At 31.4% G+C, this 62,169-nt stretch overlaps 3 protein-coding genes across 3 annotated transcripts in view; 1 reads left to right on the top strand and 2 right to left on the bottom strand.

Annotated features, from left to right (window-relative positions):
* Nucleotides 1-9,264: 9,264 nt before the first annotated feature.
* LOC142321212 (sodium-coupled neutral amino acid transporter 7-like) lies at nt 9,265-33,851 on the bottom strand. The gene is made up of 8 exons (XM_075359209.1): nt 33,830-33,851; nt 30,249-30,373; nt 27,201-27,399; nt 19,781-19,832; nt 17,856-18,006; nt 15,929-16,191; nt 10,456-10,646; nt 9,265-9,425 (listed from the first exon to the last, which is right to left on the bottom strand). Exons 1-8 carry the CDS (start codon nt 33,849-33,851, stop codon nt 9,265-9,267), a joined length of 1,164 nt encoding a protein of 387 aa, XP_075215324.1.
* A 16,536-nt stretch (nt 33,852-50,387) lies between these two features.
* Nucleotides 50,388-52,400, bottom strand: LOC142321211 (uncharacterized). The gene is given in 3 exon segments (XM_075359208.1): nt 50,388-51,902; nt 51,905-52,074; nt 52,283-52,400. Coding segments are annotated over 3 exon segments (633 nt in total). The 3' UTR covers nt 50,388-51,557.
* Nucleotides 52,401-54,602: 2,202 nt separating this feature from the next.
* The window catches only part of LOC142321210 (uncharacterized), a 12,670-nt gene continuing 5,103 nt past the window's right edge, over nt 54,603-62,169 (top strand). The window contains exons 1-2 of the mRNA XM_075359207.1: nt 54,603-54,729; nt 59,319-59,435. Coding sequence (XP_075215322.1) covers nt 54,603-54,729; nt 59,319-59,435 — 244 coding nt within the window. The remainder of the gene's footprint in view (nt 54,730-59,318; nt 59,436-62,169) is intronic.

The following is a 62,169-nucleotide window of genomic DNA, read 5'->3' as shown; positions in this document are numbered from 1 at the left end:
TTCATTTATTTAAAGATTAACATTTTTTTATGGTGTCTGATAATATTAATTTTTAATGTATTTAATAATGAAAGTTATACTGTATTTAAGATGTCATGAAAAATTTTGTCTTATTGTGATTAATTATTTCAAGTTTAATAAGCTAAGCATCTGCCTTAAACAAGTTAATAAAATGCTTAATGTTAATTTTGTTTAAAAATGTTTAATTCTATTTTTATATTTCAGTTGTTACATGCATTGTGTAATTGTACGAAATATCAAATTTTTCTTTTATGAAGAAAATTTTGATTCCTTGTAAAGTCATGTAAAAATATAGATAAATAGATAAGAAGTTACGTAAGAATATACAGGCATGTTTATAATGTATAAGTACGTTTGTGTACTACAAAGTATTTGTATCATAAAATAATAAATTATACATAAAAAAAGTGTAACTATTGAAGGTTTGTGTGTATGTATGTATGTATGTATACATTTTAATTCTTTGAGTATTCTGATATTCAATCCTAGCATTATATTATTTATAAAAGTTGCCTATTTCCTTGACTAAAAACATCTAATAATAATTACTGATTTTTGGTTATTGTGTTTAACCCTTCTGTGTTAATAAAATTCAGTGTACTAATTTCTTCCTACTTCTGTTTTAATTATTTTAATCCCCTCAGGCCAGTCAGCTGACCTTACAAATCCCTTTCTTCAATAGCTGCAATTTTACTTACTTTTTAATATTTTTAGTTTGACTGTCATACATGCAGCAGTCTCTGATTGCGCTGCTGTATTTCTGTGTTGTGTTACAATTGTTTTTATAAGTGTTCTGTCTTTGTTATAGAAATGCTTTTAATATATTCAATGTATGTTTTTTTTTTACACAACTGCCCAAAAAAAAAGTGTAGTGTATTTAGGGTGTATGTATGAGTTTGTTCCACTGTAGCAGCTTAACAGCCAAACTGATTTAGATTTATGACAGCACATTGGAATCTTTATGTTACTGGGAGTGTCACAGGCTATATAAATACGTATATGTTTATATATATATATATACGTATATACAGTAGTGGAGATTTGCCAGTTGAAGCACAAACTTTAATGGATTGAATTAATGAACTGCGAGCTTTTATTACTGTTCTCTGGATTTGAACTGAATAATTCAAAGCAATCATTACTTTAAATATAATATTACAAAAATAATAGAACTAAATTTACTTAAAATAAAATAAGTAATATTGATAAAGTTAAAAAATTTCTGTTTAATAATAATGAACTTCCCATGGGGACTGCATGTGAGGGTAGAGTGGTGAAGTCATGCAAGCACCTTGTGAGAAGGTAGACCAATCATTACCATCAACTGGTAACAAATGAGGTGCTCCTGGGGTGCTGTTTTGGGTTTTGGGAGGTGCGATGGGATGCCCTTGTAATAACTTTGCAAACAATCATCCGATTTTCAATATTCAAACAGGGTATTTGCTATTAGGTTGAAGGATAACTTTTGCACGCATCAGGTTCATTCTTGAACTAACAGATCACGGTTATTCAGAAATGTTATATCTTCACAACCAATCTTCCAATTTTCAAAATTCAAACGGGGTATTTGCTAGTATAACATAAAATCATGATGGAACCAAACCAGAACAAAAATTAACTGACATACTCAGAAAAATTGAGTGGCCTGCACTATGCCGAGACCAGTTTGAGCTCAGCGAGCTCCTGCAAACGGTCTTTGTAGAGTTTGATGACAATAGGATTAGAGGTAATGTTGACATTGGATTAAGGATCAAACTTGATTGTCGAATTTGATTCTTTATGGGGACAGGGCAAAGTGGAATGGCGTATGCTGCAACTGATATTGTGCTAGGGTGTGACAGTGCTTAAACTACAAGGGACTACCATAGATAGAAGTGTCGTAGAGCTGACCAATCACATCTTTGCTCTTTAATAAAGAGTAATTACTATTCAAAGTACTTTAATATAGGACAATTGCTATTCCAAGCTTCCCAACTGAATTAAAATATTTTTGTTGTAGAAAATTTTCTTATCGATGTAAGATCTGGTGAGAACTTAGCGATGTAAGACTAGTGAGAAATAGCAGGCATTTAAGGTTGCTTAATTAAGCAACCTTAAATGTCTGCTATTTCTACAACTGAAAAATATATTTAAACAAATTTAAACTGAAAGTTGATCAGTCATCTGTTATTTTATTTAATTAAATACTGCATAGCGATGTCCTTTACTTCCATACCTTGTTTTCTTTTTTTAGTTTGATTTATTGTTGTTTTTTTAACTTAATTTTTTACCATTTTTTGGCAGTCATGTTTTTTGATTTTTAAAATTGTTTTTGTTATTTACAGATCTATTTATTTTCTGTATTTTGTGTTTTTGAGTACTGTTATAATATCCCAAGCATAATAATACTTCTAAATATTCACACTAACAAAAATCCATTAATATACATTTATAAAATTATTTTAAAATATTTCTTTATACTTCTGTATAAAACTAAAAACATTTTAAATTTTATTTGTAGTTTCATTACTTAATTTAAATATTTTTTAACGATTTAAGATATTTGGCAAGTGTATAATGTATAATGAGCAAATTTTGTAATATTTTGGTAAATTTCTTCAACTGCAAAACTCTATCAATCACTATAAAATTTTTAATTTTTTATTATCATTCCTTTATACATATAAGAATTTTTTTCTGGTTTAAAATTGCCAGAGAAAATTGATTCCTCTAAATCAATTAAATTGTTTCTTTGTGTTTTGAGTACTAGTTGCACTGATCTCTGTATAACTGGATAGGGATCTCTGCATTTATTGGATTTGGTAAAATTAGAGGCATCAACTAGCGTCACTAAATGAGTGGTTGAACTAAATAAAGTGAAACGGCGTTTGCACATAAATAAGTGTAAGAGTAGGGATAAAACCATGTTTTAAACCGATGAAGCAGAAGTGTTCTGATTTTGTATTTTGAACATTGATTCTATATAACTATATATCTGATATCTATATAAATTTTCTACAACTGTCCGTAAATTTCTGCTTGTGTTGTGAAAATGACCGTTCTTTTGGTTATCTGACTTGAGTAAAATAAATATCCCTACCATCACAATTATAGTCACACAAGCGTACTATGGTTTTATTTAGTTTCCAGCCGCACATTCTGCGGCACTAGAGTCTGCTTCAATATTGAACACTTAATTGTATTTTACGTCATAAGATCCCTTATCCAGTTATGTAGAGATCAGTGAGAAGTTGGCACTTTTTATGTCATACAAGGAACACATATTTATTTAAGCCATTTTGTTTTACCAAAAATGTTTTGGAAACTAGTACCCATTTTTTAAAGCTTATGTTACACCAAAAACTCGTTTTGTAATAATAGTTGAAAACCTGACTTATCAGTTATTTAAATTTTTTTTTTTTGTTTATGTAGAAATATATTAAGCTGTGATATATGTTAACCCTCAACCAACTAGGTTAAATGTTTTACAGTTGTTTACGTGGTCCGGGCTGCCATACCGCAATTTTCAACCCCCTTCTTTTTAGAACAATATATGATTACTTTATATTAATATATTAATATATATATAAAAAATGTTTCTTGGTTTCACAAGATTATATTCTTAAATGAAATTGTCTACACTATCGAAAAACAAAACAAAATAAAAATATTTCTTTAATCAAGAACTAAAAAAAATACTCAGGCCTATATAAATTGTAAAATTAGTAATTTTTTTCTTGAATACATTTATTGCATATCTTTTTTGCACACTCCAGACGTAAGGGCTTCCTAAACTAATAGTACACATAAAATGATTTTCTTTTCTTCTTTGGATCTCATAAGTGACATGTCTTATTTTTTTCGAGTCTATCACCTTCATCATTTTCAGTTATTACTAGTGGTTTGACCAGTAGAACTCGCCCTATACAAGCTCGAAGTTCGTTAGATATGAAAGTCTTGAATTCTTCTCTCTACATGAGGTTGTACAAGGTCCTTAGCCAGCTTCTTCATAAAAATTAACCTCGTTATTTTTTCGTTATCACTATATCTGTAGTACAGTTGATGTCTAAAATTCTGAAGAAAATATCCATTGAGAGTTCTTTCAGCTGGAACAATAAATGGCACGTTTCTCGTCTGAACTGTCTACACCAACTTTAATATGATTATAGAAAGTATTTGGTACAGGGTTTCCTGTCTTTTCACAGCTCTCTGGCGTATTATGCATTGTAGAAAGAAAAATTGCACTTTTATCTATTTTTTTACGTAACATACAATTGTTTTTTAGCTGTGAATTCATATATTGAACTTCCTACACGGCTTTGAGGTTTGAACTTAGAAGGAATTTCCTGTTTGTTTTGACGCATTGTCCGGACAAATGTTAGTCTTCTATCATACAGTACATTACTGATTTCTGTTGATGAATAACAGTTGTCAGTCGGGATGTTCCTGTTGCTGTACATTATATTCTTTGCTAGATGGATGACTGACTGGGTGAGTTTGGAATACTGTCTGTAAGCTTCATCAAGTGTATTACCGTCGCTGTCTTTACCGACATAGATGTAACCGTTGCTAAAATAATGGATCTGGGAATCAACTAAAGCTTGGATTTTTATCCCATATTTGCACAGCTTTTTTGGAATATAAATTCTAATTGTTCCAATATTTTAGAAATTACAGCCGCTGGATTTTCTTGCATTGGTTGAGAACGGTCAGTTTGATCATCAAAGCGAAGATGAAATAATGAATTTTCAAATCTGTTTTTACTCATAACGCAATGAAAAATAACGTCCTGTTTCATTGGTAGTCAACATTGTTCGTGTGTCTTCATGATTAGATATAAAAATTGCCGAGGAAAAAAGCAAACCAATAAAGGCCTTCATTTCAATAAGGACTACATCGCGCATATCTGTAGCGTTTGGATTTTCTTGCAAATTTCGAACTACTTGAAGTTTTACATTAGTAAAGTTTATGATTTTGAGCAATAGATCATCATCAATAATTAGACCCCAAATTTCAATTGGTTCTGATTTCGAACCTAAGGCATGCCCACGTTGTTTTAGTCCTAGAAGCTGGACCATAGAATTGTGCTGTTGAGTTCTGGTATTTCTCATGTGGAAAGGTTCAACTGAACATTTAAGCCCATTTTTGCCTTAATAAAAATGACCGGTATTGTCTCAGGGATCAGAAGTTGTTTCACCAACCAAACTATCTTCCCTTTGTTCAGATGAATTCTTGTCATCACTTTCAGCAACATAGTATCAATGCCCGGATTATCTACATCACTAAGATCTTCATAAAACAAATCATCAGTCAAACTATTTATGATTTCAGGATCATCAGTTGAAGCATTACTTAACTAGGATCACTATTCATCGTGTACAATTAAAATAGTTCCAAAATACACAACGAAAAATGTATTATCTTTTTTTACAATATATAACAAAAAAAGCGACTTATAACTTAAACAACAAAAATAGAATGAAGTAATTAAAAAATAGTCTGTACAAAAAAGTTACACTCATTACAAGTTGTGGTACACAGAATCGACAAATTTTTGCACAATTAAAGGCTTCTCTTTAATAATATTGGAAATTGTATTCTTATTAACTTTCAGAGCAGCAGCAGTATGTAGTCGAACTCTTTGAAAACGAATTAAAGGTTCTTTCTTTTCTAAAATACTTATTGATTCATTCTCAAAAAACTTTCTTACACTGCAGACCATTTCTCACACTTGGCTATGAACCGATATGCCCCAACCAAAAACTTCCCTGTCACAAACAGGGTGAATGAAAGGCCTACCTCTTTTTGATGTCATTGCATGACAAAATTGCTAAAACCAACAGTTAACTAATGATTTTTTGAAAAATATTATGTATGTTTTACAGTATATAAAAATACTAAGTAGAAAATATACAGTTGTATATAAGACTAGTCTAATTTCTGGCAGTAATAGTACTTAAAAGTACTGTTTTATATTATTGATAAAAAATGCTGTACAAATGCAATAAGAGTTAAATACAAGACAGATGCTCTCCACACAGTAGCTAGTTAATGACTACGGTTGCCAAGAGTGTGTGGTAGTGTTCTCTGACAACAATGGAATGATATATATATGTGACGCTGTGACCAGAGCAACACCCTTCCACCATTTCATTACAAAAGAGAGAGAGAGTGAGCAAAAGAGAGAGAGAGAGAGAGAGAGAGAGAGAGAGAGAGAAAAACTTCAACAGTCAGAACCAAACTTTAGTAACATTAGTAGTATAATAATGTTATCCAGAGGGCTGTAACAAAGACATCCCTTTGAAAGGTACTCCAGAACATGTAGAAGGTTGAAACCAACACAAGCAGTTTACTGAATTATATATCCATACTGTGAATGAATAAAAGGTTAAATAAATTGTTCCTGTTTTTTTGTTTTTTTTTTTTTTAATTTTTATTGCTTTAGTACTAGAATTTACGAACCATACTATGCAGAAAACATTTAAGTATTAACATTATTCACAAAAAACCAACTATTAGTGTACTATATATTCCATAGACCACAAATACACAAACAATAGTACAAATGTTATGGTTATAATGTTGCTTAATATAACTGAATTAAATGATAACTTATTTTTAAAACGTTGTACATCACAAGATATATAATAATACTTTTGACTGATTCTAGAAGAAATTTACAAATCAGTAAAATTACCTTAATGTAAACAATAAAACAGATGACAATTATTACAAAATATAGCTGTGGATTCCCAAATAATTTAATCAAAAATATGAAGTTGTTATTTAAACAAATATGAAGTTGAACATAAACCAAAAAAAAAAAAAAATCATAAAAAATATATGATATTTACATCATTAAAAAATAATCTAAAAAACTACATAATTTTAGGAAATCTGTATTGTTGGAAACTAGTGCAAGAATTTGCCAATAATAAGTTTGCACACTATAATTATACCACAATAATTTAACACACAAACATTTAAAACCTATGAAAATTTATGCAAAACTGAACATAAATAGATTTACAAAAAGTATGAATACCAAAGTGAAACCAATTACTGATAAAAACACACAAAACAGTGAAAATCTCAAACTGTCTGAATAGCTATTTCACTTTATAGCACTGAAAAGAACAAATATAGTGTACTCTTAACAGCCAATATTCCCACCACTTTTATTTGTATTCTTTCCTTCACTACATTTTTCTGTCTTTTTTATTAAAATTATGAAAGCAAATATGTACCATAATATTGTTAGGATATATTTCAGTGCAAAAAATGTCCTCCCTTTATTCAAAGTTAAAATAGGAGTTCTTTTTAAAAATTATCATTTATTGGACAAATTTACTAGATAACAGGTAAAACTAAATGAAGTTACAGAAAACTGAAAATTTATTACTGGAAAATAGGATACTCCTGTATAATTTTTCATAATTCCTAAATGATTTTCTTTAAATAAATTGCTTCTCACAACAAACTAAATTACAAGAAATAAAATTTTCATTTGGTCTAAAACTTTATGTACAAAACATTTGCAAGAGTTCATGCACAGGCATTTTATTTTACGAATGGACTAAGATGTTATTCAGTATTTTCTCTCTTCATAAAATAAAAAGTTAATGCTTAATGTTAATTTTTTTATATATTTTTTTTACTAACAGATTATTTCTTAATTTTCTTTTTTTCACTTGTTAACTTTCTGTCCACTAAACACAATAGAACTTAATTAACTTGCAATATAACAAATCTAATAATGGCAGTCTTATTTAAAGAACTTTATTTCAGTTCTAACTTTCATTAAACAAAAGTTGATTAATTAAAATGATATCACTTTTACATCACCAAAGAGTAGACAGTTACACGCTTTTTAATCAGAACATTCTTTTATTAATAATAAAGCAACTATTCTAGAGAAAAAGAACTGAAAATTCAGAACTGAATTTATATACAAGCAACAAACATTTAAATTACATCCAACATACATAATTACGAATAATATGAATATGTAACTACCAAAAATTGTAATTTTTAAACATTTATTTAATCTTTCTTTGTGAATTCTATTAACTGTGTTTTTTTACTAAATTCTTAGTCCCTTGGTGACGTAGAAAGTTTTCTAATGATTCATTGTCTCATTTGTATAGTGGTTTAAAAATATTTTACACTCCGAATTATAAGTTGTTTATTTGACACAAGAATTTGAATAAAGAAGTTATTACTGCCTGATATATTATTAAAATATCAATCCTTTAACTGATGTACTACATGGTATGTGTGAGAAAAGTTTAGATGAACTTATAGCCTGAATGCATTGTAATTGATTGATTTACTCTACTCGTATATGATATTCAAACGTCTTTAAATATCTAGTGAAGCTATTTTGGCTTGGATACGGTTACCATGTTCAAGTATAGAGAGTGTAATTGTTGTACATGTATTTTAACACTACTTATTAGCTCTTCAACAGACCACTCTTAAAGTATAACTAGCCCTTCTATTCCTCGAAATATCTACTCCAGTTGGAAAGCTCTTTTCACTAATCTTTACAACTATTTTCATCATTGTAATAAAAAAAAAACAATAGTAAAAACTGTGCAGTAATTTTATTAAGTTTTTTAATGTAATCATTTACTTACAGTTTGTTTATGTATATTGTTAAACTATTAATTTTTTAAAGTTATAATTATTTAGGTAGCAAGCAAAGTTTTTAAGTACGAGTATTTTGGAATTTTATCCCTTATGCAGACCTCCAGTAGAATTTAAATAAGTTTGCTTTATTTCATTTAACTACTTAGTTCTGAACAAAATAAATTAAATTTTTCATTATTTTATATGGGCAAAAGATTTTTACCATTTATAATTTTTTAAAAGGTTTTATTGATGGACAAAGTAAGAAAGATAGATGTTACTATTAGTGCAAAGAAAAGTAGAATATATAATTTCTAATTGGTATTTAAAATTTCCCAAGACTAATTTCTGGATAACATTTTATTTTTTATGTATTTAAAAGAATAATTTATTAAATAACATATAATATTTACCTCTAAAACTGGATTCTCTTAAATTTAATTTAAAATTTAAATTTAAATTTAAACTGAAACACACTTCTACCATAATAAGTAATTAAATTTTTTTTAAATACATATTTTTATTTTATTATTTTTATAAACATTTTATTTTTATTTTTATTTTTTCTGTTTTATAAATTAGAATTATATAGCTTAATTGGATCAATAGAAATTTTTAACAATAATACCCTGTTTATCGGCAAAGTGACTTATGTCCTTCTCCTTCAATTATTCGATATAGCGCAACTGCAAGTGACATTATAGCAAATATTATTCCAAGGATTATTAATATAATTGCTGGTATTTTTGAATTGACTTTAACACTCTCAGTAGGTCTATGTAATAAAGCCACTCCTGAAATATATGCACAAGAGTTAAAAAATTTATGTAGTTCTGATAATCTAATTAAAAATAATAATAATAAAAAAGCAGTGGTTCTAATATTTTTATACTAAAATGATTATTGTAGAGATATATAAATGTGGAAATAAATAAATTTGTGTTCAATAATAAAATAGTTGTCATACATAATAGCAAAGACAGTTTTAATGATATTAGAAAGTTTTCAGATTTGTAAACAAGTTTGTATTATGAAACATCTTTTTCTTAAATTTAGCAAATCACTCTGGTATGATGGTGGTAACTGACCATCAAGATCAGTTGTAGGCTACAGTTTTTTTTTTTTAGTTGATAATTTATTTTTTAAACTTAAAACTTATGAATGGGATATGAAATAGATATGAATGTTTGTGCCTTTGTCAAACCTGACTAAGATTTTAATTAAAGCCTTTAAACTCCCAGGGAGAAATTTGCTACTGCAACACATCTTCGTAACATTATGTCAATAAAATAAACATAGATGTGTACATATGCGTCGTATTCTAAGATTTTTAGTTAGTAAAGCACAACTCAGAATAGAAGTGCTGTGAACAATCAACTAATCTTGTTTGTATCTAACAACTCCATAACATGGGTTGGTTATTAATGTGTACCAAGAGGAAATTCTACTACACTAACAGAAAGTAAGTTTTCTGTCAATCTGGATTAGTAGAAAAATTTAAGTAACTTAATTGTACTTAAAAACAGTATTTTATCATTTCCTTTGTTAATAATAAGGTTTTGCACTTTTTATTTTCTCATTATTCCTTGAGATCTAGGAGGTTTTAATTACTTTGTTCATTATATACTGCATTATGCAGCCATTTAAAAAGTCAGGATTAAAGATAATTTTTAAAATATTGTTATACTTTTTACTTTTCTTTAAATTTCTGTGAAGGATTAAAGCTTATAAAAAAATTGCTTGATTTAAGTATTTATTAAATAATATTACAAATACTGTGTAGTGTCACAATCATTTATTTAGAAAAGTAATAATTGGTCATACCTGGAAATATAAATGCAAAAAACGCCACAAAGAATCCTAAAACATCAATAACAACACCAATGTTAGGAAAAAGAAGTGCAAGAATAACAGCTAACCAGAACCATAGTAAGGCAACAACTACTCGTCTAACTAAATCTCCAGTCTCAGAACTCTTGCCAGTTGCTTGTAGGTACAGATCAATTACAGCATCTCTGATTTAACAAACAATCATTTACTTTCATTAATACAAAAAAATTGTATCTTTAAATATTTTAAAATTAAACAGTAGTAATATTAGTTAGTGCATTATATGTTTAGTTCTAAAATATTTAGATGTATGGTAGCAAAAAAATTCAGTTTTTTAGTAAAGGTATTGTATTCCCTTAATAATACAAAGAGGTAATTTTAGAAATGAACAGAATTCAAAGGGAAGTAGAAATAGCACTCTGTCAAGTTTTCAATGTGAAAATCTTTCAGTTTATAGTGACACAGTTCTTACTTATTTATTTCTGCATATATCTGTTAACCAAGCAATCATGCACTGCATTAACTAATAGCTAATACAAATGGTGTCACCCCAATATATATCAAAATCAAAAGGCATTTTTGAAAAGTCTAATTTTTATATATTCCCAAAATAATTGTTATTTTTGACCTTCGATGAAATTAAATGGGGTTCAGGCATTCATAAAGATTTTGTAGAAAAACAATATTGTATCATATTTTTAGTTTGTGAGTTTTGAGAATAATTATTTTAATTGCTCTCTTTTTTTTAATATGTTAATTAATCAAATGTAAATATTTTTGTTAAATTATGAACTCTGCCAAGGTTATGTAAGAATTTTCACCAGGTTTTATTAGAATGTGACTCAGGAAGAAAGTAAGTTTCAGAACTCTGGCCAGTTGCTTCTAGTTATAGACTGATTACAGCATCTCTGATTTAAGAAACAAGTCATATACTTTTATTAATATAAAAGAATTGTATCTAAATATTTTAAAATTAAACATTAGATTAAAAATGACAAAACTTATTCAGAATAAAATTGAATTTTATTGGTGGCCAATAATCTAAATGTAAAAATGTGCTACAGTTTTCTTGTACTCAAAGTTCTTAGCTTAAGTGCTTAGTTCTAAAATATTTAGATGTGTGGTATTAAAAATTAAAGTTGTTATATAAGGTAATGCATTCCCTTATTAAAGAGGTAATTTCAGAAATGAACAGAAGCCAAAAGGGAAGTAGAAATAATATTCTGTCAAGTTCAATATGGACATTTTTCATTTTATAGTGACAACCTAGATCTTACTTGTTTTTGCATATAATCTGTCAACTACACCACCTTGCACTGCATTGATTGATAGCTTTTGCAAATGGTGTCATCTCAAATTTTTTCATGCATACACACAATAGGCACCTTTGAAGTCTCTAATTCACATACATTCTCAAAATAATTGTTAATATTGACCTTGATGAAAGTAATTGGAGTTCTAGCATTCACATGCACTGTGGAAAAAAAAGAATACTTTATAATATTTTAATTTATAAGTTATTAGAATCATTTTAATAGTTGTCTTTTTGTTAATATGTTAACTGTTAAATGTTAATATATTGTTAAATTATAAATCTGCCAAGGTAGAAGGTCTGTAAATAAAGTAATGAGACTATTTTTTTTTTGGCAGCCAAAGTGGCAACACTGTACTAGTAAACATATGGTTATATGAACAGCTGATTTATATTATCTATTAATATTTTTAGTCTACTCTTGCTACGTGAGACGTAAACAAACTTTTCATGAAACAAGTTTTTGTTGTGCGTTACAAAAATGAGTGATACTAATTTTAAGCAAAATTGTGCAATTAAGTTTTGTGTTAAACTCGATGAGAATGCTGCTGAAACTTTTTCAACATTGAAAAGGGTGTATGGAGATGACACTCTGTCATGAGCCCAAGTTTTTAGCTGATTTAAAGCATTTTCAAATGGCTGGAAATCAGTTGCGGACAATCTGTGCTCTGGAAGACCAAATGAAAACTCAAAACCATGCTAATCTATTTCTTCGATAGTAATGGCATTGTCCATAAGGAATTTTTGCCTACAGGAAGACTGTAATTCAGTATGTTTACCAAGAAATTCTTGAAAGACTGTGGAAAAGATTTGCCTGTGTGAGACCAGCCATTAAAGACAACTGGATGCTGCATCATGACAATGCAACTTGTCACACTGTACTCTCAGTTAATGAGTTTTTGGCAAAGAAAAACATTCCTGTAGTTCCTCAACCACCTTATTTACCTGACTTGAGTACCTGCGACTTTTTCCTTTTCCTGACTTTATAAAAACACATCAAAGGACACCATTTTGGAACAGTAGAAAAAAAAATGTAACCAACCATTTGAAGGATATTCGGGTTTCTGAGTTTCAACACTGCTATGAAGAGTGGGAAAACCAAATGAAGTGTTGCGTGTCTTCCCAAGGCAACTATTTTGAAGGTGATAGTCCATGTATAACTGGAAATAAAAAGTTTTTCTGAACCAGTCTCATTACTTTATTTACAGACCTTGTATATATAACCTAGCATGTATTCGTATTTAATCTATAAGGTATATAAGTTATCAGAATTTTCACCAGCTTTTATGAGCATGTGACTCAGGAAGAAAGTGACTTTACAAGTGTATAAAATTATAAATAAGAAATGAAAAACACACACACGAGATGTGACATCCAGGAAGTACAATGCAATATATGGTGTAGAGAAATGTAACACAGAAGAACAGTAGTAGTCTGTTTCATTAATGTTACAAATTTAAAAATGGTCAGCATGCCATTTTTATTTATTAGGTATGGTTAAGTTTTTAGGATTGAGGACAGTAACTTGAAAATGGACTGCCTGAACATTGATTATGAATCTCTGATTACAATTCATAAACTCTGCAACCAGAGTCTTTCTCATGCTTTCTTGCTGCGTAATACTATTATATCCTATTGATATTGACCTGTAATTTTTCATTTGACTAAATGAGCCAGTGAGGGCAAGCGCCTCACCGTGGTTATGCCTATTCTTAGTTGTCTGCTATTATTGTCAGATCAGACATACCTTAGTGTCAAGTAAATTTCTTTGTGTTCTTACCATTTAGTTTCAGCGCCAAAATTAATCTTTACACAAGTACTGTATGTACTGTATTTGAAATGATTAGTGGTTGGTACAATGCTTAGCAAACAGAATCATACTAGATGTACACTTAAAGATAAGCTAGAGTTTTGAATTGTTTAGAAAAAGGGGAGAGTGAAACAAAATTGCCCATGATGTTCGGTGTAGAAAAAGTCACAATTAGTGGAAGAAAAACAGTACAAAAATTGAACAATTCTGTACACCTTTTTTAAAAACCTCCTCAAGGCCAACATACATCAAGATCATCATAGTGTTGAAAGATTGATGAAGCCCTCTTTCTGTGGTTTGCAGGAGAGAGAAAAAGACACGGCCTTAAGTCGACCTCATATTTAAGAGAAGGATATTTATTTCAATAAATTGATAAATGGTGATGATTCATCTATAGTAGACATCAGGTGGTTAGACAAGTGGAAGAAATCTCATGGGATTTATCATTTAACTATCACAGGGGAGCAGCTGTTAGCAGATTATTCTGCGTACAGGAGTACCAGAGAGCGTTTGCTGTATTATTATTACAAGAAAAATATTCTCCCCAACAAGCCTACAGTGCTGATGAAACTAGTTTGAATTTCAAGGCATTACCAACAAAAAGTCTGGCATCTAAGGAAGAAGTCCATGCATCTTCCTTAAATGCCAGACTTAAAGCCCAGGCTTTAAAATGAGGAAGGAGCATGTTATGTTGATGGCTTGTAGTAATGCTGTGGGAGATCACAAGCTACCTTTAGTGTTGACTGGAAAATCTGCAAAGCCTCAAGCATTCAAAAACATTAATTTGAAGATTCTTCCAGTATATTATTAGAACCAAAAGAAGGCTTGGATGGATGGAAATCTTCTTAAGAAATGGTTTCAAAACCAATTTATTCCTACAGGAAAACGTTTTAACAAAAAAAAAAATGATTTACCAAACTAAACTGAATTTATGACTTGTAATAAATAATTTATGTTATATAGTATCAACAAATTGTAAGTACAACATAATTTTTTTCACATTTAAAATTTTTTAATACTGTACTATTTATATTTGTAATGTCTAGAGTTTTGTAGAATTTGTTTTGTTAATACAGCATTTCATATAAGCAATAAAAAGCTGTGTTTTTTGTGAAGTAAATTGACTCTTAAAAATATAAAATTTACAGTTATTTAGCTAAAAATAAAAAAAATATTTTTAACTAAAATTGTTCAAATTAGCGAAATTTTCGAATTAGTGGGACTCTACTGTATGTAGTAAATGATTTTGTATTATTTATGGAGTTCTTGAATGAAATTTTTGTGCAAAAACTAGATTATAAGCAAGAATGATAAATAACACTGCTTTAAAATATGAATGCGGAAACACCTCCATTAGTCATAAATAGTTTTCTTATGTTTCTCAATTACTTCATACTCTGTTAACAACTTTTTATAAGAAAAATGGCAAAGCATTATAAAAATTTGTGGCCAAATTTTGGATAATTTACTTTCAGTGACTTTTCACTTATTTTATATTTTATCAATGATTTTATTTGGGACAAAAATTGAAGCATTTGCAATTTTCAACATTGACCAAAAAAAGATTTTTGAAATTTTTGGCTAGATCCCACCTTCCTAAAATAGTTTTCTGTCATTTTGTTAAAGTCAATCAAAAACTTTATAAGAATTAAAATTAATATATATTTTTTTCAGTAGTAGCCTCAAACACAATTTAAACGGGGGTTCCATTTGTCTTCAAGGCAAAAATTGTTTTATTAATGTTTCCTTGTTTATGAAAAATTTTATCAATATCTTAAAGCATTTATCCTCATGAAATTTTCAATATGCAAGTGTTTCAGACAAAACTGTATGCAACAATCTTGATTGCATTAATGTTATTTTGAATGAAGGAAAATTTCATTCTTGATGATCACTGATAATGAACAGTTCTTATAATCCAGCTTTTAAATGTACATTATGTCATCAGTATATAAGACAGAATTTACTTTTGGGATAAATTGAACTTTCTATAATGAAAAATATCTCCTGTTTGAAATTGCAAGTACATATAAAAAGTCATGAATACAAACAATGCAAGTTGATGTATTTAGTAAAATGTCATCTAGTAAGGTTGAAGAGAACTTCTAATTAGATAATCCACTAAAATTAAAATATGAAAAATCTAGAATTCACTGTTTCTAGTCTAACCAACTCGGCTATTTTATTCCTTTGGGTTTGTATGATTGGCTATCATATTGCAAAAGGGGAGGTTGCATCCTGTTGATCTGTAATAATATAATTACAGCAGTCAGTTAAATAGAAAAAATAATTGAGCTTATTTTATAATTTAATTTTACTACTTATTTAGTTAAATAGTTACTTACCGACCACAGAATACTACAAGAGGGTAGACACAACATATTTTAAATGCAACTACTAGAAGTGCAATAATTACAGGAGCAGTATTTGCTGGATAATTTAGCAAAATGTTACTGTGGACATAACTGCCAAAAGTCAAATAACCAAATGAACCAGTCAGTGAGTTCAGAATCATAGACCCAATCATTGATCCACAACATATTATCAGCACTACTTGGAGTGAACGATTTTTAATACTCGCAAAAACAGGAACTGATTGTACATGTACCTGTATATAAAAATGAAGATAATATACTTATTTTACTTACATTTAAGCTACTATAGGATACAAATTTCAATATTAAATTGAAACAAATAAAAAGTATATAATTGCTGCTATTTGAGTATATTTGGAAATGTTTTGTTATTTCAGTGTTGAGTAGTCTTTACCTTTCTTGTATTGGTACACTAGTACTGAAGTACTGGAGTAACAATACAATACGTTTTGACAATGGAGTTATTCTGAAACATATCAGCATATAATAAAAGAATGAAACTAAGAAAAGTAAACAGTACTCAACATAGAAATCATAGCGTTCTTAGCAGAAAACATAATAATTATTATCTTAATAAAAAAATATTTTGTTGTATTATTTACAGAAATAACTATTTACTGTTGTATTAATTATTTATTGAAATAACAACTATGGTTTTCCACTACGGTTAATATACTACATCAGTTACAGTACACACTTCATGGCATGTACTACTGCACAGTATTAGCCCACTTAGCTACTGCCGCAGTGAAAACACATACTATTGTAAATATTAATTATGTTATACATTTATTCTACATACTGTAGTTTTTGAAAAATATAAAATCACAAAAGAAATAATGGAGAGGGAAAATGAAGACAGTACCACCCATAGTCATGTTGTAAGACAGTGATTTCTAGTATCCCTGAAAATAATGCTTGAAATAATATTATTTTTAGCATTGGCAAAACCTTCCATTATTATTATTTTTGATTGACAATTCAATTTTGTGCTTTCTGTTTTAATTTTTTCATTATTTATTAAATTTCATTGCAGAGTTCAGTATGATAAATTCAGTATAAAATGAACAAGATATACTATTCACAGAATACTTCCTTTGATCTCCTATTAATAACAGCAGAGTACTGGCACTAAAGCCAGTTAGTGTCAATTAGTCTCATTGTAAACTTAGTAGTAGCTGTTCGCCTTTCTTAAAAATCTGTAAAAAATTGGACCCTTTTTTCAGTATACCATATTCAATAAGTAGAAGACTTTCAATGCATTAAAAGGCACAACATAGTAATGTCAATAATAACTGCAACATGGCTTGAAAATGAGAGTAACTTATTTTAAAACTTCTTCAACAATCAACTTGTACAGTAGCAATGAAAATTTACTAACATACTGAAATGTACTAGATTGTTTGTTGTAAAGGTAGATGTTTATTGTCATAAATTGGTTAAGCTGAAAGGACCTACTTTGTAAGTCAAAAAGCAGACTTATGTAAATAATACAGAAAAAAATCAGAATCTTTTTCTTTATTAAATCTCTGTAAAGTTACCTGATCATTCATAATATAATGTATATTTAAAATGAATAAAATTAGGAAAAGAACAAGCTGTAACTAAGCCATGAATCTGGGTTCTGTGAATTCTGACAGATTAGATACATAGCTTGTCTACTATTTTACACACTATACTCAGTAATGATTAATTCATTGAAAATGTACATAATGAATGAGTAAAGAATTCAGTAAAATGAAATTACAAATAACAATTATATTTCTAGAATAGTCTATTTATCAGTAGATTGAACTTTAAAAAAAAATTAAGTGTACAGTAATATACGCATAAAAATATTTATTTTTCATCTTACTAAAAGTTAAAGTTATCTCTAAAACTTGTGTGATTTACTTACATTATATGAGAAACAAAATGGAGGTAATGTCATTGAAACCTTAAGTATGTCTTTAGGCATCCACACAATTGGCCCTTTTGTATAATTGCCAATAAAAAACTGAAGGATGACAATAAAGATTACATAAAATATGGCTGCTACACCTATTTGACTAAAAGTAAAAAAAATATATTGTTTAAATACAGTAAATATACCATTTACTTGATCTAAATATTCTTATAACAAAAAAAATACCTTCTAAAATTACAAGAATAAGAACGTTATTGTTACTGATATGAAATTTGGGATGTTTTGTAATATTACATTAATTTTCCATAAAGCAAAAGTAGTATGATTATTGATTGATTTTGATTCTATCTGTTCTTCTTCTTCTTTCTTTTCCTGTTTAGCCTCCAGTAACTACCGTTTAGATAATACTTCAGAGGATGAATGAGGATGATATGTATGAGTGTGAATGAAGTGTAGTCTTGTACATTCTCAGTTCGACCATACCTGAGATGTGTGGTTAATTGAAACCCAACCACCAAAGAACACCGGTATCCACAATCTAGTATTCAAGTCCGTGTAAAAATAGCTGGCTTTACTAGGACTTGAACGCTGGAACTCTCGACTTCCAAATCAGCTGATTTGGGAAGACGCGTTCACCACTAGACCAACCCGGTGGGTTGATTCTATCTGTTCTGATTATGTAAAAACTCACAACAGATATGTTCTTTATTGAACTATTAGTGAATGAGATACAACTGTTTAAGAAAGATTTATAGCACAACCCTTTTTATTACCAAAACATAAACATTCATAATGCACAGAAATAAATGTAAAATAAATATATAACTGAATTGCATGAATAACAACTACAGTATTAGAAAAAGTATGATAAAGATTTTTTAATGTGCTCTACTAATCTGATGAGGAATTTGTTTGGGAACTAAACTACTACTATATTAAAAACCAAAAGAATATTAACTATAAATAGAATTGTATGCAGCCAATTCGGAAGCAATAATTAAATATTCATATAGCTTAAACTAAATGTAAAATAAATTAGGTATTAACATCAATGTCACATTAATTAAAATGATACATTTTTGGTGTTCAGTCTGAAAATTTTCTTGGTGGTGGAAAGGGTTGTTTTCCCATTACCTCCTGCAGAGTACAAAATGTTAAAGTATTTAAAAACATCTGTTCTGTTACATGGCATTTTCAGAAAGTAATATTAAATATAAAACACTAGAGACAATAAAAAGTAAATTAGTAGAACTACAACTTCTAATATAGAAAAAAAATAAGTGGTTTTAAAAACTATAAGAATAACAAAGTTAATAGGTTTTAACTTAGATTACAGTCCAGACCCAAAAGAAAATCTCAGTCAAACTCACAAAAAACTGGCTGAATTTGTTCATCCTGATATATTTTTTTGAATAGATTAATACAAAAAAGTTTGCATATCAAGGGGTAGAGTGATTTTCAAAATAGCACTGCTTTTTTATAATGTTATTATACCTCAAAAAAGATAAAATATGCTTCACAGAATGTGATAAAGGACATCTTTTTTTAAATAAGTACATTCACATTCCATAGACAACAAATGAAGCAAAGTAGGACAAACTTTAAAGAAAATGATCATAATCATTTTTTTATTTTAATGTTTATGGATGCACTTTCCTGCTAGGTATTTGTTGATGCACATCTGAGGAAACTGTAGATAAAAAATTCCAGATTTGGGGCTGAGTAACCACATAAAACTGCTATATAACATTAGTTTGCTGACATTAAATTTATAAAATGGCATAAAAGAAATCAGGATGAGCAAAGTTAAAGTTGGTTCTTTCTTAAAATGCGGTAAATTATGAAAATAAAAATCAACATGATACTAAATAAAAACTGAGTGTGGCAAGAAAAAAATTTAATCTACTCTAGACTACACCATTAAATTGGCAGTTAAGCCTCCACCATTATCTTCTACATTTTCATATTCTATAAAAAAATATATTAAATTTAATGATTTCTCATAGCAATATTTTGTTATGATATTTACTTCAATATTCATTTTTTTCAAAACAGAGTTAACATGTGTTGCTTTGTTATGTATCGTAGAAAAACACAAATTAACATTTTTAAAAATCAAAATTTGTATTTTGGTAAATGCAAGAGATAAAAAAATGTTGATGTACTTAATGAATGAATTACAAAATAAAATGTATAGTATATTGTCCTTCAACTACTTTCAGGAAATCCGCAAGAAAATAATATTTAAAATTTATAATTAAATGCACTTCTTTCTGAGTTTCTTTCATTCCTAAAAAATTTCAAATACAAGACCTGGAATGAAAATATACTCAAATCATCACTACTCATAAATAGAATGGATTTAATATTATTTAACTGAATAAAATATTATAACTGAAATGAAATAAAAAACAGGCATTACCTTGAGTACAGAAGATAAGGTTAAAATTTATCTTATGAAATGTGGTCTATTAGAAAGTAATAATGTTGTAGAAATGATCAGAATTACTAACCAGTTGTGTTATTTCCTGCTAGGTATAGCCCTGAATAAATTTATTGTAGCTGCATTTCATAATTTTGATTTTGAGTGTTTCATAGGTTTTTAAGTTAATAATACAGTTTTGAACACATTTATTTATTAACATATATCCTTTGATGTAGCCTACATGTGCCACATTTGTGTTTACAATAAGATTCAGTGTAAGTAAAAACATATAGAGCGGACTAAAAGTGAAACAATAATTTTTAAGTTATACTAGAGAAAGTTTAAATGATAGCATACTTTAATTTTTGCTTGTAATTCAATATATAAATTAATGATCCTCTCTAAAGTACTGGAGAAATCAGGAAATGCCTTATGGTCCTGATTACAAGGACGGGAAATTCTGGACTTTTACCTCCCTGTGGTAGAGAGGAGGCAATAATTACACATTCTGGTTACACAGTAGGTGTAATTTGCTAACAAAAGCTGGGATTGAGCATCTCCCAGGATAAGGAGATTCCCTACTGCAAATGTCAACAGCCTCTATGTAGGGTGGAGGAGCAATAGAAGGCAGGCTCTCCTTGCCCGTGGTACGCAAATCCATGAAACCAAAGATTCAGTGGCATAGGATGCAGAAGGCTGGAGGAAACCACCACATTAAAGACCTTTATGGTATTCCTCTGTGAATCATGAGACCTTACTGACGGTGAGGGGACTGGAGTGCTCAGTGATACAAAATAGCTGGACCGAAGATGCAAATGTATCAGTGATATCTGTTTGAAAGCCAGATTAAAAATGATTCCTGAAAGAGGGCAGCAGCTCTTATAGTAGTTGTTAAGGGTGTATAGGTCAGGAAGACTTAAATGACCATATCAACATCACTCAGTCTTCTGAATACTGCGCAGCTGAAAGCAATGGAAAACTACAGCTGTATTTTTTCCAAGAAAATGTAGCTCTGTATTTTCATGCAGCAAACTTGTAGAAGATGGTCTTCCTTGGTAAAACTTTCTGGAGGAAAATTAGTCCTTCATTTGGATCTCCAGGTGGAGACTACACAGAACGGGATCACCAGAAAATGAAAAAATAACATTCCACAAGTCAGAGCGTGGAATGTTAGAAGTTTGAAAAAGGTAGGTAGAAAATTTAAAGAGAGAAATAGGTGGGCAAAATGTAGATGTAGTAGGAATTAGTGAGGTTCAGTGGGAAGAGGAAAATTACTTTTGATCAAGTTATTTTAGAATAATTAACTCAGGGCCAAATAAAGGGCAGGCAGGAGTAGGTTTCATAATGAACAAGAAGAGAGGACAGAGAGTAGAGTATCTCAAAAAGCTTAGTAATAGAATAATTGAGATCAGGATAAAATCAAAACCTAATCCGACAATGATTGTTAACACCTATATGCCTACAAGTGCCCATGATAACAATGAGGTAGCCTGTGTATACGAAGAATTTGACATAGCAATTAAGCACATAAAAGGGGATGAAAATTTAATAATAATTGGAAATTGGATGCAAGCATCAGAAAAGGCAAGAAGGAAATATTATAGGTGAATACGTGCTGGGCAAAAGAAATGAAAGATCATACTGATTAATTGAGTTTTGCATGAAGTATAATTTACTAATTGGCAACACTCAGTTTTTTAAAATCATAAAAGAAGAATGCAAATCACATGGAAAAAGCCGGATGATACTGCAAGGTATCAGATAGATTATATCATGGTTAATCAAAGATTTAGAAATCAGCTCATTTACTGCAACGCATACCCAGGAGCAGACATTGATAGCAACCATAATTTAGTGGTAATGAAATGTAGATTGGGGTTTAAACACCCGAAGAAAAGGTGTCAGATGAATCGGAGCAATCGAGAGAAACTTGAGGAAGAGGAGGTAAAGATTTTTAAGGAGATTATTGCAAGAGGGCTGAGTAAAAGATAAGGTAGAAGATATAGAAGAAGAATGGGAGGATGTTAAAAAGGAAATTCTTAAATCAGCAGAAACAAACTTAGGCAAAACAAAGAGAACTGTTAGAAAACCTTGGATAACAAAAGATGTATTGCAGATGATGGATGAGCATAGAAATTATTAGAATGCTAATGATGAAGAAGGTAAAAGGAACTATCAACAATTAAGAATTACTATGATCAGGAAGCACAGATTAGTGAAAGAAGAGTGGATTAAAGAAAAGTGTTCAGTAGTGAAAAGAGAAATGATCATTGGTAAAATAGACAGAGCAAACAGGAAAGTTAAGGAGAATTTTATGGTAGATAAATTAAAATCTAATAATGTGTTAAATAAAGATGGTACACCAATTAATAACTTGAAAAAGGTTGATAAATGAGAGGATTATATTGAAGAGTTATATAGAGAAAATGAATTAAAAACTGGTGTTATAGAGGGAAAGAGGAAGTTGAAGTTGAAGAGGATGAAAAGGGAGATACAATATTGTGATCGAAATTTAATAGAGCATTAAAGGATTTGAACAGCAGAAAGGCTCCTGGGATAGATGGGATACCTGTCTATCCCAGGGATTGAGGTAGGTGAAATTTTGGGAATCCACATGATTTGCACCGTTAAAAAAACTATTTAAAGCACCACAAGAATTGTGCAATTTTTAAAAATTTTTGTGTAGGATAAATACATGCACACACACGCGCGCACACACACACTGCCAGAATACAAAAATTCAGCTAGTTTGAAATTTTTGTGAAGTTTTTAAAACCTTTGGGAAGTGGATCATTAAAATAACAGGTTCTAACAAAATTGCCAAGTGTATTAATTTACCTTATGTACTTCAAGAAATCAATTTTCTTCGGAAATAAAAATGGCAGCATTAATACTGTAGAGGCCACAATAATTGTAAATTTACGATTCATGTACCATGTATGGCAAAAGTTTTTCCCAGAAATGTTGTAAAAAGCTGCAAACAATAATGATGACAGCATTTATTTAAAAACATCTAAAACTTACATTATAATCTATATATATTAGACTAGAATATGTAACAGCCTTTACTGCTGTTTGTTTTTAATGAAATTTAATCTTCTTTAACCTTTTTAAGAGGTATGTTAGAATATAGAGAAGTTTAAATGCAGCAGTTATTTATTAAAAATCTAACTCTTCTATTGTGGAAAGGAGACACTATTTCTAAAATTATATCTTATAATTCTTGATTGGGAGTACCTTTAGAACTTTGTAGGCAGCATTGTTTGAAAGTGTAACTAATTTTATATTGGAAAGCAGCAATGGATGTAAACAGACAGATGGACATTGCATGTTTCTGAGGGAAAAAGAAAATGTCCACAACTTGTATTCTTAATTCTTCTTTATACAGTCTTAGCTTTGTATATTGTTGGCAAAGAGGGATATAAATAAGATTACTGTTTTAAAGTAGCAAAAGAGAACAGTGGACAAATTAACAGAAGTAATTATTTACTTCTCTTGAATTAGATCAAGATTCTCAATTTTACCTAATAAGCACCTTAGAAGGATTGAAACCCATATGAGATCTGGATAGTTTATAATATTGTCTAGGACCAAAAATAATTATTTTATTATTAGTCACATCACTCCTGTAAGGAAAGTATAGCTTTCAACTATATTAGCTTACAACTATATTCTAATTAGAAATTTTTTTAACTTAAATGTGTCAAAAGCCAATTCCATGAGTAGGGGATGGTGGTGCTTTCACCAAAAATAAAGATTGTGCCCTATTAGCTATTTATGAAATGGTAGATGAATTCTCTCATCAATACTAACTGGTTACTCATTTTAATTATTTAGTTACTAAATAACAAATATGCATCTTTTTAGCTACATGGTTTTAAATTGAATATTTTAAATTCATTAAAATTTGGATTTTTAAGCAATAAATGCATCATCATTTTTTCATAGCTATATTACTATTTTAATACATTGAGAAAGGTTGTCACTATTTTTATGAATACTTAGTATGAAGATATTCACTACAAAAAAAAGAAAAGATAACTATCCTTAGTTCAGTAGCAAATTTGATTAAAGTATGACTAATCAATGACCCTGAGGTACAAAATTAGATTTTTGTTGGTTTAAGGTACAAAATAGAAATTATTTCTATTGTATCTTGTACCAAAAAAAATCACCTTAATAAACTTTTTTTACACTGCATTCAAATATATAAATAGATTTTCTCCATCAGGCACTATATTTTTTTTATATGTATGTAAACTTTAAAAGAAATTTAAGAATTTACATGCGTACAATAGTACACTATTCAACTTATCTTTATGGGTACTTGTTCTGCTTTTGTGTTTAGCGTCTGGAACATACCCCTATAACATCCAACAATAATCTGCAAGTATTCATAGATTCTGCTGTCATTAGTACCTACTTTCCATTAATGAGATTTGCTGATGAAAGTGTTTCCTGTACTGTCATTGATGGCACCAAGATTCTCTGAAATGAAACCCAGTTGTGAATCTAAAGAATGCATTTTTAGAGAGATGTTACACCCTACTGTTTGTATCACTATAATAATTCACCTACAATACTTTTAAATGACCTCCATGTTAACTTTTCGAGTTGGTTAATGGTTCTTTAAATTATTCATCTTTAATCAAAGTTTTTATTTGGGACCCACAAAAATTCCTTCCTTGATTTAGCTTCATTAACACAAGGAGATTTTTCTTTCAAATAGCAAAATCCAGCACTTTTAACCATCACCTTAACAAAGATTTTGTAAAGCCCTAATTTTATATGGAATGGAAGTAGAAGAATCATTTCAGAGTTAACTACAGAGGGATTTACAACATTTTTCTGTTCAGGTGTAAGTGCTTCATGCTTTGCTCATTACTTCTTGATGTAATGATTTAGCTTTGTCCCTGCTGTCTCATTCGCACAAAAGCCAACAAAACTTCTGTAGCCATTAATAACACAATAACTTTTAAATCCTTACAAACAGTCTAACAGTATTTGTATTGAGTTTCTTTGAACAGGATTTTCATATTGTCGTATATTTCTTCCACCACAGAAGGAAATTTGTTGCCATTGTGAAAAGGATAACTTTTTAAATGGTTTTTGTAGAATCAATGATCAGTTTCCATTTTGTACAGTTATCTTCATGATGAAGTGCATCTATGACAGCACAGATATTATTACAGTATACTAAAACATTCTTTTCAGAATATAAACCTTGAAACTCTTCCTGATGATTATGAAGTTAACACACTTTAGTATCAGTTTACATAAGATCCCAGAAATCAGTATGTAGATTCCAAAAGCCTGCTTTATTTCTTCAACAAGTTCTAATCCCAGATAAGTTGTTTAGTTTTCCTTGAGTTATCAGATGATGTTCATGGGAGAGGATTCTGCTTCAGTTTTATCATCTTGCTTTTATCTTGAAGTTCAGTGGCTACCTCATATTCTGATTCAATTACTAATGTTAGATGTGTTGGAAGAATTGGTACAGATAAGTACACCATGATGCACTGATCAGTGCATACACCATGCACCACGTACAGTACTTACACCATACACGTGCAGTACTTATACACCATACAGTAGAGGCCTTATAGTAAACTCAAGTACTGCACGTTGTGTTCAAAAGGTGTTTCAAAAGGAGTACTTCACTCCTTTTATCCTTGTAATTCATAAACAACAGTCTGACAAATAGTTTTCACACATAAAAAACAATCCCTTCCCAACAAGCTTACCCACACCATTGGAATCGCAAAACTCATGTACCGATTACCAATAGCCCTATCTGCTAGATGCTTCTTCATACAGGTTGAACAACAAGTGTGAGTGTCCCAGTTCTTATCTTGATCCCAACTTTATAGCTAAAATATAGATCAAATACATTTTAACTAGTGGAGTCAAACTTTATCATTTTTAAAAGTCAAATCCCCACACATGTAACATGTCTGGATCATCTATATGCACTTCCTTGGCATATTTTTTCACTAACACAATACACTTGTCGCAGTAACTGTAGATCATAAAACAGAATAAAATCACAGTGTGTGCATACACAGGAAATGGTTAAAGAATACTAGTACGTTAATTGTATGACTTTGAAGACTGCTCAGTGCTGACATTGTGTCAGAACCTAGAGTAAATTTATCATCATGCATATATGCTATCACCTTCATAATGTCATATTTGTACCCTAACCTATTAGGGTACAAATACCTTAACCTAATACTTCCCCTACCTAATACTTCTAATAGTAGAGGTCATTTAAAATATTCTTTTATTTATATAAATTATTTCTAAAAATATGCAGACTTCCACAGAAGCAATATTTCAAAAATGTTTTAACCTAAAAATTGTGGGTGATGGAAAAATTCTGATTGCATTTTTGAATTCAACATAGTAAGTTACATAAGGAACACAATAAAATGTTCATGTTACAAAAACTTTGTTTATTAGTGTAATTAGAGGAATAAATATATAATCTTGAACTCAGCAACAAAATTGAACCTTCTTAAAATTTAATTAAAAAAAAAAATTAGGTGTATACCTCCAACTGGGCAATCTATTGTGGTTGTACGTATGGCTATGTTTGTATTAATTAGTAAAGCAGTTCTAATTGAATGAGGTTAATTTTTTTGTGACTGATAGTAGCAAAAACTTGATATTATATCAACACCAAGTCCCTTTTACTAATATTTGTAAAATTATAGATTAAACTACGTTAAGTGCTTTCAACTGAAAAACAAAAGTTTTGCAGTGTTTTTTGAACATTGCTTTTGGTTATATTATTCCAGAAACAATAAATATACCAAAACTTTGTTACCTCCAAAAAAAAAATAAATAGATAATATATAACCTATTAAAAAAAAATCTAATTGTACATATAATTTGTAACATGCAATTACCTCTGTCAAACTGATCACCGATTACAACATGATATGCAACACAACAAAAGAATGAATACACAGTAATAAGGAGGACACTAAAAATGCTCCAGAATTTTCCAGATGTAGCCAGTAACAAGTGTTGCATTGTTTCAACATTTAATTGAATGGTGAGTACTGCTAGTGCAGTTAGTCCTAGAATTATAAACATCAGTAATACCTGTTAAAAAAATATCAAAATATAAAAACATTTTTTTATCTTCATTACAGTAAACAATTAAAGTAAATTATGGGTTGGTTATCTTTCTTTGCCATATGTTTCTAAAGTTAAATGTGTCACTGAAAATTGATTTGACCTATTCAAATATTCAGGTAGTGATTGCATCTTTAGAATACTATTATAGAATTTTAGAATATTATTATATTTACCTGTTCTCCAAATACTGAGAGCTTTATAGACTTCAGGTATTTCCGTTAATTAACAAACAGGAATGTCCTATGAAACACCACTTCCCAAACAAGGAATATAGTTGTTCAGGACACTTAAATAGAAAGGTGTAGATGATAAAGAATGCTGCTGCATTTTCCGAGTCTCTTTTTCATTTTTTGGCTCTGGGCTTGTTTATGTAATAAATATTGTCTACTGCAAAAACAGTATTTCTTAGGTGGGCTTACAGTAGTTAAACTGACAATAGTGCCTTTGACAAAATCTGTGGAAGACCTAATACGCATGGACTTCTAAATCTGGGTGAGTAAAACTGCTTGTGGAAATTTTATTTTCCATTACTGGATCATTTTGGAGGCATGTCTACTCTGAGCAACCCATTTATGAATCTGCTAGAGTGATACCCAACAGAGCTTTTTGTTGCTCCATATAGTCTGGAAAAAACATGATATTTTTAATGATAAGCTCTTGAACTAGTGCGCTTCCATATGTTTGAGGATATGTTTGTTGGATGATGTGTTGGGTGTTTCTAGCAAATGCTCTGACTTTCTTTAAGTTAGAAAGCTATGGACACAAGATTTGTTTCTTTAACTATTGCTGATGAAATCAGTTATGTGATTAGAAAGTTTCTTATTGTTCAATATTCTTATTGATCAATATATTAGAAAACGCAGAAGGCAATAAAGAAAAAAACCAACAATGATAGCAGAAATAAGATTAAAAAAAATTAACTGTAGTTAACATACATAAATAACTTATTGTGTGAAGATTCTGTTTTAACTCAACTTTTTAATGTATTCATAAATCATACAGTCAAACATATTTTCTAATTTTTGTAAAAATGTTTTACAGAAATAATTTTCATACAAATACATTAGCATTCCTCGCTATTAGGTAAAGCAACACATATTTAATAAATTTTCTTAAATTGTTCCTTTCAAAAGGCTGGCTAGAACAGCTTATATAGTTTGAAAAACATAATCCTAAATTAACTAATTAGACTGATCTGATAAAAATTTTCAAGCTCATCTCTGTCTTAAAAATTTAATTAAAAATACAAATACAAAAGAAAAGAAAAAGTACATAATTAAACAAATGTGGATTATAATGGAAGTACCTCATTGACAATCATCAGTCAGTGATGTCCAGTACCCCTGGAAGTAGTAGTGATAATATTGCTAGTTAATATGTTGAACTTGGTGTGAGAGCATCTAGGTGTCTTTGGTATTTAGACATGTGGAACTAGGTTGAACTGCAACAGGCAGAACCTTTTGTATATTGTTGCGTGTTGGCAGCTCAATCAGGATATTGAGAGATTGACAATTGAAAATTTTTATATATTTATAATTGATTAGTTTAAGAACATAAATAAAATAAGACAAATCAATAATGACAACAACAACAATAATAATAAAGTCAATCATAAACAAATAATAATCATACTCATTACAGTCACAACAACAATAATAATAACAACAGACAGTGATAATGTACAAAACAGAATTTAAAGTAATGGTCAGGATTTATTCACAGGCAGTTAAATATTGAAAACTGGAATTTAGTCCCATTGACAAAAGACATTAGCATGACCGCTAATCTTAACACTTTTAACAACTAGTTTTGTATTAACAACAATAGTACAATAGATAGGACAAGTATAAAGTTCTTTCACTGCAAATATCTTTGCTGTTCACAAATAAAACTACCCTAACAATTTATGAATGAAATTTAGTACATTATCTCTTTCATTTATAGTCTTACAGTAACTACCGAACCATTTCTTGTTTTCGTGCACTGAAATTACTCATGACGTCACCTTAATTACATTGAACCTGCACTAGAAATTCAGTCCTTCACTGACTTTCTCGCAGAATACTCTTGCTTCAGACTCACATAATTACTTCTTGCTTAGAAGTCTCTTGCAGACTAATATCTCAAAGAACTGATGTCAATTGGTCTTCCCTGGAGTATTTATACTCCTATACTCTTTACCTGCAGGACCAGACCAGAATTGAATGTGAGAACGATCAACGTAGCCCTTTTAGTTTCCCATGTATTCTTGACCTAGGTCCAGTAACTCTTCTCACGAAATAATGTCTGTTTAGGTGTGTAGGTTATGTCTATTTAGTCGGCAATATTACAAAGGATAATTGTTAAATGGACCTGTAACCTTTACCAAAAAAGTTCCTTTTAACCCCTTTCTGGATTTCTCCCATTATTATATTTTCTACTACTTTCTTCTTAATTGGTAAGAATCTGTTCCTCAGGTCTGTTATACCAGTCTTGTTACAATATATTACGTGATAATACTGATAAGCAAGTGTGTGTGTGTGTGTGTGTATGTGTGTTTCATGAATTAACAAAGTAGATATTTATATATGACAGAAGATGCCAAATAGTAAGGATGTGTGCAATCACAGTAAAAGGAGTGAATAGTGGCAGTGTGCAGTAGTTCAATTAATTTTTTATTATTCTGATTATACTACTTTTCCTTTGTCTTCAATCATTTAGTCCTCATAATTATATGGAACTTGTAAGGTATCTCAAGCTGAACAACCTTTTGAAGCATTTAAAATGAACAATTTTATCAACACACATTTTAATTACATTTTTCATTTACTCACCAATTGTACAGTCATTGCCACTATTATACCTCCAGCAAATTCAAATGCTTCAGGGAAATTTAATATACCAGCACCAATAGCTGCATTCCCAATTAACATTGTTGCTGAAAATATCCCTAGTGATTCTAAAACAGTCAAAAAATAAACAATAAGCAACAAATAAATACTTTTGTAAATTTACCTTCTGTTAGAATTTTGAATTAATCTGTCGTACAATATATAGTATGACTTACAATCTTGATTGTACTATATCTAAACAATTAATTCAATATTGTTTTCATTCTAACATTAATGTGCATTTAATTAGTTTCAGTAAAAATGTTTGTTTAACCTAGGCAAACATTCATTTTCCTTAAAAAGTGATTGTAATATCTAAAAAAAGCTGACAAAATATTGCATGACTTTCCTGGCTATTGATAATACAAATTAAAAGAATTAGAGGAAAAAAACAATTATATTTTTTTGAGGTGGGGAATAAATTTTAAGAGAAATTTTTCTAAAAATACTCATGTATAGGTTAAGATTAACAAATTCTCTTAAGTGAAGTTTTCTCTCTAAAAGAGGGAATTAAATTCCCTCTTTTAAGATTAAAATAAGAAAACGAAAATCTTCAAAAAATTTCGTTTTGGTTTAGGGCCTTTATCCCTATATGATGTAAAACATTTCGAAAATTTTTTGATAGATAGTTAAACTAAAGGGAGATAGAGCAAAAGAAAAAAATGAATTTTTAAATTTTAAGAGGTGGGGGTTAATTTTTGAAAAAGGTTTTGTATTTTTTATGCATGCATTGTAGGTAAACAAATTTGTTTTAAAAAAGTTTTCTAAAAAGCCTCTGAAAAAATCAAACTTGGTTTTTTCAAGAAATTCCCCACTCCCTTAACAAATTCTGAAAAAAAATTAGTATGATCAATGCTCCAAATATAAAAAATTTTTAGCCGAATTCGAGGAATATCGGTTTGGTCAATTCTGAGTAAAATCCAAAAGCAGTGCGACACATATGAATATTCATATGTACATACGAATTCAGGTACGTACTTGTACGAGTATACAAATATATATACAAAAATATACATACATACGTTTTTCTTTTGTTTACTTGAACTAGTCGAGTCTAAAATGTATGTAAAGATTTGGAGAAAACCTGATACGTTATTTTGACATGATCACCATACTTTCCCCTAAATTTAGCTATTCTAGATATAGTTGTTAGGAAAATAATATAAGAAAGTTCTCCACCAGCCTCTATGGTGAAGCGGTAGCACTTTTTTCTTTTGTATAATTAAGTTTTCATAACCTACAAATATTTCTTATCTTGTTTACATGCACAAACCTTGATCTCGTATGTGAATTAATCGTCTAACAATAAAAATAAATGAATAAAAATAATGAGATTATAAAGTTATTTCTTGCTTTGCTTGGGTTTGCGAAGGAGTGGGGGTAGCGAATCTAACTTTGCACAGTTGAATAGCCCGATTCAGTGCAGTTCTAGTAGTGTTATTGTAATTTTCACTCGCTTGTTTATTCGTGTAAAACTCTTGTTCAAAATGGCTGCTATCATAGAAAATCCCGCCGACTGTGAATTACATACCGTCACCCGTTTCCTTCACGCAAAAAACTTGTCAGCTGCTGAAATTCATCGTGAACTTTGTGCACTGGATGGAGGGAACATGAGTAACAATGCGGTAAAAAAATGGTGCCATGTGTTTCGGCAAAGTCGAACGAACATTCACGTCAGTGGAAGTGGCCAATCCTCAAATGTTACAGATGAACTTGTTGCAAGTGTTGATGGAAAATTCGAAAAAATCGTATTCACTAAAACAGAATTATCCGAATTTTTTCCTCACATATAACAGTTCTGTATGAAAGTGTAACCGATAGGTTAGGCTTCCACAAATTTTGTGCTCGCTGGGTGCCTAAAGCTTCTTTCTGACATACACAAAAAAGAGAGTGGGGTCAAACTTCCTTCGCCGTTACCATAACGAGAAGGATGATATCCTTGACCACATCGTAACAGGCGATGAGCGTGGTTTAAATTTGTTAACGTGAAGACAAAAACTCAATCAATGCAGTGGGGGCACACTAATTCTCTTCGGATAGGTCAGTCAAACATTTTCTTCAAAAACGCTGATGACATCGGCTTTTTTGGGAGCGTAGAGATCTGATCATAGTTGATTTTGTGGAAAGGGGCACGATAATTAACGCTAAAATTTACTGCGAGAAGTTGAAGAAATTGAGAGGACCGTACAAAACAAACGACGCGGCATACTGAGTTCAGCCATCGTTTTTCTTCATGACAAGGCTCGACCGCATACTGTAATGTGCACTCAACGCCAAATCGACAGTTTAAAGTGGGAGTTATTTAACCATCCTCCATACAACCCTGATTTGGCTCCCAATGATTATCACCTTTTCTCGAAAATGAGGAAATGACGAGGAGTTGAAAAACGATGTTTCTACCTAGATTAATTCTAAATGAAAATTATGGCGGCAGAGTCTTATGACGAAGATATTTAAAAACTTGTTTACAGATATGACAAGCGCATTTATTTATACGCCAATTATGTAGAAAAGTGGGCTATATAATGTATAAAAATGTAAAAATGTATATAATACATTTTTAATGTACATAAAACTGTATATAATACATTTTTTTTATCAATTGGTGATTTTTTAATAACGAATCGGAAGTTACTTTCAGAATAGCCTCCTTATGAAATGAACACAAAAAGAAGAGAGACATTTGTAGCGTAATATAGAAAATATAACATCAATGTTTTGTAAATTTAAATAAATAACAGAGATGTGCAAAGAGCAGAAACTGTAGAGAAAGATAAGAAAGGCAAAGAAAAACTGGAATATGTAAAAATAGATAAATGAAGATGTACGATGTAGTAATTATGTTGGAATAGTGCACAATAAAAAATAATGAAGTAATAGCATCGAACGACTAAGTATGGCCCGGTCACCCCCACTTGGAGATTAGAAGCAGGCACTAAAAAAGTTTCAACCGGGGGGCTGACCTGCCTTGTCGGTGGGTGGGGAGGCCCCTTAGAGTAAAAAGGACACTCTCCTGGGCTGAGTAATACTTTACTGTTTATCCGGTCCACGGGAGGAGGGGTGGAAAAAAACGTTTATTTATTTTTAACATTTTAAAATAAATACAGCAAAATTGTATTTCCTATAATAATTCAAAAACACTTCTGAATAAAAATATATTTTTTAAGCAATTGTTTTCTTAATATGGCCGGTCAGTTCTTATAGCAATTAGCACGGTAGGTTCTAGATAACCTAGTTTTGGTTTCAATTCCCAAACTAGGAAATGGAATACTTTTACCTACTATTTTTCATCTAATTCATATACCTTGTTAAAATATTTGAACAAAAATTTTGATTCATAATAATAACAATACAAATTTCATGCAGCTATCTAAAACTGTAGTATTCTTATATTCCAATATGCTTAGAAAATGCAATGAAATATTTATATCGTAAATATAATTTAATCTTTAGCAGCAATTTATATGCAAAATTTGAATCTTATAGTTCTGATTAATTTTACGTTTATATTTAAATAGACTTACTTTCATCTCCCCGTTCTTCCATATTGTATTTTTTATCAAATATTTATTATTTATTACTAATAGATGTAGTGTGATTTTTACTATTCCTTAATACAATATGTTGACACACTTCTGAAATTGAAATACAGATAACACATTTATTACCGTAATAAATCATAGAAGACAAATATTTATATCCATTATATCCCCATAAAACACTTAATTTTTATTTAAAAGATACAGTTTCATTAATTACCAGCAAGCCTTCGGTTATATGTCGCATTTATAGTCTGTTAAATCTTGTCCATAATTTTACAAAAACATTAGTTATAACATGATAGTGTATGTAAAATCTAAAGGAGTGTCCTCCTACAAACTGCCTCTACTTACCTCCTCTACGCCACTCCTATAACCCGGCATGCGGAACAATTGCTACTGGTTGCTACAAAAGTAAGACCTCCAAATGATATTGCTTGTAATTATTATTTTTTTTATTATTGTTTATTCTACCATATTCATTTATTTTTGTTATTATTTATTTATTTAAATTTCGTTTAATTACTAATTATTTATTTATTCTACTGCATTTATTTATGTATTTGAGCTTCTTAATAAATTATTTTGTATGAAGTCATTTTATGTTTTATGTTTATAAAATATAGTGAGAACTAAAGTTTTAAATAATTAATTTTACATTTATTGTAGTACGAACTTAATATCTCTGTAGAATTCATATGTTTTTATAATAAGGGTTATTTTTTTTTCAAGGTCCGATCGGTCACGAAATTAAACCACAGTGAAAACTGTATTACAACCCTCAGCCTGAAGAAATCGAATCACCGCACGCACTTCAAACTTGGCGAAAGATGCTATTGTTGTAGACATGTTTACGTGCTAGCTGCGTGTACAAAACTAAACGAAGTGACGCAGCGTGATTGAAGGCCATACTAGAGACGCTGCGCAACACATATGCGCAAAGGTTCATACGATTTTTATTTCGCGAACGATCGGACCTTGAAAAAAATAACCCTCATACATATAATAATGATTATAATTATTATATTACTTTTACTCGCGTTTGCGTTTGTTTAACACTTGATTTATTTATTAATTTTTTGTGCAATATAATGTTTCTGTTTTGTAGTTTTGTAAGCCTACAAAGCTCAAAAGAATATTAGTTGTTGCTATTTAGAAATAATTTTCGTAAATAACTACACCACGTCAAAGAAAATCATAACATTATAGTCTACAATAAATAAACAACTAATTTCATATACTTTTGTATTTAGTTACTGTTTCTGTTTATTTACAACAAAACCTTAGTTTAATGTACTTAAACAAAAAAAATATTTTCAAGAAATAAATTATTTCATATACATCCTGAACAAAATATTAGGCATAAATAATTTTATTTGTAATAACAAATAATCAGAACCTATTTCCTAACTATAATAGTAACGTCATAATTGGTTACGGTGCAAGTCATTGTAAATTAATCGATATGACTCAACACTTGATACTTTGGCTGCTGGTATGAGAAGTCGTTGAGTGAGCTTGTGTCTCGCGAGAGGCAAGTGAGGATGCCAAACTTCAACGAAACAGGCCGATTGTAGTCACGCGCCACACTACTCTTGGCGCGTTATTTGAACGCGCGAGGATGCATGAACATATCAAGCAATCGGATTTATTATTAAATAATATTAATAATAACGGATAAAAATTAGGAAAAAATTATATTGTTTGTTAATACAGCAAATGAAAAGTAATAAAATAAAAACAGAAAATAAAAAAAAAACATAACCAGATTTAAAAAATAAAAAATTAAAAAAGAATGAAAAAAAAATTGAAAATGAGTAAAAAATGAACGAAACAGTGAAAAAAATTTTTAAATTATTAAAAATATAACTAAATTATCTGTAGTTTGAAAAACAATTAATAGAATGTAAAAAAATTATGAAAGTAGGAAATTGACCAAAGCTGAAAAATCGTAATAAAGAAAAGTTTAAAAAGTAAACAAATTAATAAATCAAATTTAAATATCAATTTAAACAAAATCGCACTATAGATATAATTTAATCAATAAAAAATATATAATGTGCACATATATAATGTGTATATATGTATATTATTATTTATAAAAAATCAAATAACGCTCGTTATAAACGTTCGTTCAATTTTCAAACCAGGATATCGAGACCTTTTAACAGTGTGATTGACTTTTCATTTGCTATATTAAACAAACAATATAATTTTGTCCTAATTTTTATCCCTTAATATTAATATTATTTAATAATAAATCCGATTGCTTGATATGTTCATGCATCCTCGCGCGTTCAAATAACGCGCCAAGAGTAGTGTGGCGCGTGACTACAATCGGCCTGTTTCGTTGAAGTTCGGCATCCTCACTTGCCTGTCGCGAGACACAAGGGTTGAGTGATGTTAAGAACAGTGGAGAGGATACCACAGCGCACTACTGACCCGCCTTCACATATTACATACACTATAACATTTAAAATACAGCTAATAGAATATTTTGAAAATTAATGACAATACCTTCTTAATTTATCAAACAGTAAAATCATCAAATCAGAAACTCATGATTTAGTGAACTATTAATTTTTATTGTCATTATTCTACGTGTTACTTTTTCTTCGTTCGATTCATTTTATTATTAGCAGTAAGAATGATAGTCATAATCAAATGAAAAATATAAAATTAAACCGGTTATCAATGAAACGTCTATACTATGTTCGCCGAAGAGCTAAATTAGCTGTGTTTGTAGTAATGAGGTTTCTCTGCAGCGAGTGCAACTATTTTAGTGCAGTATGGCACCGGGTGACTCAATTTGGTAGGCCTCACTGTTATTTATATAATACTTTTTCGTGTATGGTATTTTTTTTTCAACAGTAATATAACTTTAAATACATTTGCCATGTTATTAATTTGTAAATAATTCGATTCAGTCGGGACCAAATGAAAACATCATAGATAAATCAGATCATAAATGAAATATAAAACATCAAAACACATAATTTGTACGCGTAATTTTCGAGCAGTCTTATTACATTGCCAAGCGGTTTGTTTACCTTATCCACATTAGTGCATTTGAACCATCTTGATAGCATACACCGTTATTTAGTTATGATTACTACAAATGTCTAATTTTGGCGGCCATTTTGAGGTGAACCCGACGGCTGATCGCGGCCATTCGTGTATTTTTGTATTCGTCTAACGATGCTTAATCCGTTTCGAAATCAAAATCCGAGACAAAAAGTGTTCATACAAAAACATACATATTGAATTCAATAACGAACTATTTGTTCGTTGAAAATATAACACCAATAATACAATAATGTCAACTAAAGCTGGTATGGTACAATTCAGTAAATAAGTAAATATTTTATTCTATTTATTGTTAAGTAATAATAATTTCAAAAAAAAAATAGCTGCCTAGCATTTGTCTGTGCCCTGGAACCTTCGTAAGGTATTACTTCAAAGGATGAATGAGGATGATTAGTGTGAATGTAAATGAAGTGTAGTCTTGTCGACCATTCCTGACGTGTGTGGTTAATTGAAATCCAATTACCAAAAAATACCGGTATCCACGATATATTATTCAATTCGGTATAAAAGTAACTGCCTTTACTAGGATTTAATCCTTAGAATTTTCGACTTCCAAATCAGCTGATTTGAGATGACGAGTTCACCACTAGACTAAAAAAGTAGATTATTGAATCAAACTTAATTTTTTTAAGTAGGAAGATAGACATATGACACGATTCGATTTAAAATTTTACAAGAAAAATCATGGTGAAACCATTGTTTTTGTAATAAGCCTTTGTTATCAAGTTAAAAGCAAAGTTGTAATGACGGAAAGATTGTATTAACAATAAAACGAGGTAAAACACGCTGAGTAAAAATTTTATTATGTTTCACTTTCATATTGCATAAAATAACGAAATTTAATTGATAGTACCTATAATTAGATAGCTTCATAAGTGCTTTAATTTGATAACAATAAACAACAACTAATAATTACAAACAACAACAAATTAAACGGTATTAAAATAATATCAACTGATATTATATAAATAAAAGTTAACTTCCAGTGTTAATATCAGCCGATATTTGTTACTTACCGTAAACCAAACAAATCAGCTGGGCATAGCGGGCTGCTTTATAAGCTAGCGCGATCGGCGATCCCTTGCCGCTATGTCAGACTGATGCGGTCATATCTGTTAGACCGACATTTTGTCGTGCGCGTAGGGGAAACGATTTCCTCTACCAGAGAAATAGCCGCTGGGGTTCCCCAAGGAGCAGTACTTTCCCCGTTCTTGTATACTTTGTACGTGAACGATATGCCGCTGTCGGAAGGGGTCAAAACGGCCCTTTACGCAGACGACACGGCATATTTCTACGAATCCGGAAATGTGGATTACGCGGTCTGGAGGCTCCAAAGGCAGCTGGACTTAGTGGAACCGTGGCTCGACATGTGGAGAATCAGGGTCAACGGTGAAAAATCGGTGGCCGTGATGTTCACATGCAAGACACGAAAACCGACCAGAGAGCTGGAAATCTCAGGGGAGAAAATCCCTTTTGAGAAAACAGTTAAGTACCTGGGGGTGGTGTTGGACAGGCGGCTTACCTTCGGCGAACATGTAAATTATGCGACCCGGAGGGCTAAGGCCGCCAGAGCCTCGCTTACCCAGTGCTGAACAGTGCCAGCCCGTACCCACTGGCAACTAAGCTTCTTATTTTCCGGCTGTACGTACTGCCGATTCTAATATATGCTTACCCGGCATGGGGGCAGTGTTGAGCTCCTCGCTTCAAAAGAAGATCGAGGCCGTCCAAAACATCGCGTTGCGGACGATCTTTGGAGCTCCGTGGTTCGTCAGGAACGCCACTCTCCGATCTGATGCGAGATTTCAATCCGTGTCCGAGGTGGGGGTAGCGCAGGCGCGCAGACTGTTCGGGAGAGCGGCTGTGTCCGAACACAGTCATCTTCGGGACATCTGCAGAGAGGACCCAACTCCGACAGTTGTAAGGAAGCGGCCTCACGCCGTACTGGACGAACCACCGTGATGGTGCGGTGCGGTAGCCGAAAATCGACAAACCAGGCTTAGGGGCCTCCATATCGCATGAGCCATAAACGGAATAGTGCGTCAGACGCGTTTCCGGGGTCGCGAGTGAATAGTTTTCGCGAGTTATATAGTTTGAAGACGTCAAATACGGTAAGTCGCGCATAAAACAAAAACGCGATCAAAATTTTTTTTTTTTCCGCGTGTGTTTTGTTCTGTTTCTCTTGTTTCAGAAACGGGAGAAACGTGGATGTGGAACGACTCGTCGTGCCGTCTCATCCTGCCAGTCGAAAGGAAAGTAAAAAATAAGATTTTTTTTTTTCGTGTGTGTGTTCTGCTTCTTTTGTTGCAGATACCAACAGCCACCCCAAAAACAAATGGTTTCTTCACTGCGGCCACGCGGTCCCCCCAACCCCTTCTCAGGCACACGTGTGTCTGAAGGTTAATAATTACGTGGAGTGAATAATTTCTGTTTACTTCTTTCCAGAAAATCGCCGCCCCAAAACCGCGATCGCGAATAGGTATCACCATTTGTAAGTTCCCTATTACCTTCCTTTCCTTTCAAGAAAGAAGAAAGAGGGAACGAGCCCAGCAGCCATCAGCCCAGCAGTCACAAGCCCAGCAGCCACCTGCCCAGCAGTCACCTGCCCAGCAGCTACTGACAGCACAGAAGAACGAAGAAACCTGCACTTTCTCCCGTTCAGCCCTTCGGGGCTTCGGGCATTCCAAGGTTAATGGTATGTAACTTCGGTTACTACCAATTCTTGGAAAGTGCAGGCCAAAGAAGAACGAAGAGGTCTTCGGAAGAAGAAGAGGGAGAAGAAGAAGATGAAGAAGAAGGAAGATCCTCTACTCGTCCCAACATCATGGACTGGAGTCCGGAACAGAGCCCAGGAGAGATGCGTCCTGAAGGGCAGCCATACCAGAAGCGGATGAAGAGCTTCTACACAACCTCTCCTTTTTAAAAAACTTACAGTAAGACAAAATAACCCAGCAATTGCGACTCCTCCGGAAAAGGCGACGCATTGCTCCCTCCTTATAGCTAGTGCCCCGTTGTGGCGTATTCCTGCTAGCCTATTAAGAGTTAGCACCGAAAGGACTTCAGTGGACGGTCTGAAGGGGAATTACGTCGGGAGGACAGGCTTTATAAGCCTAGCCTTCCGCGGTCGGCCCATGAAATGGGTTCGATAACGCTGGTTTAACAACGGATTGGAATGAAATTAAATCCGTCTTAAATTCACTAAATTAATAATAGACAAAACTTGAAAAAACTAGATCCGAGATTAAAAATAACCCTTTTAAAAGCAAGCCCGATTAGACTGATCCAGCAGCAAGGGACTCTGTCCAGGTTCTGCGATAAAGTAGGGAGTAATAAACTCCTGCCAACTTTGCATTCCATTCCAAATCAGCTGAAAATACGTACTTAAAAAATGTATTACAAATTTAGTTGAGTAAATCAGTTGTTAATTTACAGATTTACAATGCAGTTTGTATTATGTTGAAACAATACAACATATTAACTCCTCGTTTCATCTTTTTACTTCAACATACTTGTAATGGTAAAATTTGATAGTGCTATTAAAAAATTAAGTTGTAGGTTTAGTGGTTCAAATTTATTTTCTGGTGAAAGTTTTATTATTAGTTTCTTTCAGTTTTATTAAATATTAAATCTTCAAATAACAATGCCTTCTTTAAGTGAAACCGAATAACTCTGTTGATGATGTACGGGTATGGAAACAGAGTTCGGCCTACAAGAAAAATGTAAAGAAATAAAACTTTATTATCAAGTTTTTAGTAAATCGAAACTGTATTTTGGTACTCTATATTTGAAGAATAGATACTGGCAAGTCGAAACTAAGGAGAGACTGCATTTCTGTGGCAATTCACAGTGATGCCTTTTGGATTATTCAATGCACTAGTAACATACAAAAGATTAATAGTCAGTGTTGCGTAGTTTAACTTACGAATCCTGCCTTGTTTACCTGGATGATGTAATGGTCGGTGATTGTAAAAGTTACGAAAAGTATTTGACAGGCTGCGAGATGTAACCCACCGGGTTGGTCTAGTGGTGAGCGCGTCTTCCCAAATCAGCTGATTTGGAAGCCGAGAGTTCCAGCGTTCAAGTCCTAGTAAAGCCAGTTATTTTTACATGGATTTGAATGCTAGATCGTGGATACCGGTGTTCTTTGGTGGTTGGGTTTCAATTAACCACACATCTCAGAATTGGTCGAACTGAGAATGTACAAGACTACACTCATACATATCATCCTCTGAAGTATTATCTAAACGGTAGTTACCGGAGGCTAAACAGGAAAAAGAAAGGCTGCGAGATGCAAATCTGCAGCTGAATCCAAAGAAACCTTTACGTGTGCTATCTTTCAATTTTCGTTTTAAACTCCTGTTTCAATTTCCTTTTGAAATGTTAATGGAATGGTAGACGGAAGGTTCCCCAAGGAAATAATACACATCGACCGAAGGGCAAAAGAAATGTAGGATGGCCAAAAAGAGCTGGTAACCCTTTGAAACCGCAAAAGGTGAATCGCATATACCGTGATGGAAGAAGTAGAAGAAGAAGATCTTTCAATATCCGTCTTGAACCGCGGACATAAGACACTGGTGTCAATTAGAGTGATATTAAGAGTGCTAGGGTTAGCCCACGCTAATTTAAGGTTTATATTTATTAATTTTTTTTTAAATTACCATATTTGGTGGTAGTTGCATCTACTTGCTTACTGTTTGATTTATTTTGTAAATCTGATTTAGTGTTCAAAATTTAACAGCAGTAGTAGTTAGCTTTTAAGTTACTTATACGATTTTCTATTTTTTGTTTTTATAATTGTAATTTATTACTATGGCCACTACTAATAAGGCCGTTATTGGCCGCTGTTAACTCAAATGAATAAAAATATGAATAAAATGTAATTTTTCTGTGAAAAAGTCCAGTACTTGGATCACGTTGTATCAGCGAAAGTGGTGGCTACTACCAAGAAAAATTAAAAGCTGTAAGAGATTGGCACTGCTGAAGAAGAAACATGAAGTAAGAAGTTTTATGCTTGTACTATCGTCGTTTTATAAAGGGTTTCTCCGTTACCGCTGAGTCACTGACCAACAATCGGAAGATAAATTCAAATGGATCAAGATGAAGCCGAATCGTAACTCTTGAAGAAGAATTTATGTTTGGCTGCAATTCTTGATTTACTACGAAACTGGAATAAAACTAATGCGTTACTAGTCGAGAATTACTTGCTGTAGTAAAGGTACTACAAGATTTCCACAAATATCTTATATGGAAGGCACTTCACACCACTTTGTCTAATCATTCGGCGATCATGTGACTGCTCAATTTTAAAAATCATGAAGGTCATATAGCACGTTGGATAGAACGTTTTCAAGAATATGACTACAAGGCAGAACGTCAGTCAGGGAGGAAGCATTCAAGTGAAGATGTTCCTTGCAAACGACCCGATTATGTTGACTATTTTTTACCAAACCAAGAAGCATCATCAGTAGCAGATGCTCTGGTGAATGAATTCTTCTGCTGTTTTGGGGGTTACCACAAGAAATACACAGTGACCAAGGGCAGAACTTCAAATCTCATCTTTTGCAATAGGCCTTCCAGCATTTTGGCGCCCGAAAAACAAGAACTATATCAGCTCATCTGCAATCAGATACAAGCTAGAACAGTGCATCAAAACTATAGAGGAGCACCTAAGAAAGGTCATAGAACAATGAACACAGTTTTCAGATCTGCTGCAAACCATAATTATAATAGCAACAGGTTGGTAAAAAGTGGAAATGAGAGAAACAAAATTAGGTGATGCAAATATCGGCCCACTATTAACTGAGAATGAGGGGAGAGATAAACCAAAATGGGAGATCAGTAATCAATGTCTGGTGTACAAAGGTTACTGGTCACAATAGAATTCTCTGACAGTGAAAGATGGTGTCCTCAACTGGGAATGACAGTCCATGGTTGGAAAACAATGTGTACTACAACTGTTCTCCCAAAAGTAAAATGAGAAAGATTCTGGAAGAAATTCATGGCAGAATGTGGAGTTCACTTGGGTGTTAATAAAAATTGGACAAGGTGGGACAATGCTACTACTAACTAAATTTCAGAGACGAGAATTGTTGCAAGTTGTATGATATGTTTGCAGCTAGTCAAAGTCCCAGGTTGTGAAGCCGAGGCTACATGCAACAATACAACATAGGAACACCATTTGAGCATATTGAATAATTATCTGCTTGTAACTACGGATTACTTCACTAAATGGCTGGAAGTCTATTTTTTACCAAACCAAGAAGCATCATCAGTAGCACACGCTCTGGTGAATGAATTCTTCTGCTGTTTTGGGGAATTCTTCTGAATGAATTTGGGTAATTCTTCTCGTTACCACGAGAAATACACAGTGAACAAGGGCAGAACTTCAAATCTCATCTTTTGCAAGAGGCCTTCCAGCATTTTGGTGTATGAAAAACAAGCACTACACCAGCTCATCTGCAATCAGATACAAGGTAGAACAGTAAATTAAAACTTTAGAGGAGCACCTAAGAAAAGTCATCTTGGTTAATCACATAACTGAGATAAGAAACTACCTCTCTTTTAGATGGCTTAAAGGGCAACTGTGCATGAAACCACCGGCATTACACCAACAGAGATGATCTTTGGAAGAGAGCTGAGATTACCATGTGATTTGCTCTTTCGTCCGCTTGGGAAACAGCAACCTTCAATACAGTGCACAGCAGAATTGGTTAGTCACCTAACAGAAATATATAATTATACTCTACAACATTTGAAGATGTCACTGATGCATAAAAACAAGATATGACCTACAGGCAAATTCATCTGGGTTTCAAGAAAGAAATTGAGTCTCTACCGCCCAAGGAAGACAAGGAAAATGTCCAAAACTTCAAACCAATTGGGAAGGACCTTACACATAATGACAAGAATCAATGATGTAGTCTACAGAATTCAGTGCAATCCAAGAACGAAGGTGGTTCATCTGGACCACCTGATGCCTTATCAGAGGGCTGTTCGGGATGAACAGCTTTAAGTAGAGGGCAGTGTAATGAGTAGAAAAGCTTCCAGAAGGAAGAAAGTGATTGCAAATGAAGAAAGAAGTATTTAGAAGAAACAACAAAGGAATTCTTTCTAGAAAAGAACTTATACAAAAGCATAGAAGATGTGGACATTGGAAATTATTGCATTTGAACAATCAAAAGGATGGGTTGACTAAAGTAAAGGTCAAGAGATATAAATACTGGAGGAACCAGAATAGTAACAGCTTTTTAAGTTCGGGTTCGGTTCAGTGTGCATTGACTAAAGCTTGTCAAAACTTATAATTTTTATAGAGAATTTTTTTGTTTTACTTATTTATTTTCTGCAAAAAGCTATTTTTTTTTTCAAAACTAGGGAGAAATGTAACTGGAAAAGCTCTAGAAATGAAATATGTCTAGATATATTTACTTATTTTGCTGCCACTTTTCATGAATCTGTATATAACACTGTTATATATAATGAGAGTGATATTGCAAAATAAACTGAAAACCAAAATTAAATTTGAAGTTCACTTTAGGATTCCATTTGGAAAAACTGTCCAATTGCCTCTTGAATTCAAAATGCTTAGAAACCTGACTTTGTGTTGTTAGAGAAATGTCTTTAGTATGATATTTCTCTAACATTATTCTCTTCCTGATGCAATTTCTGCTGTAGCTCTGTGTTAATTTCCACTTAAATTATCTATGAAACCTCCACTACCTCTTCTCCAGAATTTTGATCAGTCAAAATATTTAATTCAGGAAGTTCTATATAAATATCAGGAAAATCACCTCTCTCAGGCACACCTTCAAAAATTGAAATCAATTCTTCAAGTGTAAGCCCATGTCTAAAAGAAGGTTAAAAATAGACTCTTGCAGATAACATACTACAAGAGGTCTAGTGTTACCACACAATCACGCTAATGAAAATTAGTTAATAGAAACTAAATAACTTGAAAATTAGCGAACGTTTCTATTTGTGGTTATAAACAGACATTATATGAAAATAAAAACTGAAGAAACACTTCAAAGAAGTATTTTGAAAAAAAATTATTTTACTTATTCAAGGCGAAGAATGTCCATATATCAGAAAAATTCAAAATTCTAATAAGTTTGGTACACAGCAACAATTCACTAAATAAGTTATGAACAAAAGTAACTACACAACTGTGTAATACTGATTTCAAATTCCATCCAAAGAAGTGTTGCCAACCAAAAAATTGAAATTTTTGTATTGTTAATAAGATAAATTAAGAAACCATGTTTTGTGTGACCATGTAGTTACACTAGTACCTAAAGGATTAACAATCAGGCAGCAGTAATTAACCACTAATCCTAATTCTAAAAGGTCAGTCCTACCTAGTTATTGTAGCAAATAGAGAATGGCCATGAGCACTCTATCCACATTTTTACTAGGTAGATGTTCATTATAGTATGTTTGGATCAAATGAAAACTACATTGTTAATTTAAAATTAAACTAGTTTCAATAGGTTTTTATTTTTTTCCTTAAAAAAACATGAACAGAATGGTGAAAACTTTCAACTTGAGAATTAGATGTTTGTCTATTATGAAGCATGTGATACTGTAAAAATATTTTAATAACTTAAAATACAGAAAAAAGGTAAGTAACTTTTTTTGACTTTAACTAATTTTTGTTAAACCTTTGTTTTTAAACAAAGGTTCAAATTAACCTTTATTAATTTAAAAACTTATATTTCAGTTATGGCTGCAATCTCTTTAGAATTAATGCTTTCAAACTACTGTAATTTCTTTTTAAGCAAAGCTAAGCTTATAGCTCCCTCTATGAATAATGAGACCTTACCGATGGTGAGGTGGCTTAAGTGCTCAGTGATTCAAAGTAGCTGGACCAAAGGTGCAACCATATCGGAGAGGTATCTGTTGAGAGCCAGACTAAGGAATGATTCCTGAAAGAGGACAGCAGCTCTTTCAGTAGTTGTTAAGGGCATAGGTCAGGACGACTTAAACGGCCATATCAACATCACTCAATCCTCTTGAGTACTGCACAGCTGACAGCAATGGAAAACTACAGCTGCTTTTTTTCCAAGAATATATGGCTCTCTGCATTTTCATACGACAAAGATGGTGGCACCTTCCTTAGTAAAATATTCCAGAGGTAAACTAGTCCCATGTTCGGATCTCCGGGTAGGGACTACTAAGGAAGGGGTCACCAGAAAATTAAAAAATAACATTCTACGAGTTGGAGCATGGAATGTTAGAAGTCTAACAAAGACTGGTAGGTTAGAAAATTTAAAGACGGAAATGGATAGGATAAATGTAGATGTGGTAGGAATTAGCGAGGTTCGGTGGGAAGAAAAAAACAATTTTTGGTCAGGTGATTAGAGAATAATTAACTCGGCTTCAAATAATGGGCAGGCAGGAGTAAGCTTTGTAATGAACAAGAAGATAGGGAAGAAAGTGAAATATTTCACAATGCATAGCAACAGAATCATTGTAATAAGGATAAAATCAAAACCTAACCAGACAACGATTGTTAATGTCTATATGACTACAAGCACCCATGATGATGATGATGAGGTAGAGTGTGTATACGAAGAAATTGACAAAGCAATTAAACACATAAAAAGGGATAAAAATTTAAAAATAGTTGGAGATTGGAATGCAAGCATTGGAAAGGGCAAGGAAGGAAATATAGTGGGTGAATACGGGCTGGGCAAAAGGCATGAAAGAGGGAACCTCTTATAGAGCTTTGCACAAAGTATAATTTAGCAACTGCCAACAGCCACTTTGAAAATCAAAATAGAAGAATATACTCATGGAAAAAGCCAGGTGATACTGCACGATATCAGATAGATAATATTATGGTTAAGCAAAGATTTAGAAATCAACTCTTTGACTGCAAAGCTTACCCTGGAGCAGACATTGATAGCGACCATAATTTAATGATAATGAAATGTAGATTGGGGTTTAAAAACTTGAAGAAAAGGTGTCAGATGAATCGTTGGAATTTAGAGAAGCTTGAGGAAAAGGAGGTAAAGAAGATTTTTGAGGACATTGCAAGCGGTCCGAGTAAAAAAAGATAAGGTAGAAAATGTAGAAGAAAAATGGGAGAATGTTAAAAAGGAAATTCTTAAATCAGCAGAAGCAAACTTAGGCTTAACCAAGAGAACTGGTAGAAAACCTTGGATTTCAGACGATATGTAGCAGCTGATGGATGAACATAGAAAATATAAGAGTGCTAGCAATGAAGAAAGTAAAAGGAACTATCAACAATTAAGAAATACTATAAACAGGAAGTCAAACTTGTAAAAGAAGAGCGGATTAAAGAAAAAGCGTCTTTCAGAAGTGGAAAGAGAAATGAACATTGGTAAAATAGACAGAGCATAAGGAAAGTTAAGGAAAATTTTGTGGTACATAAATTAAAATCTAATAATGTATTAAACAAAGATGGTACACCGATTTATAATACGAAAGGCAAAGTCGATAGGTGGGTGGAATATATTGAAGAGTTATACAGAGGAAATGAATTAGAAAATGGTGTTATAGAGGAAGAAGAGGATGAAAGGGGAGAAACAATACTGAGATCTGAATTCAAGAGAGCATTAAAGTATTTAAATGGCAGAAAGGCTCCTGGAATAGACAGAATACCTGTGGAATTACTGCGCAGTGCAGGTGAGGAAGCGATTGATAGATTATACAAAATGGTGTGTAATATTTACGAAAAAGAGGAAGTTCCATCAAACTTCAAAAAGAGTATTATAGACATGATATCAAAGAAAGCAGGAGCAGATAAATGTGAAGAATACAGAACAATTAGCTTATATAGCCATGCATCAAAAATCTTAACTAGAATTATGTACAGAAGAATTAAGAGGAGAGTGGAAGAAGTGTTAGAAGAAGACCAATTTAGTTTCAGGAAAAGTATAGGGATAAGGGAAGCAATTTTAGGGCTCAGATTAATAGTAGAAGGAAGATTAAAGGAAAACAAACCAATACTTACTTGGCATTTATAGACCTAGAAAAGGCATTTGATAACGTAGACTGGAATAAAATGTTCAGCATTTTAAAAAAATTAATGTTCAAATATAGAGATAGAAGAACGATTGCTAACATTTACAGGAAACAAACAGCAACAATAATAATTGAAAAACATAAGAAGAAGCTGTAATAAGAAAGAGAGTTCAACAAGGATGTTCCCTATCCCTGTTACTTTTTAATCTTTATATAGAATTAGCAGTTAATAATGTTAAAGAACAATTTAGATCCAAAGTAACAGTACAAAATGAAAAGATAAAGATCCTATAATTTGCTGATGATATAGTAATTCTAGCCAAGAGTAAAAACAATTTAGAAGGAACAATGAACGGCAAGGATGAAGTCCTATGCAAGAACTACTACATGAAAATAAACAAGAACAAAACGAAAGTAATGAAATGTAGCAGAAATAACGAAGATGGACCACTGAAAAATAGGAAGAGAAATGATTTTGGAGGTAGAAGAATTTTTTTATTTGGGAAGTAGAATTACTAAAGATGGATGAAGCAGGAGCGATATAAAATGCTGAATAGAATAGGCAAAACGAGCCTTCAGTCAGAAATATAGTTTGTTTATATCAAAATTTAATTTAAATGTCAGGAAAAGATTTTTGAAAGTATATGTTTGGAGTAGCTTTATATGGAAGTGAAACTTGGACAATCAGAGTTCCTGAGAAGAAAAGATTAGAAGCTTTTGAAATGTGGTGCTATAGGAAAATGTTAAAAATCAGATGGGTGGATAAAGTGACAAATGAAGAGGTGTTGTGGCAAATCGATGAAGAAAGAAGCATTTTGAAAAATACAGTTTCAAGAAGAAACAGACTTATAGGCCACATATTAAGGCATCCTGGAATATCGCTTTAATATTGGAGGGACTGGTAGAAAGGAAAAATTGTGGAGGCAGGCAATGTTTGGAATATGTAAAACAAATTGCTAGAAATGTAGGATGTAGGAGGTATACCGAAATTAAATGACTAGGAAATCTTGGAGAGCTGTATCAAACCAGTCAAATGACTGAAGACAAAAAAAAAGCTTATAGGTGCACCTTCCCTAAATCTCTTGGTGTAGTCAGATGAATAATTGTTTGTAGGGTCCTTGAGATGGAATTTAGGACCAATTAGTTTAGTTTGGCAGTTATAAGCACTTGCAGCTTACCAAAGTAGTAATTTTTATTATTTATTTACAAATAATAATTAAATTTACTTACTTTCTTCCAAGTTTTCTAAAAATTGATATGGAATTTTTTTTACAAGAACTACTAATTTATACTTAAAATTAATTACACCAACTTCATTTTTTCAAAAAATTATTTACACTAACTTGATGATTATGCATGAAAACTCCTTATATATAATGCTAAAATTTTGGCTTACAATATATTTAAATTTTTCATTAGTTCTAATTATCAGATAGTATACTAAATCTTTTCTTTAGCAACAGTTACAATCTTTATAAGTTTTGTGTAAAACTGAGTTCTATGTGTTACGCTGCTACTGAATACATTAATCTGTAAATACACTTTTTATGTACTACAAATTATTTACTACAATTTTTTATTATAATTATATTACAAAATATTAATCATATTTGATTAATATTTTGATTATAATTATTATTATACAAACATTTTTTAGTAGTGGTAATTAATTTTTTAATACTTCATAATAAAATCTTTCACTTATATTTTTTATAATTGATTTTACAAAAGATACAGCAAAAAACGTTTTTATTTATTTATTTTTTTTAATGAAAGTAGCAGTTGTATTCATTATTAGGCCACAAAACTAAATGAGTTTTGGTTTTACTTTCACCTATAACCCAGAATGAAGTATAAAAGTGAAGTCAATATAAATTAATTATGTATACAAATCATTCAATTACCATTTTTATCTGATTTTTCTGTGAACTCACATCAATGTACATTTTATAAATTATCCCTCTGTTATGAATTAAAGATGAAAAAAAAATATTAATACATGTCTCTTTTAACAACTGAATAATTCTGACCTCTTTTTTTATAAAGATAAGAGAAAAATAGTAAACTTATGTCAGAAAGTCATATTTTTATATTTTCTCTTATCACTGCTTTTAAATAGAATTAACACAATGTAATTTCTGACAAAAACTGTAAGATAAAACTCCATTTTAATAAAAGACTTAATTATGATTAGTATTTACTGGGCAATTTATTATTTCATGGTGTTTATATAGAATTAGAAGTCCCATCAAGTAAGACATTTGAGCAGGTACCTCAAGTCACAAAAATATAATGAAATTAATTTCTGGGCCCTAAAAGTAGATTGTTTAATTAAAATACAGAGAGATCCAAAAGTCGCACAGATCAAAGTAACAAAAAGAATAAGACATTAGGTAATAATATTTATAAAGATTTATTTATTTTCACAACATATGCTACAAATGGCTGTCTTGTTCAGTACTGTATGTACAAACTCTTTTTACCATGTTTGAGGCCACTTTGTGGAGAACATGTATACTGATGTTAATTTCCGTTGTCATGTTCATCTTAGTTCCTCCAGTGTGTGTGGCCTGTTTTTATGGACCGTTCCTTTAAGATAACCCCACTGGAAGAAATCTAGGGATGTCAAATCGGGTTAACATGGGGACCACAACCTTTAGACGATACGCTCAGCAAAAAACTTGCACAAGAGATGCATGGTTTCATTAGATGTGTGACATATGGCACTGTCCTGCTGGAACCAACAATCATGTTCATCATCTTCAAGAAGTGTAATAAACTGTATAATGATGTCTTGGTGCACAACACTGTTCACTATAACTCCAAAGAAAATGGGACCCACTATTCGATAAAGAGGTTTTCATGAAACACGTGTGGATTTTCAGTTGACCAAATTCTAGTGTTTTGACTGTTTACATATCCACTAAGGTGAAATCACACCTCATCAGTGAAGAAAACACGGTCAACCTCTGCAGTTCCACGGTTGTCAACAAATGACTGAAACCATGTACAGCACACTATGCACTTTTCTCTATGAGGCTCCTTCAATTCCTAAACATTGCAAACTAGATACGCACGAAAGTGTAACTACTTCATTGCTCTCTGAGCACTTCCATATGAAATCTGAGAGTGTGCTGGTAGTCTCCTCTAGCTTTTTGAAGGTGAATACTGTATCATTCTTAACCTCAGCCAGTTAAGCATCAGTCAGAATGGTCGGTCTCCTGGTTTTCTTCTAGTCTGCAACTGAATATGCTTATTGATATGCTATCAATCTTAGGATTTAACAGCATGAAGTTCGTTTCACATCCATGGACTCAGTCTGAAAGTGTTCACAAATTTTTTTCATCTGAGCTGCTGGTACCATACACATCATGGTAAATGCTTGCTCTATTAAATTTCAAAGACAGTGGTTCTTGAGAAACTTCCATGTCTATAGGAACTTCTGGTTCTTTATTTTGGATAGTCCTTGCAAAAGCCTCCAATGTTACTGTCTTCAAAAATCTCACATGCTGATATAATATCAGTACGTCCAATGCTTTCTGCCACTTTATTTTAGTTACATTCATGATTCCATGTATGGCATCCAATTTTTCAGGTAATGAGTTCTTCACAGCCTTGTTTTTGTCTTTGGTAACTTCTTGAACTAAAACCATTGACTTATCAAATAATTGATAAAATATGGAGCTGTTTGGACATCTTTTCCTTTTAAAACGTAATCATCAGCTCTCTTCTTTAGTAAGCCACCTACACCATCCATTGGTCCTTTACTGTGTCCAGGCTTGCTGTAAGTCCAAGATACAGATGTAATTTGTGGAAAATGGTCCATCAGAGTGTTTATCCATAAGTAAATGTCTGTACAGTTTAGATACTGCGGGGTAGGACCATCTGAAAACACATGATGAGTTTGGACACCTTCTCTTGTACTTAAAAGTTTCTGTAGAATTGGCTTTAAGTGACCCCAAACAGCATGAGCCTGATGGTCAAGATTATTACTCACAGTTGCAAACGGCCAGTCTGTATCAAATCATTATTTTTCAAGTAAAAGATGCCTGTGTGGAAGGTAAGTTGGCCTTTAGATGCTCCAAAGTGTATAGACTGTATTTCTTTTGCATATTTAGTCATACAATTTTCAGCAAAACAAAATGTATTTGTACCTAAATCTGTGTCTCAACTAAAGGATCTTGAACTTCTCGCTCTGCCTTAAAGTTTTCATTCATGCCATAAACATGTTTTTTTATATCAAAAATATCTTCAGCTATGGATTTTTTCAGATCCTTCACTGAGCTTGTAACAGTAACATTTTTTAGTAAATCTTCACAACTTTCTTCTCCCCTTTTATTCTGTCTTTTTTTGTCACTTGCCACTGACAGTAATCTACTGCATCTTCATTGCTGCCAGGGTCCAATTCAATTTTTCCACAAGTCAAACATGTACCAAACATACAATCATACGAGGTACCATCACAGTTGTATGCTTGAATCATCATTGTTGATGTAGAATTGTATTCCAAATCACCCAATCTCTGTTCAGTTTGTTTAGTTTGAACTAAAAATTTTCATGTTTTACGCACAAGCGCCACAATCTTTTATTTGAGAGACACAACCCAATATGCCTTTTCTCTTAGAAGAGTAGCATAGGACAATTCAATTGCTGTTGTAGTGACAAATTTATCATGTAAATTCTTTACACTATCTAAAAGCAAACGCTTTTGTTTTCCTCCTTTGATACAGTCTTTTTTACCAGGACACATTCTTCTAACATCATCTTTTTCAAAAAAACCTGAATTTTTTCATGAACACTTTTACTGATCAGGAATGTTTGAGGCTTTCTGTCATAAACTAAAATATTTCGGTTGTCCTTGTTCTGCAGCAAAAGATTTTGGGCTACTTTATTAAAGCAATATTTTTTTAATTCAACTGCCACTCACGCACTTCTGAAATACCTCCCTTTCTTTAGAATTTTTCGGTAACTTTTCAGAGTTCTCTTTTAGCTGAGATACTAAAACCTCGGCAAACAATAATTTCCTTTTTACTTCAGAAATGAGAGAACAGTCATTAACTCGTTGATGTTTCTATTAGACAAATCAATCTTTTTCTTTGCTTCTCTCTCTCTGCGTGCTGTTTTATTTCTCACAATTTTTTTGCAGACTATGTTTCATTGTATATTGCTGATTTGAGTTTTTTCTTTTTATAGTTCTGTAGATCTATTTATTTTTACAGTTTTTCTTTTTAAACTTTGTGATGCGTAAGAACCAGGATTATTTTCGCTTTCATTGTTAGTTTCTGGAGGGCTATTATTTAATATATTTGCCAGCAATCTTTTTTCTTTCTATATTTCTGTGAATTTTTCTTCCATACTTTTCTCTCTTGACTTTTCTTTCAGTTATTTCACTTATAGATTTAGTCTTTCAACTTTTTTTCTTTGATAGTATTCTCTGTCTTTTTTTCTTTCCATTTCCCTTTGCTTGAGTATCATTTTACCTAGAAATTTGCATTTCCTCACATTAGCCTTTTCATGTTGTCTGAAGTAAGCTGAACTGTTATTGTTTATCTGCTTTTTGGTCTTTTTTTATTTTTATCTTTCTCCATCATGTCACTGAAACAAACAAAATTTACATAAAATAACAAAATCAAATACTTTTCACACTTGTAAAGATCAAACATCATTCTGAGGATGAATTAATCATTCCAGGAACGTGCATCATTGTCTAAGTACATTCCAGAAATGACCTTTTCCCGAAATGAAAGAACCTTTCCCGAAATGATGATTTGACATAATGATCATCTTTATATTGAAATAACGCCATCTTGAATGGTTTCAAGGTTATCAATTAAGATACAAAATATTTTAAAGAATATCACAAAACACGTAATGTTATTGGCAAAATAAATGAAAAATGGCGTTCTTGTAATGATAAACAATTGAAGTATGCTACACAAATGATGAATTGAAAAGAACTTGAAAAAAAATATTATTGAATACAGAAATCACTAAAATATTGACTTCTTTGTTGACAAAACTTCACATGACTGCTCACTAGCACCAACTAGCATAACTAGTTACAACATTTGGCCAAACTATGGGCATATTCACAAAATGACTTTTCAAATGTCAGAAACGTTTGAAAATGCAATAAATCTACAATTTTAATAATTTGAGCATTGTTATCCTTAAATAATAAAAATATGTCATATTAATGTCTACAGAGCACTGCAAAAAAATTGCATGTTCCATTTTATATCGTTTTAAACTTAAATCATAAAAAATTGTTTGTGGACGCGTTCCTAAAATGACTTTTTAAGTATACTTAAATGTATACTTTTAATGTATACTTTAAATGTACTTTTTAAGTATACTTAAATACACTATAAATGACTATAAATTATTATAATGACTTAAAGTGCTTAAATTATTTAGTGTGCTAATAGTTACAAACAAAATGTATGATTTGAAGAACACTTTGTAAAATTTAAATGTAATTTCATCATTAAATTTTTATCCCAAAATTAATTCTTCACCTCTCTGTTTTTGATCCATTAACATAACTTCTTTTGGGTAAAGTTTGGTTGACTTATGAGATTATATTGTGGTTAATTTTTACATTGCTGTTTGTACCAAATTGAAAAAGTGTTCTTTATGTTATTGTTGGATTATAAACTAATAATTTTTTTTTATGTTATTGTTCATTATGTTAGTAGGTAGTAAACAGCAACAAACTGCAGTAAATCAGTTAAAAAAGAAGCAGGGAGAATCTAGTGAATTTAGTGATAGTAATTGCAATAGCAATGACATTGATGATAATGCCACAGTAACAAGTGAGTTTTTTTTTTATTATACAAGGGTTATTTTTTTTCAAGGTCCGATCGGTCACGAAATTAAAACCACACTGAAAATAAAAAATTTGTTATTTGTAACAAGTACTTACATAGTTACGCTATTTCTCTACATAGTCGCCACTCCAATTTAGACATTTGTCGCAGCGTGGTACCAACTTTCCAATACCCTCATCATAGAACGGAGCCGCCTGTGTTTTCATCCATGTTTCTACGCTGGTCTGCAGCTCGATGTCTGTGCCAAAATGTTGTCCTCCTAGCCAGCGTTTCATATGAGCAAAGAGGTGAAAATCGGATGGAGCCAAATCTGGGCTGTATGGTGGGTGATGAAATACTTCCCAACGAAAACGTTGCAGGAGCTTCTTTGTTACAGCTCCGGTGTATGGCCGAGCCTTGTCATGGAGAAAGACAATGCCTGATGACAACATTCCTCTGCCTGATGACAACATTCCTCTCCGCTTATTCTGAGTTGGCCTTCGTAGACGTTGAAGAGTGACGTAGTATGAGGCTGCAGTGATGGTCGTGCTACGTTCCATGAATTCCACCAAGAGAACTCCATTCCGGTCCCAGAACACAGTAGCCATGCACTTTCTGTTGGAGAAGGTTTGCTTGAACTTCTTTGGTTTACTGGGAGAATGAAAATGCATCCACTGTTTGGATTGTTCTTTCGTTTCTTCAGTTTCGAAATGGACCCATATCTCGTCCCCTGTGACAATTTTGTTCAAAAAATCTTCTCCTTCATTGCAGTAGCGCTGGAGAAACGTTAGGGAGGCATCCATTCTCATTGTTTTGTGATCGTCAACAGCATCTTGGGAACCCATCTCGCACACAGTTTGCGGTACTGAAGTCTCTCACTCACAATGGTGTAGAGAGCTGACCTTGAAATTTCAGGAAACGAATCACTCAATACAGAAATTGTGAACCGACGATTTTCTCGAATTGCCTCATCCACTCGCTCAATAAGATCATTGGTTGAAGCTCGCTTCCTTCCCTGACCACCTGCATCATGAACATCTGTACATCCTGCACCATTGCCGCACTTTGCTGTCACTCATTGAAGTTTCACCGTACACATTACTTATTCGTCGATGAATTTCAGCTGCATTACAACCCTCAGCCTGAAGAAATCAAATTACCACGCACCTTCACTCTTGGCAGGAGATGCTATTGTTGTAGACATGTTTGCGTGCTAGCTGCATGTTTAAACGAAGTGATGCGGCGTGATTGAAGGTCATACTAAAGACACTGAGCAACACATATGCGCAAAGGTTCATCTGATTTTTGCGCGGGTTTTTATTTCACGATCGATCGGACCTTGAAAAAAGAATAACCCTCGTATATTATTTTTTCAAATCATTCAAAAATGTATTATTATGAAATGATTTAATATATTTACATTATATCGGTTAACATTTATCACTTAAAATACAACAAACAGTAATATAAGGAAGTATAGACAACAACTCTATTTCTAGAATAAATTGAATTTTCAAAATATTATACTTATTTCTAACATTCAAAAAGTGCAATTGGATAGTTTCTCCTTACTGAGCTTGGCATTTATGTAAGAATCAGTGTATACACCTCAGTTAGTTTTGTTGTCTAGTTCATTGATGTTTTTAACTTAGCTATTGTTATTGATTTTAACTAAATATCATGGATTAAAAAAATCTGAATCTTCGTTAAGTTTCAGATTCAATTACCTACAGTACTTTTGTGACATGATCTAATCCATAAATTTCAAAAGTACTACAAGAAATATTAATCTTTTTAATTGAAAGATAAGTTTATAATTATACATATTAGTCAACCAAATGAATTGAAAATATTGCTTTAAAAATCTGATATCAGGTACGAGGAATTTATTTAAAAAAACTGTTAGGTTAGTTTTTATATTATAATATATGTAAGATCTAAAGGTGGGTCCTCCTACAATCTGCTCCTAATTGCCTCTTCTACTCCACTCCTATATAACCCAGCATGCGGAACATGTGTTACTGGTTGCAACAAAAGTTAGTTCTCAAAGTGATACAGACTTGGATTTATTATTATTTTTATTTTTTTATAATATTTTATTCTACCATATTCATTTATTTTTGCTATTATTTATTTATTTAAATTTGTAATTTAATTATTAAGTATTTATTTCATCTGTTATTTATTCTACTGTATTTATTTTTTATGAAATCATTTCATGTTTTATGTTTATAAAATATTGTATGAATTAATGTTTTAATTGATTAAATTAATATCTCTATAGTATTCATAATTTTTTTTAGAATAAATTTAATAATGTTTATAGTTATATTACTTTTATTTACATTTCTTTAACACTTTATTTTTTATATATTTTTTTGTACAATTTAATCTTGTAGTTTTGTAAGCCTATATAACTCAAAAGAATATTAGTTATTGATGCGTACATGCTATTTAGAAATAATTTTTGTAAATAATTACGCCAAGTCAAAGAAAATCATAATATTATAGCCTGTAATAAATAAACAACTCATTTCATATGTTTTGTATTATGTCATTACTTCTGTTTATTTATAGCAAATCCTTAGTTTAACATACAAAAAAAACCATATGCTTTCATGAAATAACTAAATTACCAGAACATATTTTGTTACTACAATAGTAACATCATAATTAGATAATTAGATAGGTGCAAGTCATTGCAAATTAATTGATGACTTTTGAAATACACTACTTCAGCTGTTGGTGTGAGAAGTCGTTTTTCTTTTCCATAATCCAATCCATCATTTGAAATTTCTTCTTTTTCTTCCATTCACCAAACCTGTCACATCCACTTATAAATTTTTTTTTCTCATACAATGTCCTATCCAGTTCTGTTTCCTATATTCAATCACATTTAGCATTTTCCTGTTCTCTCCTATTCTCTTTAACTTACTCATGTTACATGATCTTCTCATCTAACATTTATTATTCTGCACCACACACATCTCAAATGTCTCAATTCAGACAAATGCTTTTTCTTATCATCCAAATTTCAGCTCCATAGAGCATTGCAGTAAAAATCTCCAAGAAATTTAAATTTTGAAACTTAGAGCCATTTAAATTGATATACAAAAGTAATTTCTGGGCCTATATGCAATTCATCAGACATCTGTGCATTACCAAAGTTTTCCACCTGTATAGAAACTTTAGCTAGACATTTTTTTTTATAAAAAATAAATTGCCTTTTTTCCAAGAATACTATATACCAGATAAATATATTGTGTTACTCCATTGAAAAGCTTTACATAGATGAAATCTTGATTGTCAAACTGCAAGTAGATAATGGTACTGCATAAACCATTCATTCTAAATACTCTTTGCAAGAGGTTTTGAATTTCTGTTTATATTTAGGAATCTGTTTCAGTTTTTTATTATTTTTTTATATTTTATCACGTAAGCTTTTCTTTTAGAAAGCAGCAAAAACAGTTTGATTATATGTTAGTCAATATAGTTTGATTATATATTAATTGCTCATAGATAACTGGAAATCTGAAAGCTGCTATATATACCTAAAATGGCTTTTGTTATTTAATGGACTTTTAACTGAAATCTCTGAAGTATATCTTTAAGGCTAACACTTTGCCTAGAAACAATAATAAACTTAGCAATACTTTAAGAGCAGATTATATGCCTGTGTCATTTTAATAAAATTGTCAATAAACTTATTTGATGTTTCTTTTATCTTTTATAAGTGTTTTTTTTTAATACAAACATGATTTATTTTTATTATTTTAAATTATTATGTTACAGTTATAGAAATGAGTAACAAACTGAATTTCTATAAATTAAAAATATTATTGTATGGATAAATATGGAGGTAGACTGTCATGTAGTATTGTGTTAAAATGAAAAAAAAAAACATGTGATTTATCTTATTTATAGTTTGGATTTTGTTTCCCTTAAATTAATAAAATCTAAAGTGATAGACTATGGTAAAATGATTAACAACGTAGAAAATTACAGCTTCTAAAAATTAGACAGATCCAACACTTTACTTAATCCTATTAAATGACTTCCAATTTAACAAAATAGATTTATGTTTAGAACAGAAAAATAATTTTAAATTAAAATTAAGTTAGAAATTGAAATAACTGTGCATGAATGTTTAGTTTAATTAACTAGAAAAAAAATCAAATAGTAAGGGTTTCAGATGTTATAAAAAGTTTGAAGTCCTGCATTGAAGAATTAATAAGCATATTGTACAACTATATTTAAAACTTTTATCAAAGGTGCAGAGAGTGCTTTAATTTTAATTCTCTTCCTGTATCTAATTAATAAACCACACCCAAACAAACATTTTGGGAGGATGGAAAAAAGGCAGGTTTTCAGAACCTGTTTTTTTGGTTCTTTTAAATTAGCTACTTGTTACTTAGTTATTTTCAGAAGAAAAAATTGTTGAAAATTAATGTTTTCTAAAGTCCTTACTAGTTGACAAACTATATTATTACCTTCATTGTTGATTGGGTAGTAACATACTTTCCCATCTTATTTAATAAAAATAACATGTTTATTACAACATATATATTTATTTTTTGATCATTTATTTTTTATAGCAGATAATCTGAATTTTAATAATATAAATGTGAACATTAATGACAACTTAACTCAGCTAGTAAATGCTGTAAGTAATTTTGATAACACATTGATGCAATTTGCAAATCATTTTAATGGTAAGTGAAAGAGGTAAAAATATGCTATGTTTGCTTAATGAATTTGGATATAGTGTTGGATTAACCCTTTATTTTTCATAAAGACTGTGCTATAAATAATTTAAAACAGCTAATTTTTTTATTCAATTATATATTAACAATAATCTAGTTGAATCTTCTCTAATTCAATCTTTTTATGCTTTTTTAATGACATTTCCATGTATCTTAATGCAGTTTTATTTTAAATCTCTTTTTTAAACGCTTTAAATATTAAGTGAATACCCAATCTGTTTTCTTCCAGTGCTAAACTCATTTACCATAATGAAAATTTTGATTAAAATTCTGAAAAATATTTCCACTGAACCTTTTTTATTCAAATTTTATTCCCTTAGATATTTGACCTGAGAATTATTTATAATCAACTTTAGAAAAAGATGAGGTTTTCAATTCGATCCTTACGATCCTTATTGTTTTTTTTTTGTTTTTTTTTATTACCAACATTCAGTGTTCATGTATAATTTTGTAATGGTTGAACCATTTTGTTTTTGTTTGAAAAGCAATTTTTCCTGTTGGTCCAATGTAAAGTACATCAAAGTCATCTAAGAACGTTTTTAGAAATTAGCAAAAATCAAAAAAAATTATTTGTTGCAAGGTTCTGATCCTGAAGTTTGAAAGGTATGCTGTGTGTTTCTGGGTGGGTTAATAAATAAAAACTTTTGCTTTAATTAAAAAAAAAAACACACACATCAACTAGGCAGAGCTCATAGTTTATGCATTTCTGCCAGTGATCTATCACCATTTAATTTGTTTAGTACTCCACCCACCGGGTTGGTCTAGTGGTGAACGCGTCTTCCCAAATCAGCTGATTTGGAAGGCGAGAGTTCCAGCGTTCAAGTCCTAGTAAAGCCAGTTATTTTTACACGGATTTGAATACTAGATCGTGGATACCGGTGTTCTTTGGTGGTTAGGTTTCAATTAACCACACATCTCAGGAATGGTCGAATTGAGAATGTACAAGACTACACTTCATTTACACTCATACATATCATCCTCATTCATCCTCTTAAGTATTATCTAAACGGTAGTTACCGGAAGCTAAACAGGAAAGGAAAGAAAGAAGTACTTTAGGCTCCAAAGAAAATCCTTCTAAGATTTTCACTTCATTTGAAGCAACATACACTTGACTTTCACAAAAATCTTTTTGCCATCAATTATAGCTGTATTAGGTATAGTGCCTTGTAATTTGTGTACCACTACTACAGCCTATAATTAGCGGAGCCGTTTGACATTCAACATTCCCATATCTTTCAGCGGGTTTTACTTTTTTTTTGGATAATTATATCACCATGTAAACTTTAAAGTTAGTGTGTGGGAATATGAAGTGGAAATTTTGTAGCATATAAAAAACACCATGCCTGACCAGGATTTGAACCCGGTACCTCCAGATGAAAGGCTGAGATGTTACATTTTCCATCAAGGAGATCAAATTGGAAAGTCACAATGACAAGCAATATTGAAATCGCCATCTGCATTTTTTGCATGATAACCAATGGTGTCATCATCAAATTGAATTAAAATAGCATCTTTCTACTCACCATCTTCTGACTGGTCTCTTCTAACAGCTGGCCATTTGAATTTCTTGACTATACACATACCTTCATTTACAAGACTGTTACTGTCAGATATGTTATGGTAGAACATTACTCGCAACTCTGTAGCTAGTTTTATTGAGTATGAAGGACATCACAATTATTGTTGACATAGTTTGGAATTACATTTGATGTTTTTTCTGTATGTAGCAGCTTCCTGGGATTCATCAATTGTATGTAGCTGCTGTCATTTTTAAGAGAAAAAAAAACTTTTTTTTTTCATATATTGTACTGAAAAGGAAAAGATGATCATTTTTCCTAGAAGTTTGCATTCTGGTCATTTCTTTAGGTTAGCGCCAAATTATAAATGAATTACAATTACAATTAGATTACAAAATTACAAGTGTACATAATTTGTTTGGATTTGGCATCAACTTCAAAAAATAAATTTCAAAGATTGGATTGCGAGCGTAGTGAAAAATTATTTTTTCCTTCTATTGAAATCATTTTTTTTTTAAATAGTTATTTGCTAAACTTATCAATATCCATAGCATGTAAATTAATAAAATAAATGGAAAACTTTATAATTTGTATTTAACCCTATCACAGTCTTTCACAAAAACTAATATGTGGGTGAATAAAATTTAAATGGTAATTTGCTAGCTTTGAGCCGGCTTTGTTAGCTCCTTCACTCTTTTCTGTCGTCAGTACAGCCATGAGTGAGCAAGAGGTTTCGTTGTATGTTTTATAAGGTATAATCTTAAAGTTTTTAACCAATGAAAACATTAAACTTGCGGAAATTTTAATTTGTTTAAAGGTACCTTGTTTAGTGGGTATCGGCTATAGGAGTGCTCAATCCATTATCATTGATCATCTTGGCTTTAGAAAAATTAGTGCTCAATGGGTTCCAAAGTTGTTGACCAAAAATCAAAAATAGGTCAGATTGGAGAGATCTGTGAGAGACTTCTGAATCGATTTTGGCAAGAAGGGGTTGATTTTGAGGCATATCATCACATGTGATGAAACATGGGTCCATCATTACACTCCAGAGTCAAAAATGGCGAGTAAGGAGGAGCAAAGGAAGGATGAGAGTTGCCCATTGAAGGCCAGAACCCATCTATCAGCTGAAAAAATTCTTGCAAAAATCTTTCTTGACTCTAAGGGAG

Source organism: Lycorma delicatula, chromosome 3 (genome assembly GCF_047948215.1).
Source record: "Lycorma delicatula isolate Av1 chromosome 3, ASM4794821v1, whole genome shotgun sequence".
NCBI lineage: Eukaryota > Metazoa > Arthropoda > Insecta > Hemiptera > Fulgoridae > Lycorma > Lycorma delicatula.
This window is presented reverse-complemented; position numbering and strand designations above follow the sequence as displayed.

What these genes read in the sequence shown, in the direction of transcription:
- LOC142321212 (XM_075359209.1), bottom strand. Translation starts at nt 33,851, where the DNA reads ATGGAAGAACGGGGAGATGAAA. An exon ending in CGGTGATCAGTTTGACAGAG is followed by an intron (nt 19,833 to 27,200) that starts GTAATTGCATGT and finishes ATTTTTTTATAG; the next exon opens with AATATGAAAATGTAGAAGAT. An exon ending in TTAACTGCCAATTTAATGGT is followed by an intron (nt 18,007 to 19,780) that starts GTAGTCTAGAGT and finishes TTTTACTTTTAG; the next exon opens with TCAAATAGGTGTAGCAGCCA.